Source organism: Lytechinus variegatus, chromosome 6 (genome assembly GCF_018143015.1).
Source record: "Lytechinus variegatus isolate NC3 chromosome 6, Lvar_3.0, whole genome shotgun sequence".
Classification (NCBI taxonomy): domain Eukaryota; kingdom Metazoa; phylum Echinodermata; class Echinoidea; order Temnopleuroida; family Toxopneustidae; genus Lytechinus; species Lytechinus variegatus.
This window is the reverse complement of record NC_054745.1, coordinates 1620670-1692758: the sequence shown is the minus strand read 5'-3', so window position 1 is coordinate 1692758 and position 72089 is coordinate 1620670. Positions and strand designations below refer to the sequence as shown.

General features: G+C 35.6%; 1 protein-coding gene and 1 long non-coding RNA gene across 13 annotated transcripts; both read left to right on the top strand.

Moving 5' to 3' along the window:
• The first annotated feature begins 13601 nt into the window (after window positions 1-13601).
• On the top strand, window positions 13602-14309 carry LOC121416438. Its single transcript, XR_005970171.1, has 2 exons — window positions 13602-13907; window positions 14237-14309. It is a non-coding gene; the product is annotated as an uncharacterized LOC121416438 (long non-coding RNA).
• Window positions 14310-26038: 11729 nt separating this feature from the next.
• On the top strand, window positions 26039-61579 carry LOC121416801. Of its 12 annotated transcripts, XM_041610301.1 has the most exons (13): window positions 26039-26102; window positions 29634-29689; window positions 32638-32924; window positions 35297-35372; window positions 36223-36506; window positions 37660-39368; window positions 44259-44426; window positions 48355-48522; window positions 49447-49611; window positions 51148-51315; window positions 52268-52435; window positions 57519-57616; window positions 60477-61579. In XM_041610301.1, the coding sequence occupies exons 2-13, from the start codon at window positions 29658-29660 to the stop codon at window positions 60514-60516; spliced, it is 3363 nt and encodes a 1120-aa protein (XP_041466235.1). In that variant the 5' UTR covers window positions 26039-26102; window positions 29634-29657; the 3' UTR covers window positions 60517-61579. The 12 variants fall into 12 exon arrangements, with proteins under 12 accessions (XP_041466235.1, XP_041466239.1, XP_041466234.1 ...); XM_041610300.1 differs by lacking the exon at window positions 26039-26102 and having other exon boundaries at window positions 27423-29689; XM_041610305.1 differs by lacking the exons at window positions 26039-26102; window positions 48355-48522 and having other exon boundaries at window positions 27422-29689.
• The last annotated feature ends 10510 nt before the right edge of the window (window positions 61580-72089 follow it).

Genomic DNA, 72089 nt, shown 5'->3' with positions numbered 1-72089 from the left:
CTTTGAAAACAATGATAAGGAAATGTTTTTTTTTAATCTAAAATTATATACTGAATTATCAACATCAACCAAAAAATAAACTTTCTAAATATGATATATCTTTCCATTTATCTGTATATACAACTTAATATAAGAATAGCTTCTTTCCATTCCTGAAAATTTAAAGCTTGTCCATTTATTGTAATATTACTATTATTCGATGATTTTTTACGATGTATTTTTTTAACATTCGGCTCATATATATAACGTAAGTGAGCCCATTTCTATAGACATTCAGCATAAAACATTGGTAAACCCTTTTATATACGAAGCTTGAACATGTGTTTTGGATGACAATTTATTTGAAAACAGTAGGGGATTCCTCCTATGTAACTTAACTAAAACGAGAAAAGTGTATTCCAGACTGTATCATAATTATAAAAAAAGGAATTTATAAAAGACAATATAGGTGATTTTGACTTCGAATATAGATCGATCATACCAAGACCACCTTCAACTATCGGTCTGACACAAATATTACGTTTGACTTTCTCAAGCTTTGGATTCCATAAAAAATATATTATCTTATGTAAACTCTTGCATAAAAAGTCTGGCATTGTAAAAACGTACCAACATAAACGATTTGAGGCACAATTAAGAAATTCATAATAATCAATATACCGTTACACGTAAGCTGACTGAATTTCCATGCTTTTAGTATGTTATTGACCTTTTCAATTTTCCCTTCCTATGAGCTTTCGTTTATGCACTTCATTCCTTAAACTTTAATGTTTTAAACAAAAATGAGTGGTTCACATTGTCGAATGCTTTTAGAAAATCTAGAAAAAAGTGATAATGCCACGGGAACTATAAAATTTACAAGACTGAGTCAATCATATCTTGAACAAGCATAACATTGTCGGATGCCGATCTACCTTTAACATGTTTAAATCCACATTGATCAGTTAATAATGATGCTAAAATTTTCTGTAAACGTATATCGCTAAAACCCGAGCTGCAATTTTGTAGTCGATACTTAGTAAAGATATTGGTCGTCAATGATTGTCCAAAGATCATTTTTATAATAGAGTAACAACTGACTCCATACAGGTGTATGGAGTGATAATCTTTGAAGGGGTGATGTCATCGATGAAGCATCAGGAATACTGGGCCATCCACTTCCAAATGCCTATGCGTTGACATTTCTTAAAAAAAACTCTCCATTTGCTAATTGGAGAAAGGTACAGGTATATACAGTTTATTTGCTAAAACAGAAAGACAGAATTTGGCATTAATACTATCTAGCATAAATATAGAATGATATTGAAATGTTTACATTAATTGCTTATGACAAGAATTGAAAGTGTCATGGATGGATTACAGTTAGTAACAATTTTCTTTTATGGAATGTAACTCAATGAAGTGATTACACTTAAGTCGTCTTTTTCATCTCATTCATTCATTTATTCATTCATTTATTATCTATTCATTTTTCCAACAAAATTTATAATGCAATAATAAAACATACCAGAAAATATAAATGACATTAAGTTTTATTCAGTTTTATTCCCCATTTATATATAATGTAGACCCAATTATTGTGGGGGAGCTATGTTAGTGAATGGATATAACATTGTATGTTTTATTTGTTCTAACTAGGTATGATATTAAAACCACAACCAACGGCACACATTAATTTCATGTTCCTGCATAAATTGTGAGTGAAATCATAAAGCCTACAGGCTTCTGTTCCAAATGAAACGGATCACTCTATTAAGAACCATTGATAATAATGACTAGCTGTTTTTTCCCAGAATGTTCAGTAATGCTTCACCCTATTCGTTTCCTTTTCCCATTTATTTGTTTTCATTGGACATGGATTTCTTTGGGGAGGGGGTTTTACTCCCCCCTCCCCCGATCTGTATAGCAGAGGATCAAGACGTGGCCTTACACAACAGACGAGGAGCAGAAGACCTTCAAAGCGAGTGACTAGAAAGAGGAGGAACCAATCAGTCACGAATGAACAAGAATTTCCAGTGATAATCAAAGAACACCAGTTACGTCGAAGTTTGGAGATGAGGACCTGAATTTAAAAGAGACCAACGCTTTTTCATTTCTTCAATGAACTCTGGATCCACAACGAACCTAATGAACCCAACAGCTCTTTTCAGAGCTACCTTTATGACACTGTGTGAGAAACGTCCCCGTCGTAGTGTCGGTAATGCATTTTGCAGCTAATTCTCACAATTTGCATGAATCAGAAACAATCAACATATTTCAGAAAAATCGTAGAATCAATTATTCTTCTAAAAGAAAAGTGTACGATCAAAATCTCATCTTTTTTTATGGTAATCAAGAGCAGAACCAGCTTTCACCAACAGGAAGTTAATGAACTAAAAAATATTTTTCATTCATATCCCCCCCCCCCTATCGGGCGAAAAGTGCTGCTTTTTCGTTGAAGGTAAAAGACAGAATTTATCAGTAGGTACAATACGATGATATACTGTATATTCCAATTTCATCCCCTCTTCAATTGACATGTAAGGGACTGTAATCACCGTCCCTCGCCCCCCCCCCCCAGCCAAAAAATAGTTTATACCCCTAAAACCCAGTAGGTACAATACGGTATAGGCCAATTTCATCCCCTCTCCAATTAAATGTAGGGTTCTTGGAAGTACCCCCCCCCCCTTCAAGCCAAAAAAATAGTTTATACCCCTAAAACCAAGTAGGTACAATACGGTAATATATACAGGCCAATTTCATCCCCTCTTTGATTTGATTTTATTGTTTACTTCTGCAATTACATCATTCGTATAGAATACATTTTCCATAACATAACAAACATAGTATATTGATAATTTTTTTGGCATGAATCATAACTAAATGTACTAAAATTATCATTACAAACAAAATTGATCTCATACCAAATTAGTTAACATTTACAATTTGCAGGAGAAGGATTGTCATCATAAGCAGATTGCTTGAAAAAATGACAACCCCAGGTTAAAACTCATTGATTAATATAATACATTAATACAGCAGAATCGATACACAGTACATTTTATGAAAAACAGCAGTAATCTAATTTGAGCATTGAAGATGGAGATGATAAGGATGAAGATGACGGTGAAATGGTGAAGATGAAGGTGATGGAGAGGATGATGATGGTGATGATGCTTTAATGACACAACGACACAGAAATTTTACTTCAAATATTCTGATATCAACATGGATTTAACGTTTGCTTTAAATGAGTAAAGGGACGTGGATCTTTTTATAGATTCTGGTAGAGAGTTCCACAAATCAGGACCATGGTGTCTTATGGATCTCTGCGCAATAAGCAATTTGGGGTTGATTAAATGGAAATTAGAAGAGTTCCGCGTAGGGTATGAATGGATAGATGTGTTCATAGTATAAAAATTGTGAAATGAAGGTGGGAGCATGTTATTTACGTATTTGAACATAAGCAGTAAGCTTTGAAATGAATTTATGTCAAAAATAGTTAGAGTCTTTAGTTTATGGAATAATGGATTTGTGTGTGATAAATATTGCGAATTAGTACAAATTCGAATTGCTTTTTTCTGTAATAAATATATTGTATTAATTCTAGTTTTTGCACACGTTGCCCAAACTATATTGCAGTACGATATATACGGCAATATCAATGAATTGTAGAGTAAAACGAGTGTAGTATGAGGAATTATGTTTTTCATTTTGTAAAGTACACCTACGTTTCTGGAGATGTTAGTAGTTATACAACGTATATGTTCATTCCAATTTAAATTTTCATCTATTGTGACACCTAAAAACTTTGTTTCTTTTTTCCTTTTGAGTGGAATATTATCTATGCTTATGTCGTATGGAAACTCAGTAATATGTGAACTTGTATGCTTAAAATACATAAAGTTTGTTTTGTCTATATTAAGTGATAGCCTATTACATTTAAACCATAAAGATAGTTTAGGTAATTCACGATTAAATGTATCTACTAAAGTTTCTAAGCTAGTGTGTGAACAAAAAATGTTTGTGTCATCGGCAAATAATACAAATGATAATAAAGGCGTTACAGTAGTCAAATCATTAATATATATAAGGAAAAGTAGGGGGCCAAGGATCGATCCTTGTGGAACTCCGCATTTTATTGTCTGAAAATTAGAAGAAATATTATTGTGAGTGACATATTGTTTTCTATCAGTCAAATAACTCTCAAACCATGATAGTGTGATTCCCCGAATTCCATAATTTTCAAGTTTTTTAAGTAAAATCTGGTGGTCAAGAGTGTCGAATGCTTTGCTTAGGTCCATGAATACTCCTATTATGTGTTCTTTATTTGTCATTGCATTTGTAATTTTATCGTATATTTGTATTAAAGCCTGATCAGTTGAATGCCCTTTCCTGAATCCATATTGGTTTGAATTTAGAAACTGAAAAGTATCTAGGAACTTATAAAGTCTTTTGTAAATAATCTTCTCTAATATTTTGGATATGCTGGGGAGAATAGAAATAGGCCTATAATTTGTTATTTCATGTGGATTGTCTTTTTTTAAAACAGGATTTACCTTTGCAATTTTAAGGGGATCTGGACATTTACCGGTGCTGATCGACAAATTAAAAATATGACACAATGGAGTGACAATATAATGTATGATCTGCTTAAGGAGGAAAGTACTAATTCTATCATATCCCTTTGATTTGCTGGATTTGAGATTTTTTGTTATTTCAATTATTTCCTGAACATTTGTGGGGTTAAAGAATAGGGAAGAATTGATGGGTGTGGGAAGAAATTTTGCAAAACTTTGGTTTGGTCTGGCAAGGTTGTTTGCCAAAGAGGGTCCTATGTTAACGAAAAAGGAATTAAAGGTATCAGCTACATCATCTGAATTTATTGCAGCAGCATGAACTGTGAAATTGTCTTTAGGTAATACTTTGGGTTTCTTGCCAATCAAATCATTGATGATCTCCCATGTGGCTTTCATGTTTGATTTAACTTTGTTAAGTTTCTCGGAATAAAACAATTTGCGAGAAGCCCGAATTATATTGGTTAGTCTATTTCTATAAGTTTTATATTTATTTTTGTTTTGAATAGAAGGGTTCTTTAAAAATGTCTTGTATAGTTTATTTCTGGTATGTATGGATCGTAGAATAGCTTTAGTAATCCATGGCATTTTTGCTTTTCTTTTTTTGATAGGTGATAGAGGAAAATTTTTATCGTAATATTTCTGCAATTTTTGGTTAAAATTTGTGTAAGCAATATCTGAATTTGACTCATTAAATACATCTAACCATTCCTCAATCGCAAGATCACTTTTAAACGATTCAATATTTATTGGAGATTCTTTACTATACATTGTAGATTTAGGTGAATTTTCTTTTGAAATATCATTATCACATAATAAGAAAACCGGTAAATGATCAGCTATATCAGATATTATTAGTCCGCTGGAAGTATCTCTGTTTAGTATGTTTGAAAATATGTTGTCGATAAGTGTTGATGAATGGCTATCAATTCTGGTCGGTTGATCTATGTGGGGATAATAACCAAATGAATGCATAGTATGTAGGAATAAATCGTTGTCATTATTTTGGGATAACAGGTCAATGTTAAAATCACCCATTAGATATATTTGTTTATCTTCTTTTGTTATGGTATGAAGGCATATTTCAAGCTCTTCGCAAAATAAATTTGCATTGCCATGAGGGGGTCTGTAAACTAATCCAATAATTATATTTTTGCCTTTCGGCTTCATGATTTCTAAGAATAGAGTTTCACTTTGTTTTAATGATATTTCTTTTCTTATTTTAAACTGCAAATGTTCATTGATGTAAAATGCTACACCACCTCCTCTTTGATCTTCACGATCTCGCCTTATAAGATTATAGTTTTGCAAGTTGAATATGTTAGGTGAATTATTATGAAGCCATGTTTCCGTGACACCGATAATGGAGAATTTGAAATTATTTAGAGTAAAGAGTAATGATTCCAATGATTCAAAGTTTTTGTTCAAACTTCTGGCATTAACGTGAAGCAAACTGAGTTTGTGTTCTGTGTCTCTAAATTTAGAAGTAAAATCTTCAGTTGAGTAATATTTATTACATGATGCATTGTTTGTATTGAAAATAGAAAAAATGTCTATGTCATTACTCGTGAAGAAAAAACGATATTACCAAGATTTTAAGATCGAAGATATGATAACTGATTTGTATGTAAATTTTCTGTGCCGGAACAGTATGATGATGATGATGATGGTGGTGGTGATGATGATGATGATGATGATGATGATGATGATGATGATGATGGTGGTGGTGATGATGATGATGATGATGATGATGGTGGTGGTGGTAATGATGATGATGACAATGATAGCAAATCATACGGGAGGTCAATGAAGTCCTAACCTGCGAGCATCTGGCCACCTTAACGTTAACAGAAAGTAGAACCAGAATTGTTGTAATCACAAAAGTGAATAAAGAAATGAAACCTGTCTAAATAATTCTATAAAAATCTATCGATAAACCTTAGTCAAAGAACCAAACATAAATTAAAAAGAATAGTAAAAATCGGAATACATGCAGTGTAAAATTGCGGGTAACAGATCGATTAAATTCAGTACAGGTATTAAAGAGTATTTCTTGTTGGATTACAATTAACGAAATTAAGCAAACATGTGGTGCGAGGCAAGGCTAGTACAATGCCTTTGAGAAAAATGGATACAGAGACAGTTATATACTAAAGTGATTTAAAATAAATACCACTGAGCATGTACATGCAAGAATATTGACAGCAAAAAGTATTTAAAGGTTCTTTCGTATATTGAAAATAAATTAGACAAATTGTTTTTTTCCTACAACATTACAATAATTAGCTATATACAGTACCTAACAAGTATAGCTACATAGATCATTCAACGATTACGTACACAAAAATATCATAATGAGTAAGGTCACTGACACTTTAACATTGATTTTTTTTTTTTTCTTAAATTTAGTATCCATTATTATAAACAAAGCAAAGTACATGTAACTACCTGTAATCGGTTGCACAAGTTCGACTGACTTTACCTGTGTTGTAATGTTAAATTTTGTTATGTATTAATTTAAAAGATTGCAATATCACAAAAGGCAAAAAATAAATCAGGCATCAAGCCGTCCAGAATGCAAAGAGTGTACATAATGGTGAACTTGGCAGCAATCGATTGCTGGAAATCAAATAGTAAGCCATTAATCATGAAAGTTATTTTCTCAAGAGTGAATTCCAGCAATCGATTGTAAGTATTTCTTCAGCCATTACATATTTTGAATCATTATGTACTTCAATGAATGAAAAAATGTTGTCCATTCAATACAAAATGGTTGAGAAATTCACCATAAGTCGAAACCCATACATGGCAACATTACAAAAATAACTTGGTACTTTTTTATCACTATATTGATGTAAATTTCGTTGGTAAATTTATAAGTGCTAGTAATCGATTGGAAGTATTAAACTTACTTCGGCAAACAGGCTAAAACCAAAACAATCCAAAACATGTACAGGCACACATCCTGGATATTTTTTTTTTTCTTTTGGTGTATGAAAACATATAGACCATTTCGTAAAAAAGATTGAGAAATTCACCATCATACGAAAAGCACACATGGCAACATCACAACAGGTAAGTTGATACTTTTCACTTTACACATATTCTATATTGATATAAATTTAGAATAGAATTGATTGAAAATAAGTCGAATCGCCTACATGGTAAGACCAATTTCCTTTACAGATATAAATTTATTGAGGTATGTTTTCAACGGAAATGATGAGCAATATAATCAATACACTAAATGCTGAAATTTTGGTCAGTCTCGATTAAACTTGTCTGATGGTGCTTCATGATGGTAGCTTGGTAAGATATATATTTTTAGAACAATCCATTCTGCATTAACATGATTATATAATAAAGCGGATTGATTAATACAACACAACTCATTAGAAAATGTCGTCACTTATATTTAGTATCCATTATTAGAGGCAAAATAATGAAACGACCTATAATCGATTGTACAAGTTCAACCGAGTCTACCTGCATTGTAATGTTAGATTTTACTACGCATTGACGTCTAAGATTGCAAGATCGCCAAAGGCGAAAATAAAGAAGGCATCAAGCCATCTAGAATGCAAAAAGTGTATGGAATGGTGAACTTGGCAGCAATCGATTGCCGGTAATCAAATAGCAAGTCATTAATCTTGAAGGTTATTTTTCAAGTGGAAGTTTCAGCAATCGATTGTAAGTAATCGATTTGTTTAGCCTTTACATATCTTGACAAAACAAAGTAACTACCTGTAATCGATTGTACAAGTTCAATTGACTTTACCTGCATTGTAATACTAAATTTTGCTACGCATTGACTTCGAAGATTGCAATATCACCAAAGGCGAAAATAAAGCAGGCATCAAGCCATCTAGAATGCAATAAGTGTATGAAATGGTGAACTTGGCAGCAATCGATTGCCGGTAATCGAATAGCAAGCCATTAATCTTGAAAGTTACTTTCTCAAGTAGGAGTTCCAACAATCGATTGTAAATATTTGATTTGTTTAGCCTTTGCTGTTTTGAATCATTAAGTAGTTTAATAAATGAAAAAAAAAAAAAAAAAAAGTGTTGTCCATTCAATACAAAAGGGTTGAGAAATTCACCATAAGTCGAAACTCACACATGGCAACATTACAAAAAGTAAGTTGGTACTTTTTTATCACTATATTGATGTAAATTTACAGGTGCTAGTAATCGATTGGAAGTATTCGACTTACTTCGGCAAACAGGCTAAAACAAAAACAATCCAAAACATGTACAGGCACACATTCTGGATCATTTCTTTTTCTTTTGGTGTATGAAAACATATAGACCATTTCGTAAAAAAGATTGAGAAATTCACCATCATTCGAAAGGCACACATGGCAACATCACAACAGGTAAGTTGGTACTTTTACCTCAACACATATTCTATGTTGATATAAATTTATGATAGATTTGATTCACAATAAGTCAAATCGCATACAGAAAATGATCAATTTTCCTTTACATATATAAATCCATTGAGGTAAGTTTTTAACGGAATTGATGAGCATTGTAACCAATACACTAATTGCTGAAATTTTAGTCAGTCTTGATTATACTTGTCTGATGGTGCTTCATGAGTGTAGCTTGGTAAGATACATAACAAAATAAAGGACCTGTAATCGATTGTACAAGTTCAATTGACTTTAGCAATCGACTGCTGGTATTCGAATAGCAAGCCATTAATCATGAAAGTTACATTCTCAGGGGGGAATTCCAGCAATCGATTGTAAGTATTCAATTTGTTTAGCCTTTACATATTTTGAATTACTTTGTAGTTTAATAAATGAAACATGTTGTCCTTTCAATACAAAAGGGTTGAGAAATTCACCATGTGGCATCATTACAAAAAAGTAAGTTTGTACTTTTTTATATATCACTATTTTGATGGAAATTGGGAGTAATCGATTGGAAGTATTCAACTTACTTTAGCCTATAGGTCAAAACCAAATATCCACATTATGTACAGGTACACATTTGGATTTTTCCTGTTATTTATTTTTTGGTGTATGAAAATACATAGAATATTCCGTAAAAAAGAATAAGAACTTCACCATCAATCGAAAAGCACACATGGCAATATCACAACAGGTAGGATGGTACTTTTCCCTTAACACATATTTTATATCGATATAAATTTATAATAGCATTGGTGAGCGATTAAAAACAATATAATGGAGCTGGTGCAAGAAGCCAAGGAAGGCAAAATAGTGATGAGTCAATACGTCGAGATGGTTAGTTAATGATGACTTTAAACTCACCAAGTTATTCTTTGTAGGCCTTCCATTCAGCTGTGGAGTTCTTTTCTTTCGTGAGGAGTGCGACTTTGGTGCCAGTAACCACTATCTTAGTAGATAAGTTGTTCTCTTTCCGCAGGTTGTATGCTTTGGTCGCTAGGATGCTTCGTTGTGCTTTGAGTGCCGGTGGTAGGTCTGTGCGTACGGTGATCCGTGGATTAGGCCTGGCGATTTCCTGTTCATTTCCTCGGCGGTTGACGGTTCTTCCCTCGAAAGCAGACAACAATCGATTTCTCTGAGCCATGTAGATGAATTTAGCAATTATTGGCTGGGGAGCATTATTGGTTACATTCCTGTTGGGTAGACGATGAGCATTGTTGAGAGCAATTGATTCAGCTTCTTCTCCACTCAAGCCAATGGCTTTAAAAGCTTCACGTAGAGCCCTTTCTACATTTTCATTAGGCCTTTTTTCTATGCCATAAAAAAGAAGGTTTGCCTTCCTGTGGTAGATTTCCGAAAGCAATAACTTCTCGTTCAGTAGATCGATCTCTTTCTGCAGCTTTGATCCCATTTCAGGAAGCTTACCCTTTTCGATGTCTAAGACTCGAGCCGCGTTGTCAGCCACTGCTGCCTCCAAATCTGCCATTTTCTTTTTCATGCACGTAATATCTGTGTGAATCTCATCCAATTTGGTGCAAACCTTGCCAGAAAACTCACTCAGTGATTTTTGGAGGTCTGCAAGTGTAGGTTGAATCGATGGCGAGTCTTCAGACTGCATACGTGGCACTGTAACACTCGTATTAGTAACTGGCGATTTAGGGCGTTGGCTTTGTGTAGCGTTCGCATTACGTTGAGCTGGTCCCGGCATTTTGCTTCTCAAATCATAGGTTTTCTTCATGAGGTAGAAAATGTTTTCTAAGGTCAATGATTCCCAAGCACAGTCAGTTTCAAGTAGAATAAGTTCACTCACCGCATTTAGTGGTTCCAAATAGAAAATAATGGTGAAACATAACAAGGTGGCGAGAGCTCAAAAATGGCGCGTTCACTCCATTCCGCTGCGCATGCGTATATCACTTGCGTAGTTATCTTCAATTGAATGTAGGGTTCTTGGAAGTACCCCCCCCCCCTTCAAGCCAAAACATAGTTTATACCCCTAAAACCCAGTAGGTACAACATATATAGGCCAATTTGACCCCCTTCCAATTAAATGTAGGGTTCCTGCAAGTACCCCCCCCCCCCTTAAAGCCCCCCAAATAATTTATACCCCTCAAACCCAGTAGGTGCAATATATATATAGGCCAATTTGACCCCCCCCCCCTCTCCAATTAGATAAGGCTTTTTGGAAGTACCCCCCCCCCTCAAGCCAAAAAATAGTTTATACCCCTAAAACCCAGTAGGTACAATACGGTATAGGCCAATTTCATCCTCTCTCTAATCAAATGTAGGGTTCTTGGAAGTACCCCCCCCCAGCCAAAAAAATAGTTTATACCCCTAAAACCCAGTAGGTACAATACGGTATAGGCCGATTTCATCCCCTCTTCAATTGAATGTAGGGTTCTTGGAAGTACCCCCCCCCCCCCCCCTTCAAGCCCCCCAAATAATTTATACCCCTAAAACCCAGTAGGTACAATATATATATATGCCAATTTGACCCCCCCCCCCTCTCCAATTAAACAAGGCTTCTTGGAAGTACCACCCCCCCTCAAGCCAAAAAATAGTTTATACCCCTAAAACCCAGTAGGTACAATACGGTAATATATATAGGCCAATTTCATCCCCTCTTCAATTGAATGTAGGGTTCTTGGAAGTACCCCCCCCCTTCAAGCCAAAACATAGTTTATACCCCTAAAACCCAGTAGGTACAACATATATAGGCCAATTTGACCCCCTTCCAATTAAATGTAGGGTTCTTGCAAGTACCCCCCCCCCCCCTTAAAGCCCCCCAAATAATTTATACCCCTCAAACCCAGTAGGTGCAATATATATATAGGCCAATTTGACCCCCCCCCCCTCTCCAATTAGATAAGGCTTTTTGGAAGTACCCCCCCCCCCCTCAAGCCAAAAAATAGTTTATACCCCTAAAACCCAGTAGGTACAATACGGTATAGGCCAATTTCATCCCCTCTTCAATTGAATGTAGGGTTCTTGAAAGTACCCCCCCCCCTTCAAGCCCCCCAAATAATTTATACCCCTAAAACCCAGTAGGTACAATATATATATAGGCCAATTTGACCCCCCCCCCCCTCTCCAATTAAACAAGGCTTCTTGGAAGTACCACCCCCCCACTCAAGCCCAAAAATAGTTTATACCCCTAAAACCCAGTAGGTACAATACGGTAATATATATAGGCCAATTTCATCCCCTCTTCAATCGAATGTAGGGTTCTTGGAAGTACCCCCCCCCCCTTCAAGCCAAAACATAGTTTATACCCCTAAATCACAGTAGGTACAATACGGTAATATATATAGGCCAATTTCATCCCCTCTTCAATTGAATGTAGGGTTCTTGGAAGTACCCCCCCCCCCTTCAAGCCCCCCAAATAATTTATACCCCTAAAACCCAGTAGGTACAATATATATATATATGCCAATTTGACCCCCCCCCCCTCTCCAATTAAACAGGGCTTCTTGGAAGTACCACCCCCCCTCAAGCCAAAAAATAGTTTATACCCCTAAAACCCAGTAGGTACAATACGGTAATATATATAGGCCAATTTCATCCCCTCTTCAATTGAATGTAGGGTTCTTGGAAGTACCCCCCCCCCTTCAAGCCCCCCAAATAATTTATACCCCTAAAACCCAGTAGGTACAATATATATATATGCCAATTTGACCCCCCCCCCCTCTCCAATTAAACAGGGCTTCTTGGAAGTACCACCCCCCCCTCAAGCCAAAAAATAGTTTATACCCCTAAAACCCAGTAGATACAATACGGTAATATATATAGGCCAATTTCATCCCCTCTTCAATTGAATGTAGGGTTCTTGGAAGTACCCCCCCCCCTTCAAGCCAAAACATAGTTTATACCCCTAAAACCCAGTAGGTACAATATATATAGGCCAATTTGACCCCCTTCCAATTAAATGTAGGGTTCTTGCAAGTACCCCCCCCCCTTCAAGCCCCCCAAATAATTTATACCCCTCAATCCCAGTAGGTGCAATATTTATATAGGCCAATTTGACCCCCCCCCTCTCCAATTAAATAAGGCTTCTTGGAAGTACCCCCCCCCTCAAGCCCAAAAATAGTTTATACCCCTAAAACCCAGTAGGTACAATGCGGTATAGGCCAATTTCATCCTCTCTCTAATCAAATGTAGGGTTCTTGGAAGTACCCCCCCCCCCCCAAGCCAAAAAATAGTTTATACCCCTAAAACCCAGTAGGTACAATACGGTAATATAGATAGGCCAATTTCATCCCCTCTTCAATTGAATGTAGGGTTCTTGGAAGTACCCCCCCCCCCTTCAAGCCAAAACATAGTTTATACCCCTAAAACCCAGTAGGTACAATATATATATAGGCCAATTTGACCCCCCCCCCTCTCCAATTAAACAAGGCTTCTTGGAAGTACCACCCCCCCCCCCTCAAGCTCAAAAATAGTTTATACCCCTAAAACCCAGTAGGTACAATACGGCAATATATATAGGCCAATTTCATCCCCTCTTCAATTGAATGTAGGGTTCTTGGAAGTACCCCCCCCCCCGTTCAAGCCCCCCAAATAATTTATACCCCTAAAACCCAGTAGGTACAATATATATATATATAGGCCAATTTGACCCACCCCCCCCCCTCTCCAATTAAACAAGGCTTCTTGGAAGTACCACCCCCCCCTCAAGTCCAAAAATAGTTTATACCCCTAAAACCCAGTAGGTACAATATATATATAGGCCAATTTGACCCCCCCCCCCTCTCCAATTAAACAAGGCTTCTTGGAAGTACCACCCCCCCCCCCTCAAGCCCAAAAATAGTTTATACCCCTAAAACCCAGTAGGTACAATACAGTATAGGCCAATTTCATCCTCTCTCTAATCAAATGTAGGGTTCTTGGAAGTACCCCCCCCAGCCAAAAAAATAGTTTATACCCCTAAAACCCAGTAGGTACAATACGGCAATATATATAGGCCAATTTCATCCCCTCTTCAATTGAATGTATGGTTCTTGGAAGTACCCCCCCCCCCCCGTTCAAGCCCCCCAAATAATTTATACCCCTCAAACCAATTAGGTGCAATATATATATATACATAGGCCAATTTGACCCCCCCCCCTTCAAGCCAAAACATAGTTTATACCCCTAAAACCCAGTAGGTACAATATATATATAGGCCAATTTGACCCCCCCCCCCTTCTCCAATTAAACAAGGCTTCTTGGAAGTACCACCCCCCCCCCCCTCAAGCTCAAAAATAGTTTATACCCTAAAACCCAGTAGGTACAATACGGCAATATATATAGGCCAATTTCATCCCCTCTTCAATTGAATGTAGGGTTCTTGGAAGTACCCCCCCCCTTCAAGCCAAAACATAGTTTATACCCCTAAAACCCAGTAGGTACAATATATATATAGGCCAATTTGACCCCCCCCCTCTCCAATTAAACAAGGCTTCTTGGAAGTACCACCCCCCCCCCTCAAGCCCAAAAATAGTTTATACCCCTAAAACCCAGTAGGTACAATACGGCAATATATATAGGCCAATTTCATCCCCTCTTCAATTGAATGTATGGTTCTTGGAAGTACCCCCCCCCCTCGTTCAAGCCCCCAAATTAATTTATACCCCTCAAACCCAGTAGGTGCAATATATATATAGGCCAATTTGACCCCCCCCCCTTCCAATTATATGTAGGGTTCTTGAATTACACCCCACTCAAGCCAAAAAAAAAGTTTATACCCCTAAAACCCAATAGGTACAATAGGCCAATTTCATTACCTCTCATATTTAATGTAGGTTTCTTGGAACCCCCCTTCAAGCCCCCAAATAATTTATACCCCTCAAACCCAGTAGGACCGGTGCAATATGGTAATATATTTAGGCCAATTTCATCCCCTCTTCAATTGAATGTAGGGTTCTTGGAAGTACCCCCCCCCCTTCAAGCCAAAGAATAGTTTATACCCCTCAAACCCAGTTGGTACATTAGGGGATATATATTTTATTTTCAAAGTTGATCCACTCTCCCCAAAAATGTACAGGGCTTGAAATACTCGCCCCCCCCCTTAAGCCATAATATAGTTTATGTGTTGTTCTCTTTTTATCATCATTTATTGATGTATAGACTGTTGATGAAATGCCTGGTAATGTATCTGGCTCTGCTATCCAGTTCTTGCATTGGGTTTGTCAAGTGATCTCACTCCATAATTTCTGACCAAGTAGAGCACTGTACTCCTGGAGAAAAACAAAGGGGAGGTGGGGGGACAACCATGATTAAATATTTTTCCAGTTGGTTACTTCAATAAAAGAACATGCAGTTGTATATATGGGAAAATGCAGGTCTACAAACGTATACTTTAGATGCAATTAAAATTTTTACCCTAAATGACCTTTGACCTTGATCATGTGACCTTCAACTTGGTCAGTGAAATTTGATTGCATTGATTTCAAGAAAATATCCCCAAAACAACAAGGCTCAGCATGCGAGACGAAAATGCTTAAAACAGCCCAATCATATTTGAATATTTGCCCTTTTAGCCGTCCATACTATGCTTGGATGATTTGGCTGAAGTTAGACGCCGGTAATGTATACAGATATTTTACGCCCCTAAAACCCAGGATTACCAGAATCAGTCGTGTAACTTAAACAACAAGATCTACTGGCATGACTGGATCTAATCCGATAATCGAGTTCTGAATTGGACATCTTTACTTTAGTTTCGCCAAGTTCATCACGACACGAGTCACGTCAGGTTGTTGGCCTACGACTGGGCCTGGGAAGAATGATCAGATAATACAGCTGCAGGTTATCATGGTTATGATGCAGGTGAGATGATCGACATGTTCTTTTTCCATTTATTGCTGTAATTGCCAACCTTTGTTTTGTAGCCTTAGGGGGTCTTCCCACGAGGCTGAGCTGAGGGTCAACGGCCACAATCCAACTTGACCAATTTTTCTCAAATCGTATTTAAATTATAATATCAGGAGTAACGTTACTATTAAAGTAACAGATAGAAGCGCTGTTCCAAAAATTGGGATCGTTCCAGAAAACAAGGATATCCTCATAAACCAGGACAAGTCATGTCTTGAGAAAATGAAATTATGTACAGGTGTAGGGACAGCTTTTCACTTTTGAATACCCCCCCCCTGCCCTGGCCCTGAGGACATAGATCTAGATGGCAATTACGGGATTCAGAATCTTGTTATATGTTTTTTGGCATGGGGTCCGGACAGCCCGACCCGCTGCCCTGGACAACTCGTCACGGTTGAGTTGTCCAGGGTTGGCTCTGAATCGGACAACTCGACCACTCGTTGAATTCTTCAAAATTTCATTTTAAAATAAAATTTCAAACTTCAAAAGTATTTTCCTGCATAATCCATGTTTCTTCAATACATTCTCGATGGAGAAATTGACATTTCAGTGCATTTTGAGCTATTTTGAAAGAAAATAAACCGAGGGGAATAAAGATGAAAGGGCAGGGGGGGGGGGTGATCATCATCACAAACATAATTGCCTCCACCAACTTCATCATCATCAATATCATTACCATCATTGTCATTATGACATCATCATCACCACAAACTTCATCATTATCATTGGCTTATTGAGTGAAAGATTTAGAGGGGTAAGATATGGCCCATCATGCCAAAGTTATTTTTTAAAAATTGTGAACCAGTAAAAAAAAAATTTTATTACACAAACTCATTTTTTATAGATTATGACATTGTACTAAAACTCTTCTCTCTTTTTGTTTCTCTTTCATTTTTTTTGTATTTTATCTTCTTTTTTTGAGGGGGGGGGTGCTCTTACCCCCAAGATCATGATCCCCCACCACCTGTATTCCACTGTTCATTACCAACACCATCTACTATCATCATAAACATCATCAACACTACTAGCTAACATCACCACCACCATCATCGACATCGTTACCATCACTATCATCACCACCTTCCATCTCATAACAATCACCAGTCCATAATTATCTTCATCACATCATCATTATCCTCATCACCACAACATCTTGATCATCATCATGATTATTTCATTTGTGATTTCATACACAGATACTAGTACAATTATGTCACATTATTCATCTCTTACCCTGCCTAAGATGGACTTTACATATTCTCACCCAAAAATGACATTTCAATCATTGTTAGTAAAAATCAATGATTAGGATTTATATCTCCCTTATCAAATCAGCGCGTGTTGAAAATGCCTTGAAAAGGGAACCAGATAATAATGTATTTCATAACTATTAATGAGAATTAATGAAAAGTAAAATGTCAAAATTCAAACTCGCAGCTAAAGAAGTCATTTGCGTTTGACAAAAGGAATATTTCAAGCTAAAGCTGTTTGTTGGAATTCTTGTAGAGTAGTGGCACGAATATTCATCCTTGGATAAAGACATGCAAGATTCATTTTCTAAATGTGTTGGAAACGGCATTACCATGGGAATAACAAAAGACGGTATTAATTTCCTTCAGTTCAGTGGTATCCCTTTTCTGCACTTTTATTCCTTTGCATTATTTTTCCTTTTTTTCATTTCTTTATTTGCGCCTTGGCCCCCTGAATGTCCCCCCTAGATACGACCCTGACTGACCTGGGTACAATACTAGTTTTATCTACTTGATGGTAGCTCCCCAAAAAACTATCAACATTTGACATGGCTGCCGAATAAAAAATATATCACTGGGGGGGGGGACCTACATATGGAAGTCAATAAAGCCAACTTTCAAATGACACCAAAATGTGTTGAGTGAGCACTTCCCACTTAAACAAAGGGTATGAAAATTAGGCTGGGCAGGAAATAGCCTTCCAATTTCAGTCAGTTTTTGAAAGGCAAATCCGTTAGAACCTGCAAAGTTAAGGGTGTTGTGATAAATTAATGATCAATCGTGGCCAGTTTTGGTTGTTAAAGCAAATTTCATAAATTATTAAATTGAACTTTAATTCATGAGTGAAGTTCAACACACATTGCATTTTTTTGGGCAACATTTTAACTTTATTATGTGGATCTCAGCAATGTGTTCATGGGAGTCGGGAGAATAGGGGGTGAGATGGAACTTACATGTAAGTGGGAAAAGTAGGTTGATTCACTCGCCCTCCCCTTCTGTTGAGAGACTGACTGCTATTACATGTATGTATGAAGTCCAGAGCAGAATTTTCGGAATTTAATGATAAGTTCCAAAACTTGGGGCATCAACTTTTACCTTTTAATCTTTTGTCAAAAATTTATCAATAAATAAACTCAATCAATGCGAAATATGCTTGATCAAACATTCATTTTTTCAATAAATTATTTAATAAATCATCATCGGCATAATCAGTCGATTTCTGGTAATCATTTGGCACCCCTAGTTCAAACACCACCCCCCCCCCCCCCTTAGTTCAAACTTCAATTTTGCACTCCTACATGGATAGAACATGGCAGGGGATAAGGTTTTAATATCAATGACACCCTTGAAAATGTTATGAGGGAATGTGGTGACCGGGGAGAAAATCTTTGAAGAATTTGAATAGTAAAAACTTAATTGATTCTAGAGCACTTGATGACATGAAAGGAATAGTACATTAATACATAATATGGCCCACATATATAGCGATTATTTTTCTTTGGGGTTGAAAAATCTTGGTAGGGCTTGAGCAATTTTTTTTTGGGGGGAGAGGTGGCTTTAATCCCCCCCCCCAAAAAAAAAAACGCGCCTGAAGAAGAGAAAAAGGAGGGAAAGAACAGAAAAAGTGGAAAGACAGAGCGAATGAAACAGTGGAATGGGGGAGAAAGGAAAAAGAAGGGGAAAATGAAGCAGAAAAAGCGAGAGAAAGGAGAAGAGAGTGACGGTCCTACTTTAGGCCTTTTGAGATAAACTAATCGTGTTTTTGAGAATGAAATTATGATTTTCTTAAACTTTGGTCTGCAGGACTATCCCCACAACATATATTTATCTTGGTGCCCCCTACAAAAGTTCAAGACCCCCAGTGCACCCAAAGCTAAACAAACCCAACTACTTCATGCACTGATGAGATCGAGTCAATGGATTGCATCATTTCCAAGAGGTTCTCAATAATATTCCTGAGATGATGAAAAGACTGTTGGTGGCGATGGTGATGATGGTCATGATGATAATGATGTTTATGATGATGATAATGATGAACATTGGTGATGACGGTGACGATGGTGGTGATGATGATATTGGTGATCATGATGATGCTGATGATGATTATGATGGTGATTATACTGGTGATACGATGACAATAATGATGATGTTGTGATGATGGTGGTGATGGTGGCGATGATGGTGATATGATGATGAAGATTATGGTGATAATAATGATGGCGATGATGATAGTGGTGATGGCGATGATTATGATGATGGATGAGAATGATGTTGGTGGTGATGTTGATGTTGGTGTGATGATGATGGTGGTGATGGCAATAGGTGGTTTCAGACCGCCTCGAAGTTCGCCAGTTCCAGGTATTCTCTGATCGGGAAATTTACCCCGATCAGAAAATACCAGGTATTTTGGTAATGTGAAAGCAAACTACGCGTAATATCCCCGAAAGAAAATACCCGCTAAATAGTAGGTACTTGGCGAAATTACGAGAACTTTCGTGGGGATTTTTCCAAGGTCGCAGGTATTTTGGCGATGTGAAAGCAAATTACGGGAACTTTTATCCCAGCGTGTCGTTGGGCGCGGTGACGTGGGTGGCTGCTGGGCTAGTGATTTTGAATCTCCCGCCTTGCCTGCTTATCAGACCACACTGCGCATGCTCGTAACTTCGGGAACTTATCCCGAAGGATGTGTTTCGGGGCGGTGTGAATGCAGGAATAATTAACGGGTATTTTTTAGCCTTAAAAAGTTCTCGTAATTTAACGGGGATTCTTGTGATCGAGGCGGTTTGAAACCACCTAATGATTGTGATATTGATGGTGGCGATGATAGAGACAATGATGTTGGTGATGATGTTGAATGACAATGTGATGATGGTGATTAAGATCATGATGGCGATGATAGCGATAGTGATTATGGTGATGATGATAATGATGGCGATGAATATAGCGATAACGATTGTGGTGATGATGATGATGATAATTAAGATAATGGTGATGATAATGAAGGCGATGATGATTATAGTGATTATGGTGGTGATGATGATGATGGCGGTGTGATGGCAATGATTGTGACGATCGTGATGGTGGCGATGATAGAGATGATGTTGGTGGTGTACCGTGGTGAACTGGTGATGATGTTCCATTCCTCTTCTACATCCCCTCATCTCCATCGCCTCCTCATCTCTGCTCTCAGCTTCATCTCTCTCTCATCATCATCCCCTCCATCCTTTCCATCATAATTTCAATCCCTCCTCTCATCTATTCCTCTCATCTCTATCCTTCGTTTCATCTCCATCCTTCCTTTAATCTCCAACCCACTTTTCATAACCATCCTATTCATATCATCTCCATCCCTCCAATTTCAACTTCATCTCTCCCAAACTGTCCATCTAATCACCACAGCACTTTAAGGTCAAATGTTCAGCAGAAAAAAATACATGGGAGTAATAGAACCCAATATTCACAATACTTTTTAGTAGACTCTTTATTTTCTATGTAACAATGTGATAAACTTGATCACAACTAAAATTACTAAGTAACACATAATTTTCTGTTATATCTTACAAACAGTATAGCATAACAAAACATGGTTTTGTTATGCTGTTGAAAGAAAAAAACATACAAAGAAAATCAAATAGTGCACCATTCCTGGTATATTTGTTTACTATTTACATATTCACAAATTCATGTGTGCCCAGTCATACTTTTGCCTCTTAGTATAAAAAGCAATTGCCAATCCAACTTCAGACAAATAATTCCTGCTATACTTCCTTAAAGCCTGCTATATTTGTATACTATTACTAGTACATATTCACATATTCATGTGGGCCCATACTATATTTGTTGATTTGTAACTCCGATTGAGAACAATATCCTCTGCTTTGGGTGCAAATGTAACAATATAGACAATCTTAAAGCTACAATAGTAACCATGCAAATTAACATATAATTATTAATTGCCCCTTTTGATTTAAGAATATACATTTCAAAATTTATTGCATTATTTGATTACCATGACAACTAACGTAACCCTAACTTACAGAGGGTTCTTTAAAAGTTAAGTCCACCCCAGGAAAATGCTAACTTGAATACATAGAGAAAATCAAACTAGCATAGTGCTAGAAATTTCATCAAAATCGGATGTAAAATGAGAAAGTTATGACATTTTAAATTTTCGCTTATTTTTCACAAAACAGTGATATATGCACAAATAGGTGAATAAGTCGATGCCCATCACTCACTATTTCTTTTTTTTATTGTTTGAATAATGAATATTTCATTTTTTTAATAGATTTGATTTGACAATAAGGACTAACTTGACTGAACCATATTAGCATTAAACAATGATAATTCCACATGTTCAGGGAGGAATTAATCGTATCACTTGACAATGAGGAGAAAATTAGAATATTTCATATAATAAAATACAAAAGAAATAGTGAGTGGATAACGTCATAGTCTCCTCATTTGCATACCAGCAAGGATTTGCAGATAACTGTTTTGTGAAGTTTAAGCGAAACTTCTAAATGTCAAAACTTTCTAATTTTACATCCGACTTTGATGAAATTTTCAGTGTTATGCTTGTTGGATTTCTCTCTTTTTATTCAAATCAACTTTTTGTTGGAGTGGACTTGTCCTTTCAGCACTTCCTTACAATTTTGTTTTATAAATAAAAACAAGCAATGTACGGTTTGCAATCCATGTTCTCTCAACTAAGTCAAACAGCTGGAAAGATGAAATAAAGTATGAAATGAATTATTGACAAAATTATTGTAATTTTCAAATATTTGAAGATCTGCAGTCTGCACCTCTTGATAATAAAACAAATTCGACCATTTTAAATCTTCACCTTGTCTTGAACAAATTAGAAGAAAATACAATTTTGATATATCAAAGTTAAGTTAATTTGCTAAACACACTAGAACCATATCTGGTATCTTCTTGAAGATTTACATAACATAAAGGATCCACATAAATTTCGCATTACCATACCCAAAAACTAATTTGAAATGTTACAACTTCTATGAAACCTATAAGTAAAATAAGTAAATTTTTCGTTCAATTCAAACAATGTATGAAGAAAAAAAAAGTGAATTCATTATTCAATTCAATTGTCCTTTCTTTCTTTTAAAAATTCGAAAATACCCCCAAAAAATTAAATTTCACTTTGAAATTTCAAATTGATTTATTGTATCTATAAAGCTGTATTTACCTCATCGATCAGGGGACTGCCGCTCTGATGCCCAAGACATTGGAAATCGGTAATATTTCTGCACGTGAAAGAAATGGAAAGGCCATCGCTTTTCGAGTATATGAAACCTCTTCTCCTCATCCCTGGTACAGCGCAAGTGCTTCCTCCAGAAGACCCACAGTTACCAATGGAAGTTGCATTAAAAAAGCTGCGACAGTAATCAAAAACGAAAAGCAAGTCTTTAGATTTTGATAAAAAGTTAAGTTTTTTCAATTTCAGCAGAATACATTTCATTTTTAAGGTAATATAGGAGTGCCTTGAGCACCTAACAAGGTGAATATGTGCGCAATATAAATATCCTATATTATTATTATTCAATAAACTATTCAATTTTGATAATTGTCTCACCTGCGAAGCAAAGTGAGACTATAGGCGCCGCTTTTCCGACGGCGGCGGCGTCAACATTAAATCTTAACCTGAGGTTAAGTTTTTGAAATGATGTCATAACTTAGAAAGTATATGGACCTAGTTAAAACTTGGCCATAAGGTTAATCAAGTATTACTGAACATCCTATTAGAGTTTCATGTCACATGACCAAGGTCAAAGGTCATTTAGGGTCAATGAACTTAGACCATGTTGGAGGATTCAACATCGAAATCTTAACCTGAGGTTAAGTTTTTGAAATGTCATCATAACTTAGAAAATATATGGACCTAGTTCATGAAACTTGGACATAAGGTTAATCAAGTATCACTGAACATCCTGCATGACCAAGGTCAAAGGTCATTTAGGGTCAATGAACTTTGGCCGAATCGGGGGTATCTGTTGAATTACCATCATAACTTTGAAAGTTTATTGGTCTAGTTCGTTAAACTTGGACATTAGAGTAATCAAGTATCACTGAACATCCTGTGCGCGTTTCAGGTCACATGACCAAGGTCAAAGGTCAATGAACTTTGGCCGAATTGGGGATATCTGTTGAATTCCCATCATAACTTTGAAAGTTTATGGATCTGATTCATGAAACTTAGACATAATAGTAATCAAGCATCACTGAAAATTTTGTGCAAGTTTCAGGTCTCATGATTAAGGTCAAAGGTCATTTAGGGTCAATGAACTTTGGCCGAATCGGGGGTATCTGTTGAATTACCATCATAACTTTGAAAGTTTATTGGTCTAATCGCTAGAGGGTATTCATTTGTCTCGCAATCTACTATGGTCAACAAGGAAATTTGTGATCACTCTCGCAAAAAGTGGGCGGGGGTTGTATACAACATTCCTTGCCAGGGATGTGACGGGTCTTACATCGGAGAGACAGCCCGACCGATAGTTGAACGCATTTCTGAACACAAGCGCGATGTTCGGTTACAGCGAACCGACACATCCGCGGTGGCAGAACATGCTTGGGAGAAGCAACACCACCCAGATTGGGAGGGTGTACATTGCATTGCCAAAGAAAGACATTGGTATACACGCAGGATTAAGGAGGCTATTAGTATACGTCTTTGTCCTAACAATTTCAACAGAGACAGCGGGATCGACATCCCCGATTTCTGGATGCGAACCATCCGACAGCACAATACCCCCTTACCTGGCACTGCACGCCGACCCGATCGTTCCCGGCCACCATCGAGGGACCGCTCAGCCAGTCAACCCCCGCCCACGGGAAACTAGCGAGCCCGCCAATTTTGGTCTCATTTGCATATTGCCGACCCACGGCGTATTTGCATATACCCCCGGCTTATTTGCATACCTCCTGACCAATCACACAACGGATCAGTGCCCACCTATTGTTCTCGCGTTTGTGCGTACGGTCTTGGAGGTTAGTATAAATAGAGTACGATATCGGACAATCCGTGTCACTTGATAAAGAGTTGCAGCGGCACTCGAAAGCTCGTGAACTTGTAAGCTAGTGAACACTTTTTGCGAGAGTGATCACGAATTTCCTAGAAAGCCAGTGAACACTTTTTGCGAGAGTGATCACGAATTTCCTTGTTGACCATAGTAGATTGCGAGACAAATGAATACCCTCTAGCGATTATTTCAATCCGCAATAATGAACCTATTTAGTTTTATTGGTCTAGTTCATTAAACTTGGACATTTGAGTAATCAAGTATCACTGAACATCCTGTGCGCGTTTCAGGTCACATGACCAAGGTCAAAAGGTCAATGAACTTTGGCCGAACTGGGTGTATCTGTTGAATAACCATCATATCTCTGTTAGTTTATTGGTCTAGTTCATAAAAAGTGGACATAAGAGTAACCATGTATCACTGAACATCTTGTGCGAGTTAGAGTAGTATTCAAAGTCAGCACTGCTGCTATATTGAACTGCGTGATGCAGGTGAGACGGCCAGAGGCATTCCACTTGTTATAAATACCCAATCTATTGTCAGTTGTTTACCCCCCTGCTCTTCAAAACTTAGAAAACAATAAAAAATTGTGATAGTTACTTAAGAACAAAAATAAACAATGACACTTTCCTACAAAAAATGAAAACTTCAACTAGTTACATGTACATACCGGTATGCCGGCTACCGAGACATTTTCAAATCTATTTCCTTTTAGTTAGTGACATTAAAAAGAACCTGTTTAATAAGTGGAAGAAGCATACAAATACAAAAGTAGCACACTCTCGCCACTGGAAAATGGGCAGTGTCAAGAGACGGAAAATTAACTAAAATAAGTAAGATCGACCTCGCACAGCTAGTTGAGCTGACTGCCTCACTCAGTCACAATCACAGCACAGCCGGTCGCCCAGCTGGCCGGCGAGGCGAAGCACCGTATCGGTGTCGTTTCCAGGTGAACTATCTCAAAAAGTTTGCATTAAGTATCAGTTTTGTGAAATGCAATAACTTTAGATAAGTATAGGAAATGTGAAAATGGAATATGAAAATACAAAATAGCACACACTCACCATTAAAATATGTAAAGTGACAGAAAAATCAACTCATTTGCTAGTTGTAAGTTGAATGAACACAGCTTGCCGGCGATATTGGATTTTTCTCATTTTATTTTCTTTCAAAATAGCTCAAAATGCACTGAAATGTCAATTTTACTGTCGAGAATGTATTGAAGAAACATGGATTATGCGGGATGATACTTTTGAAGTAAAGTTTGAAATTTTATTTAATGAAATTTTGAAGAAGAATTCAAGTGGTCGAGTTGTCCGATTCAGAGCCAACCCTGGACAACTCGTCCCGGTTCAGTTGTCCAGGGCAGCGGGTCGGGCTGTCCAGGGTCGGGCTGTCCGGTGGAACTTTCATAGATTTCTTGTGATGAGAAATCTTTGAAAACTGAGAGCCCTGTAAACTTGGACGATCCCAATTTTCTGATCAACACCTGTACTACTGGTCTCAGCTACACGTACGTGCACGAGCCATAGACCCAACGTCAGCTTAAAGGGCGACGCCATATTGCCAGATTCTGGCCAGATTTAGCCCGTGCCCTCACCCGGCTAACGTTGAGCGCCATTCATCTATACACTAATTCCTCTTGATTACCATTGATAAAAACCTCGTTCAAATCTTTTCCGGAGTGCTTATGAATAAGCGGTTGATGTTTTTCCGTTAATCAAATATCCGTTATTACACCCATATTTTTGTGATATTTATAACATTTTTATTTTAATCACAATTTCAGTCCAAATGCGGGTCAGTTTTTGAGAACCCACGTTGTTTGTGCAAGCCCACGTATGGCCTTACGCGTACTGAACGGAATGATGTTGGGTCGAACAGAATATTGTGATTGTTTCGTTTTTGTTGGGGATGAAGCTATGATGGCGACCAGTCACGTTTGACAGTACCGCCAAATCGTTAAGATTAACTAAGTAAGGTCAAGGTGAGATAAGAGAAATGAGCAAGGCGCTTTATGGGGTGGGGGGAGAGAGAGGGGACCCAGTGGGGATACATACAGTTTCATCATGTAGTATTACAGGGCGTCGATGAACAACTTAATTTTTTTTCTTCAAAATGTGGAAAGTGACAGAAAAATCAGAAAAAGGTTAATTGGTTCTGATTTTGAAAAAAAAACCCAGAATTTATCAAGATTGCTGTTTAATATCCTTCATCATGGTTGTAGAATTTAATTCAGTTTATCTGATAGGCCTATAATTCTTTCAAACAACTCAAATTGTGATTAATCGTATTGGATTTATTTCACTCTTTTCTTTCGCCTTGTTTTTTTTTCTTCCAAAAAATCAGGGAGCTGAAAAATATGAGAGCTAGAACGTAAAGATATGGACTCCATAACACAAATGTTTGCGATGAAGAGCAAATATGAAAGAACGCTTCTGATTGGTTCTAAATGCGCGTGTAACATTTATCTTGATTAGCCAATTCATTTAGCGATTGATCGCTAATCTTTGTGTTACGGAGCCATGGTGTAGGTGTAGCTATGACGGAGAGGGCGCAGCCCCATGCACTTGCAGATCCAGATCAATTTTCATGGGGGACACTTAGAGTGCCCCTATATTTCTTCAGTATTATTTTTACACGCAAAAAAAGTCAAAGACATCATGCCACCGACAGCTGCCTCGTCAAAGGGGGGCGGTCAATTATTTTGAATTTTTTTTTTTCATTTTGTCCTCGATAGGGAAGCGGGAGGGTGGGGGTTCAATTCATTTTATATACATTTCTATATATGGGGGAGGGGGGTCTGCTACTTGGCATGTTTTTACAAGGGCTTAATATAACAGAAATGGCATGATTTAACACAATAAAATGTATCATGGAGGTTAATACTAAATTAATACATAATTAATAATTGTTTTAATTGAAAATAAAATAATAAAGGCACCCATAGATCTTAAAAACTTCTCGTAAATACAGGCCTAAACCTGTATTTGAAGTTGAACAGGCATAAAGTATAAATGTTTAGCTATAGCTGATGCTTTGATCCCGCAACCAAATAATGTTGGCATAAACTAGCTGTTATATCAGTGGCGTAACGAGCGAAAATAATTGAGGGTTATATACGATATGGCGTATCGATCGATCGATCGATCAGGCAAAATTTAAAAAGTATTTAGTAAGTTGCAACCGACATGAGCATAATTTTGATGTTTTTGTTACAAAATCCAATTGAACAATTTCGCAAGATTCTCTTTCCTTTTTTTCTGAATTGGGGGCATGCAAGGCCCCCCCCCATAATTATAAAGCTCCACTCTTTGTTATGCCACTGTCTAAAATTGGATTTAAACTTTTAGAATTTTAATCTCTTATCTAATTAATCTAAAGGGATAAGTGTAAGACAAAAAAATAGTTGCAGATTACTAATTTCAAAGTATTTTTACTTAACTCCCCAACTCTGCTCTTGCTGCACTGCACGTAACGGCCTTCCACCAAAGGGCCAGGCCGACTCGCCCCGTGAGCAAGTGACCGCGTTCGCGTAAGTTCACCCGAAGCCATGACTAAATTCTGACCATAAACATCACCTAACTAATCACTCTCTGACAATATTTCAAAGTGTATTTTATTACAGTCAATCCTTTGGGCCGTTAAACGATAATATTTCCAATGTTATCATGACAAATAATTTTAATGAGATAGTGGCATTGTAGAAAAAAACAATTTATAAGCACGAAATGGCACCAGATATATCATCAAACATACAGCGCAGCGTTCGGGACTGGTGAGTGGGACGGCTCGCTTGGTGTTTTCGCCCCGACGAATTCGGCGAAAACGTTACCATTGCGCCGTGCGAATGTTCAATCTGCGGCTCTCAATCAGAGACTTGAATGTCTCTTTTTTCATTATCGAAAATGAATCATAGACTTTGATTTATTTACAAGTAAGTTGCATATCGGTCATGATAATTAGGAAAATCCATGATGTCTTCTTCTAATTCTGTAAAAAAAATTACGTCTTCAAAATGCCTGTGTCAGAAAATTGCCGGAAATCATAAAAACTTGCCTAAAATATCTCTTTTTGAAAGTTCATGCATGGTCCGGTCTGGAAAAAAATGTTATAACTCTTGTAGATGTATACCGTAAACAAAGACATCCTCGATCACTGAAATAAAGTGCTTGCTAAGCTTTTTTAACTCCAACCATGTTACCATGACAACTTGGGAAAACCCTTATTTTTCGAAAAAAAACTTTGGTTTTAAGGGTCATTTTACAGACATAAAACTAACCCAATTTTGAAGAATTGTGTTTAAGTTTCACATAAAACTGAATTATCCATATTTATACTTTCGTATATGAATATTCATATTTCTTATAGAATCTTAGTTTTTGATTGGTCAATGTTTCAGTCATGGATAATGACTAAGCGTTAAAAAATCTGAAAATGCGCATTTTATCGGCAATCAACAAGCAAGATGGCGGAACACATTAAGTTGGCGCTTTGCACATACGTGGCTAATAACTGGTAACTTTCTGAAGTTACCGGTAGGGCTGTAGACTGTGAATCGACAGCGTGCTGCTTTCATGTGGGTCAGAGTGCTGCTCTGAAACTTTCTACAGATATTTTGTTCTTTAATTAGAGTAGGATCCAATAAATTCCAAGCTCTGGTTGTTCTTAGAAAGAAATTTTTTCTTCTAATTTTCTAAACATACATGTAGGCGATAGTGTATTGAATAAGTTGCTGGCTTACTACATGTATGAAGAAATTTTAAGTTAAAAGTTCATTAGTTTTAATGACAAATCCAGATCAAACATTCGAATTGTTTTTAAATCTTTTTCATATCAATAATGTTTGTAAAACTGTTGCAAGAAATATCGGTGTCGTCAAGAAACTTAAAAAGGTTCTTCCAGCACAGGCGCTATCCATGTTGTATTGTGCATTAATTTTACCGTATCTTAATTATCAGATTCTTGCATGGGGAAATGCCTCTCAAACAAGACTCAACAAAGTATTTCTACTTCCGAAAAAAGTACTAAGGATAATATGTAATGTGCCCTTTAGATATATGGATTTGTTTCGTCCGAAACGTATCCTTAAAGTCATTGATTTTGAACGTGTACAGTTATTCCAATTCATTTATCAGCTAGATAGAAATAGTGTACCTAATGACCTACAAAAGAAATTTATGAGAAATAATACCTTGCTTTCATATAATACCAGACAGTCAAATGACTATCACTTAGTAATTTTGAGCAAAACTATATTTTTCACAGGACCCAAATTCTGGAATTCTCTGAACAGAATAATAAAAGAGGTATCTATCTTGAATCAATTTAAAGTACTCATCAAACATTCTTCTGAATTCTTAATAATTTAAGGAAATATCTACAGTAGTGTTGATTATTTTTAAGTTAGTATGTAATTCGTGTTAGCAAAAATGTGTCTGTAGGTCTACTGCTCAGTCTTGTGTAATATACATAACAGCACAAGTATTTTAATACACTCTCCTCTTATTTCTTCCAGAATTTGTGTGGGTAGACCTATTGAATGAGAATGGAAATGGAAAAGAATAATAGAAGGTAAGGATGAGTTGAGGTAAAAAGAACGCAGAGAGCTAGAGCGTAAGAAAAAGGCACATCACCATATTCTTACACTATAATGTAATATTATAATAATACACATTAATTCCAAACTGCATGGATCCAGGTTTAACTTACCATATCGACCGTGGTCAGGGACCGACCGAATTCTGGACCTACATTCAAATCAAAACCCAAAAAGATTTAAATAGACAGAGTTGCTAATTTTCCGGATTTTTCCGGAATTCCGGATTTTTTCCTTTGCTGAAAAATATTCCGGGAAAAAAAATCGATTGTCAAAGTGATATCCGTAAAAATTTCCCCTCCAAACAAACTACGTTCGCTACGGAGAGCGCAATTTCAATTTTGGATGGCCAATTTGCGCAGACGGAAAATTATTAGCGTTGTGCGCAGCATGAAGTTTAGCTGGTATACTGTACTTGCACGGTACGCGCGAGCAATACATTGTAGCAGTTGCAAACGCCGCTCTATACCCTGCAGGGATACGGGTGTCAGCGCTATCCCAGTCGGGCGATCGCCCGGTAGAACCGCTCGAAGCACGGCCCGGTGTGGCTGCAATTGCCTGCTGCTGCGTGAGTGATTGGTTGTCTGCCGCGGGATTTCAGCTGAAAACCTATTTGCTACCATGAAATATGTGTTCTCTGGTGCGTATTCATCAATTCATATGTGTGAACTATCCATCATTTTGATAGAAATTGTGATTTATGGATTTTCAATAGTATAGGATTGTCTTTTTGATGAGTACAGTGAGTGAAAAAGGGCACCCCAGCTGCTACATACACCCGTCCCGAGTCGCACCCATTGGCCGCAGCATATTAACCCGCAGCAGGTTAACCCGTACCGTAATGAGTACGGGTTACATGATTTTTTTTTTTAGCACCTTTCTTGCCTATGATATGAAGTTTATTATGTCATTAATTATTTGTTATGTACTACTGTAGATTAATGATTTCAGCCCTCTAAAGAATAAGAAAACGTTCCAGCTTCAGGGGGCTTCGCCCTTGACCCCGCCAGGGGCCCTGGGCGGGCCCCTGGACCCCGGCCTGGGTTTTCAGGATTTTTTTGAGCTATCAGTTAGCATCTCTGAATAGAAGAGAAAGAAAAAAATATAAACTACTGCATCCCAAAAGAATTAGAATCCCAAACTTGGATCAATTTTCACCAGAATCAATGTCATGGAACCTTATGGGCATCAAGGTCTACATGTGGGACTAGCATTGTAAATGCTATATTCTGGCAAAGGAAAGTACAGTTTTTGTCTCACCTGCGAAGCAGAGTGAGACTATAGGCGCCGCTTTTCCGACGGCGGCGGCGACGGCGGCGGCGGCGGCGACGACGGCGGCGACGGCGGCGGCGGCGTCAACATCAAATCTTAACCTGAGGTTAAGTTTTTGAAATGACATCATAACTTAGAAAGTATATGGACCTAGTTCATGAAACTTGGCCATAAGGTTAATCAAGTATTACTGAACATCCTATTAAAGTTTCATGTCACATGACCAAGGTCAAAGGTCATTTAGGGTCAATGAACTTAGACCATGTTGGAGGAATCAACATTGAAATCTTAACCTGAGGTTAAGTTTTTGAAATGTCATCATAACTTAGAAAATATATGGACCTAGTTCATGAAACTTGGACATAAGGTTAATCAAGTATCACTGAACATCCTGCATGAGTTTCACGTCACATGACCAAGGTCAAAGGTCATTTAGGGTCAATGAACTTTGGCCGAATTGGGGATATCTGTTGAATTCCCATCATAACTTTGAAAGTTTATGGATCTGGTTCATGAAACTTGGACATAATAGTAATCAAGCATCACTGAATATTTTGTGCAAGTTTCAGGTCTCATGATTAAGGTCAAAGGTCATTTAGGGTCAATGAACTTTGGCCGAATCGGGGGTATCTGTTGAATTACCATCATAACTTTGAAAGTTTATTAGTCTAGTTCATTAAACTTGGACATATGAGTAATCAAATATCACTGAACATCCTGTGCGCGTTTCAGGTCACATGACCAAGGTCAAAGGTCAATGAACTTTGGCCGAATTGGGTGTATCTGTAGAATTACCATCAAAACTTTGAAAGTTTATGGATCTGATTCATGAAACTTGTACATAAGAGTAATCAAGTATCACTGAACATCCTGTGCGAGTTTCAGGTCACATGATCAAGGTCAAAGGTCATGTAAGGTCAATGAACTTTGGCCATGTTGGGGTTTTTTGTTGAATAACCATCATATCTCTGTAAGTTTATTGGTCTAGTTCATAAAAAGTGGACATAAGAGTAACCATGTATCACTGAACATCTTGTGCGAGTTAGAGTAGTATTCAAAGTCAGCACTGCTGCTATTTTGAACCGCGTGATGCAGGTGAGACGGCCAGAGGCATTCCACTTGTCTTATGATAGTCTTAGAAAATTATTTTTCTTGGATTGTCATGGCCCAGTGGATTAGTCTCTGGACTTTGAAACAGAGGGTTGTGGGTTCAAATCCCAGCCATGGTGTAATTTCCTTCAGCAAGAAATTCATCCACAGTGTGCTGCACTTGACCCAGGTGAGGTAAATGGGTACATGTAGGAATTAATTCCTCAAAAAGCCTTGTGCACTTGAAGAGGTAGCCTAGCTTAGACAGGTAATAATAATAGCAGTGCCCACTGGGAGAACAGTTTTAGTTTTCGGAACTTAAGTGGCTACCATGGGTAAATATACCGTTATTATTATGTTGTAGTGAACGCCAGTAATTGTTTTTATTGTTGACTATATTTACATGAATGTACTGTTCTGGTGACAAACATGGGGTGTGGATTTAATGGGCTGTTTTTTCTGTCTCATCGACTAGAGGTGAAAGCGAGATTAGAAATGGATAGGAATGGCGTCTGCATGTTGTCTGTCTGTCATTCGTCTCTTGCAATATATTTTTTTTCAGTTCTGTCACCGAAGAAGAATTTTTGAGATTGGCCCAGCTCATCCCACCGAGGTACTATTCAGATTTAGGGATACATTTGGGAATCTCATCTGCTGAACTTGATCATATCATTGTCCAACATTCATCGAATTACAAGGATGCATTGATGACAATGTTCACACGGTGGAGAGATGAACAACGTCCAGATGAAGATATCAGAGCTCTTCTTGCAGAAGGATTAGAAAAGAGTGACTTAGGGGGATTGTCCAAAGAACTTTTAGCTGGGAATCTAATCCAGAAAACAACAGGTAAGATAATGATAATATCTAATAGACAACATGAATATACATTGGTTAATTACATTTGTTCATGTCTTTAGTTTTAAAAATAAAAATATTTTAATTATCAGGGATCAGTATGATAATTGGTTTGCTTGCAAAATGTGCATAACATGCCTTTATGAATGAAGGACATTCAAAAGGATTTCCAATACTATTACAATTGGTCATTTTCAAACGTGAGTGACACAGCAATTAGAGAGGGTTAAGGGCTCATATCTTTAAACTTAAAGGTTATGAATCAATCATGACTACTATATTATATACAATGTAGGACTGGCATGGGCCACTCCCAGTTTGATTTGAATTTTACAATTCGTTGATTAGATATGCTTAAAAAATGGTGTGTAAGTGACATGACAAATTTTGGACATGGGTTTCTGACCATTATCACTTATGATTGGATTCATGCCCAAGTAGTTGTCCAGGAGTACTGTGAGTACCCATACATGTATGTAAATAGTGTGCCTATGTAACACATATAGTCAAAATCAATCAAACCTCTATGGAAAATGGTACCCTCCTATATCAAAACGTGAGTGGCACATGACAAGTGCAAAAAGACAACATTTATCTCAACTACATGTATGAAAGTATTTTTGGCATGATGTTCAAGAGTAAAATACCATCAACCAAAAAGACAAGATTAATTTCATAACAACTGTCCTCTTCAAAGTTGATAATGTGTCATCCTGAATTCTTGCTTTATGGTCATATTTGCCTCTCAACTCACATTCTCTATACCATACTGCATCATTGTCACACTCGGGCTTCTACCACTCTCCTCTTTGAAGGAGGAGGAGGCACTTGAAAGACGTGTTATGTGATCTTGATATTGATTGACATCAACTTCAACATTCTTTTTGTGGCTTGTTGTCATTTATAACTTTCTCCCTTTCTGGGTATGACAGTTTAAAGGTTTGTAAAGGTTTGTAACTCAACATCCACAATTGATGAAATAGTTTTTGTCTCACCTGCGAAGCAAAGTGAGACTATAGGCGCCGCTTTTCCGACGGCGGCGGCGGCGGCGGCGTCAACATCAAATCTTAACCTGAGGTTAAGTTTTTGAAATGACATCATAACTTAGAAAGTATATGGACCTAGTTCATGAAACTTGGCCATAAGGTTAATCAAGTATTACTGAACATCCTATTAGAGTTTCATGTCACATGACCAAGGTCAAAGGTCATTTAGGGTCAATGAACTTAGACCATGTTGGAGGAATCAACATCGAAATCTTAACCTGTGGTTAAGTTTTTGAAATGTCATCATAACTTAGAAAATATATGGACCTAGTTCATGAAACTTGGACATAAGGTTAATCAAGTATCACTGAACATCCTGCATGAGTTTCACGTCACATGACCAAGGTCAAAGGTCATTTAGGGTCAATGAACTTTGGCCGAATTGGGGATATCTGTTGAATTCCCATCATAACTTTGAAAGTTTATAGATCTGATTCATGAAACTTGGACATAATAGTAATCAAGCATCACTGAACATCCTGTGCACGTTTCAGGTCTCATGATTAAGGTCAAAGGTCATTTAGGGTCAATGAACTTTGGCCGAATCAGGGGTATCTGTTGAATTACCATCATAACTTTGATAGTTTATTGGTCTAGTTCATTAAACTTGGACATTAGAGTAATCAAGTATCACTGAACATCCTGTGCACGTTTCAGGTCACATGACCAAGGTCAAAGGTCAATGAACTTTGGCCGAATTGGGTGTATCTGTTGAATTACCATCATAACTTTGAAAGTTTATGGATCTGATTCATGAAACTTGTACATAAGAGTAATCAAGTATCACTGAATATCCTGTTTGAGTTTCAGGTCACATGATCAAGGTCAAAGGTCATGTAAGGTCAATGAACTTTGGCCATGTTGGGGTTTTTTGGTGAATCTCTGTAAGTTTATTGGTCTAGTTCATAAAAAGTGGACATAAGAGTAACCATGTATCACTGAACATCTTGTGCGAGTTAGAGTAGTATTCAAAGTCAGCACTGCTGCTATATTGAACCGCGTGATGCAGGTGAGACGGCCAGAGGCATTCCACTTGTTTCTTGTAAGAAAGGGGTATTCTCCATAGTCACATAATCTGGCATGGTCTGGTAGCCAATCATGTCATGTATAACATGTCAAAATTTTAATGTAAATAATTATGCATTTTTTACCCAAGGTGTGCCTCTCCTCCATTTTGAAAGTGAGGACCTTTTTTCTTGTTTTTTGCTTGTCCAATATCCATCCGGAAAGTGTATTGCAATGTAAAATCCTGGCCCAGTCCCTTTTTGATATATTGCCATCTTTATGTCTTGTATTTCTTTCTTTTAAATGCTAAAGATGTCAGACAAACAACTGCAACAACTTCAAGAGCATCAACTTCAACAGGAGCAGTAGACATGTCAGCATTACCACAGTATGTAAACAAATCAATACAAATTATTGGGGATGTGACCAGATTGTTTGTATCTTTAAAGATCTCTCTGTCTTTACTCTGTTAGAATATAATGGGTTAAGAAAATATAAACCTATATTGATCATTGGATATCATACTCTTGAATATTAAGATAAAGAAATTAGGGTTTTATGTATTTTTTGATAGAAAAAAATCAGTGTTTTTCTCTGGAAAAGGTCATTTACTATAAAACAATCAAAGACACACTCTATAAGTATTATAGAATATAAGTTTTCAGATGTGCTGCTACTTTGGTTAACAGTTTATGCAGCACCATACCAAAAATTGTCTTCCACATGTTCTAGTCTATTAATCCTGCCATGTAGGCCCTCTTCGTTCCCCATTTGTTTTGATAAACTGTGAAGATAGTGATGAACGATGCATGTCATGCATGAAAAATGTTTTTCTGACCTTTGGTCAGGTGCTATGTGCATACATGTATTGCCAGTAGTTAAAGTAATGTGATTATTATAAACATTTTTAGAAGGGATTTTGTTAGACTTTGTGTCACTTTAGAGGGGATGAAACGATTTCTTCTATAAAGTTGATAAATAATAATTAGAAAATTGAGGGATGGGGACTCGTCCCCCTGCCCATGGTATCACCACCCAGAGGAAGAAAAAAAAACTACATTTCTACTGTTTTTGTATATTTGACTAAAGAGTCTTTGCAAATGCTGCCTGACAGTTTACCTCCAAGTGAAGTAAACTGGACAGTATTTGGAATACCTGTAGGTGATCATTTTCATACTTGGTGCTGAATAATGGTTCACAATAATATTAGCTCTTGATATTTATCATTCATTTTACAGTACCGTCAGTGAGGAAGAACTTTTGATGTTGTCAATGGAAATTGGACCTACTTACTACAAGAGGATTGGCGTTAACCTGAAGATCTCGTTTGTGACTCTTGATAAAATAAAGAAAGACACACAAGATACTACTGATGCATTGATGACAGTATTCATAAGATGGAGGGATAAACAGCTTCCAGACACAAACATCAGGGCTCATCTTGCAGCGGCTTTACAGAAGAGTGGTCTAGTGTCGCTGTCTCAGAAACTGATTATTGGAAATCTATTGACAGAGTCGACAGGTAAGGGTAAGAAGGAAGCTAAGATGGCTGCCTTCAATAAATCAGTTAAATTAGTTATTCTTAAAACAAAATAATACATACCTATTCAACTATTCGCTTGATTGGGTTCACTATCATGATACACTTATCTTACTTCTTATAGAGTTAGGCTATATAAAGGGTGATGTTTCAGTTTGTTTGAGCATTTTGATGCCTCATCAAAATCTTTCCTAAATTGAGTTGGTATTGCAAATTGACAGGTGGTAGGTTATGAATCAGAAGATATTAGTGTGCAAACTTGTTGTATAGGGTATATTACACTTGATGTCTGAATTGGGTTCAGGATGTTGAGCAATGCTGCCATTGATGATCCATTACCCTTTTCTACCATGTATTTATCATGATTTCACTCATACATCATGTAAACACTATAGGCGGTTTCAAACCGCCTCGATCACAAGAATCCCCGTTAAATTACGAGAACTTTTTAAGGCTAAAAAATACCCGTTAATTATTCCTGCATTCACAACGCCCCGAAACACATCCTTCGGGATAAGTTCCCGAAGTTACGAGCATGCGCAGTGTGGTCTGATAAGCAGGCAAGGCGGGAGATTCAAAATCACTTGCCCAGCAGCCACCCACGCCGCCGCGCCCAACGACACGCTGGGATAAAAGTTCCCGTAATTTGCTTTCACATCGCCAAAATACCTGCGACCTTGGAAAAATCCCCACGAAAGTTCTCGTAATTTCGCCAAGTACCTACTATTTAGCGGGTATTTTCTTTCGGGGAAATTACGCGTAGTTTGCTTTCACATTACCAAAATACCTGGTATTTTCTGATCGGGGTAAATTTCCCGATCAGAGAATACCTGGAACTGGCGAACTTCGAGGCGGTCTGAAACCACCTTATGAGCTATTTAGTTGGATTTACTTGAGGTCATTTTGTGATTGTGACAAGAAATTTAAATTGAAATATCAGCACTAAAATAGAAAAAAAGGCTACGATTGTCATTGAATTTTCATGTACTTAAATTTATGCTAGAAAGCAGATATTTTGATTGAAAAGTTTAAAAGAATGCTATACAAATCAGTCGAAAGCTAGGAGCCTGTGCTCATTTGTCTATGACTGTTTATATGATTTTAAATTAAAAGATGTGTGTCACTTTTTTTCTAGGTACACCTGTGACAATTCCAGTATCAGAGACCAAACCACTTACCCCTGACCTGATCAAGAGATGTAAAGATGAGCTCCAAGACAAGTACAGGACTGATTTCTGTATGATAAGAGCTGATCCACTAGATCCTGATTCTATTGTGCCATTCGAAGATATGTACACAAGCCTTTTCTTGGAAGAAGAAAAACGAAAGAAAAGGAATAAACTTGAGTATAAGGATCTCTTTAATCTCAAAGTCAATGGCATCTTCCCCAAACGGATTATGGTCCAAGGAGAGGCAGGGGCCGGAAAGACCACATTCATGGCTAAGATTGCATGGGACTGGATAAACGATAGTCCAGATCTCCCAAAGTTTGTGTGGGTACTCATTATCCCTCTGCGTGAAGCCAAGCGATACACGATTGGTCAGATTGTTAAGTCATATCTTTCAAAGGACAATCCAGCAACAGCCTGTCAGATCACAGAGTACATCCGTTCAAATCCAGAAAATGTATTCATTGCCTGTGATGGATTAGATGAGGTTAGTGGCAAGGTTGTACAGCACACTGAAACCAAGCAAGGTTCAGAAGGTGCTCAGTCAGAGTTCAAAGTTGGATCAGAAACAAGTCCAGCAAGTGTATCTATGCACCAAAGCACTAAAACCGAACCCAATGTAAGTTCTTTGGACAGAAGTGATATCACTGTTGAAGATATTCTTCGCTCAGATGAACTTCGTACTTGCCCTATAATGGTGACAAGCCGTCCATGGAAGGCCAATGAAATAAGATGGAATGAGAGTTTAAGAAGACTATACACATTCATCCATGTGGAAGGCTTTAGCAGGGAGAATGCAATGGTTTACATTCGCAATTACTTCAAAGACACTGAGGCTACAGCAGATGAATTCATCAAATTGTTTGAAAACAATGATATCATATCAGAGAACATGGCGCCATATCCTATCTACATATCTATGCTCTGTCACATGTGGAGAGAACTTGATGACAACAAGAAAGAAGAGTTGAAGTCTTTTCAAACATTCTCTGAATTATTCCGTGAAGTGTTTGAATTCCTAAAGGTGCGTTATGTTCAGAAAGAGATCCCAGATTTAAGTAGCCCATTATTCAATACATATCGCTCTGAAATTGAGAAACCCCTGCAACCAATTGCCAAGGTTGCTTTTACTGGACTACAATCAAATAATCTTATTTTTAATGAGGAAGATCTTGAACAATACTCAGACTCTGTGGAAACAGCATGCAAAGTAGGGGTGTTGTCACAGGAGAAAAAGCTCTCATCCATTCATGATAAGAGCAGTCGGTACGTGCAGTCAACATTCTTCTTTCCACATAAACTTTTCCAGGAGTACATGGCTGCAGTCTATCTTGCTTCTCTCTATGATTCAGATCGCAATGAATTTAACAGGCTGATTGAGGAAGTAGTGATCCCTAGGGAGGGAGAGTTTAGGTATCTTCTGTACTTCACTGTGTCTCAGAACAAAACAATTGCCAAGTATATCACAAAATGTTTGTTAAAGGAGTACACCCAAAGCCAAGAAGATGAGGAGGAGATATCTGAGGAGATGAATTTCTTGGTTGATGTAGCTATAGAGAGTCAAGATGAAGATACCATTGCCATGCTTCAGAATTCAGTGTCATCTCTGTCCATCTGTGTTAAAGACACACACACTTTAGCTGGTTATGCATTCACTGGGATATATTCAAAGGCGGTAAGTTGGATACAACGGAAAAGTTCCCTGAGTTCATGCATGTTTCTATTTTTTCAATACAGTAGCACTCCTTCAGGAGTGTAGCTGAAAGTTATCAGAAAGATCTTACAATGTATTAGTCTTGAAATTAACTTATACATAAAAACAAAACCTTAAACCATTCAAACATCCATCTTTCAGTTTGTTTTACATTTACTGGTATCAGTAATACATGTACATAGGAAGATATTGAAATCTTGAATGGGACTGAAATATTGTCCATCTTATGCATGCACATTATTATTATTATTATTATACCGGGTGAGTTCAATAAAAACTTAACATCTGAAATCCCCAATTTATAAAAAAGAAATATATCAGGAACACATAATTATTAAAAATGGCATGAATAGGTGGTTTCAAACCGCCTTGATAATAAGAATCCCTGTTAAATTATGAGAATGTTTTTAGGCGTAAAACTATCCATTAGTTATGCCTGCATTCACACCGCCCCGAAACCCATTCGGGATAAGTTCCTGCAGTTACGAGCATGCGCAGTATGGTCTGATAAGTAAACAAGGCACGAGATTCAAAATCACTAGCTCAGCAGCCACCCAAGGCGCCTGCGCCCAACTACACGCTGGGCTAAAAGTTCCCGTAAATTGCTTTCACATTGCCAAAATACCTGCGACCTTGGAAAAATCCCTGCGAAAGTTCTCGTAATTTTGAAAATACCTACTATTTAGTGGGTATTTTCTTTCGGGGAGATTACGTGTAGTTTGCTTTCATGTTGCAAATATTACCTGGTATTTTCTGATTGGGGTATATTTCCCGATCAGAAAATACCTGGAACTGATGAATTTCAAGGCAGTCTGAAACCACCTAAAGAGTGAAGTATGTTCTTCCAAATACTATGGGGTATGTATGCTTGGATGATCAGTAGGTACATGTATTCTTTGCAGTGATGTAAATTTTTATTTGTGCTAAAGTAAAGCATGACACTGCAATGAATGACTCCAGATGTCAATGATGTAATAATCATTAAAATCGACTTAAAAATTTGTTTTCAATAATGTACATTATAATTGTTAAATTGTTTAAACACTTTTCAGTATCAGTTCTCAAGTTAACTTTATTGACAAGGGATGTGCAAATATGTTTACTAACTCATGTAGGATTATGGCATCAAAAAATTAGGATTCATTCATTGCAGCCTTACTTTGTTGCAAATCAAAATTTACATCAATGCAAAGAATTATCCAAGTGTGAAGACATACCACATAAATATGGTATCAAATTATTTGTAAGAAGATACTCTTTCCATCCGTATATAATGATTATGCCTCCATGCACGGCCGTACGCAGGAGGGTGGCAGATACCCCCCCCCCACGAATTTTGAAAACTTAATTTCTTACTGAAATGTTCACAAAATTCACCAAAAGTATGCACAAAATCCTTCAATTTCACTTGGCAACATGTAAAACGCCCCAATGCAAGCTCGGTCGTTTTACTCCCAAGCTTTTGATTTTCTTTTTTAAGTTTACACATGCTGCCCCCCCCCCCCACCTAGTGAAAAATCTCTGCATACGGCCATGTGTTCATGACATATTTTTACCTTAAAATTGGAGGTGTCAAGTTTTTTTCTATTCACATGGTACATTTGTTGAAATATTCTTTGACTGTTTGGAAACAAGCTTTTCAATACTTGGGCATTGATACTTTGTAAACATTATTATGTAAGGGTGGTCCTTTTCAGCCCATTCCAAGTTTGCATACATGCAGCACTGCTACCACTTCTTATATTCTTCACTGCCTAGCATATCAACCCATTTGATCATTCTCCAAGATGTAACCAAGCTCATCTAATCATAACATCGCGCATGTTTGGAAGGGCAAAAACATAATTTGACAGTAACAATTTCAAGTTTGATAAAGGAATATGCACAATGATAGAGACAACAAGTTATGTATGTTTAATTGATGCTCAATTTTAAAATATTGCATTCTTGATGTCATTCCTTTTTATTATGGGCTAAAGTTAATTCACCGGACCTTTTTGAATGAAAAACTAAAAATATTTGTACAAGTAATGTTTGCTTTTGCAAAGTATGATACACTCGTGGTTTGCCCTTCTATCAAGTTGATGCACTGATCATGAAAATAAAAACAAAAAAACTTCATTTTTGATGGTTTTTACCCTTCTGATCATGACCAGGTTAAATAATGAGTCCTGATAGATCACATAAATTTCCCTGCTCAGATCCTGGATGGTAAAATGAGGGTTATCATGCTAATGCAGAAATACAGCAGTCTTGCAAACTTGGAATGGGCTGAAATGCACCACTTTTATGTAACAGGGTGTGTATTCAAAACCACTGAAGTGAGACTAGTGAAATTTTCATAGAAGTTAGATTATGAAATAAACTTTCTACTCCTCTACATTTGATTGAGAATACTACCACATTTTAAAATAAAATCACCCCTTTTTCAGAGTGACACTTTTGGGAGATGCGCCATATAGTTATATTTTTCCCATTTTTGTCTAGCCTGCATAGCAGAGGGAGACTATAGCCATGTTCTTTGTACTTGAGGTGCCGCTTTTCCGACAGCGGTGACGTCGTCAACATTGAAATCTTAACCAATGTTAGGTTTTTTAAATATAACTAAAAAAAAGTATATGGACCTAATTCATGAAACATCCACATAAGGGTAATCGAGTATTACTGCATACATTGCCTGAGTTTCAGGTCACATGACCAAGGTCAAAGGTCATTAAGGGTCAATAAACTTAGACCATGTTTAGGGACAGTGATTTTCCGTTTCAAAAATGGCCTTTTCCGTTTCAGAAAATCTCAAATTCCGTTTCAGCATGTCAGAAAACGGAAATTCCGTTTCCCCATACACTTTGTACACACGGAAAAGTGACAATTCCGTTAACACATTGAATAGCAAAATCACAGTGCGTACACTCGCACTAGCCAAAATTTGTATCTGCTACTGGACCAACAACACAATAAAATCCGTTCTAATCGGATCTATGCGGGTGCATTTAAGAATTTTTCGATCACATTTAGCATGCATACATCCTCATCTTTCACATAAGTATCATTATTTTGCAGTGAAATTTAATTTCATCGAAAATTTTGGGGTTTTTTGGACATCGTTCTCATCTGACAACGACTTTCGCCAATCCGCCATCTTGGATTTTAAGACTACGATATCGTGCTGTTACATCTTCAAACGTAGAGGGCAGCAACACACGACCATGCAGTTGAGCGATATGAAGCGATAGGAAGCTCAACCCGGGCGCGGCAGGCCGGGTACGGGCGCGGGGTACTATCGGGTGTGATGATGTCGAGAGCAGTCACGATGTGTGAATTTTCATGATTGTAGCGAAGTGAGATCGTGTTTTCTGGGGTTTTGTGGCCATTTAATACTCTCATTTTGTTGTTATTTTGGAGTAATTTCTGTTGCTATTCTGTGTATTTTGAGGGAAAATACGTTTTCCGTGAATTTCCGTTTGAAATGCCACTTTCCGTTTCAAAAGGCCTTTTCCGTGAATTCCGTCCGTTTTCCGCGTTCGCGGAAAATCACTGTCCCTACATGTTGGGGGAATCCGGGGGGGGGGGGGGCCACTTCCATTCACGAGTGGATACCATGCGCGACCATGGGGTCTCAAAAAGCACCCTAAACACGTATTTTCTATATTCTCAAAATGCACCCCTTAACTCTTTCTAATTTGATGGCTTTATTTACTTTTTTAAAGGAATGGATCATCCTGAAAAATGGCAAGTTATAGAGGCATGTCATTTTCGCTCATTTTGTGTGCAATCTCTATGGGAAATTACTTTTTCTCAAAACTGGATTTTACATTCCTCTATTTTGCGAGCCATATCTCAAATTTATATTTGTCGGTTTTCTCTGAGCTTGGAGTATGTTGTAGCTGAGATCGTAAGCTATCGCAAGTGTGGTCTTCGTTTTCCGATCAGATGTTGGGATCATGCCTGTATTTCACTTGCAAAATTGGATTTGAGATCCTCTTAATTTGCTTGTGTAGAAAGTCTATGGGATACAGTGCAGCTCAATGGGTAAGGCATCAGACTTGCATCCTTGGGGTCCACGGTTCGAGCCCAAAAGTGAACATCAATTTTTTTTCTTTTCAACATTTCGCAAGTGTTCCTTAATCACCATTACAAGGTATATTAGTTCAAATATCGCACAATAAGGAAGGTTAAAATCGTTTTTAATAGGCCTATAACATGTACAATGTGTATCGCCTACACCTACATGTATTTCACATTTTCTCATTTCCCTCTTTTCAAGAGTATTCAACATGTTCTTTTCGTAATAAAAGTTTAGTTTTCAATATGAGCAACGTATTGATCTCAATAAACATGGTGATTGTATTCATGATCATGAAAATCAGAGACAGATCTCCTAATTCGTCCTCATGACGAATTAAAATTGTAGTTTAAAACTTAAAATTGCTATTGGAAATAAAATATTATTTTTCATTTTGAATGAAAACAATAGAACAAAAGAACCCAATGACAATCAATTCAACAAGAGAGAGACATGAGAGCATTGTCTGCTGAGTATCTCTAATAGGCCTACTATCAACTTGATTCTAACAATGTTTTAATTTTTCATTCATATGTAACAGATCATGCTTATATTTGAGTACAAGTCTTTGAAATTATTTTTTTCATTTGAGATGAATACAGGATAGACATATTGAAATAGGCTTCTTTAACTACACACAAAAAATTGTAGATACCACTTTACTATTTACATTTATACTCTTGCAGAATACACAATTTTAAACTATTCAATGGGGCAATCTCAATATCACATAATGCAATCCAATAGGAAATATAATTGTGATGTATGGCTTTACAATGTACTTTCAGATCAATATGAGTGTTGGTGATTTTGGATATCCTTGCTACGGACCAGGTATATCAAATGAGGTTGCAGTGATGATATGCTCAGCACCATCACTAAGGGATGTTAAACTGGAGGCAAGGTTTCACCCTACCTTCTATGAAACTCTTGCCAGAGAAGGAAGGAAAGCCACAGTAAGTAGAATTCATCTTAAAGAATAAGATGGTCATGTTGATGTTAGAATTTATAAGGAGGAAGAAGATGATGAGTGATGATAGTAATAATGAGAATGACAGTGCTACAACAATACTGATAATAATTTATAATTCTAGATTATGTAACACTGTAATCGTAGTCCTGATATAAAATTTATATGATTGCAATTTAAGTTGCCTACATTATAGTGATTTATTATGCCAGTCTTGTGCAGTGACGTTCCTAGATACATGTAAGACAAATTAAATGATTAAAAACCAATTTGGAAAAAACATTATTTTTTTATATAAATCACAATTTATTGATAAAAAGGGACACAATTACAATAACCCCAGGTTATCGGTTCTAGACGAACAGTATACAGGGCAACATAAAATGAATATAAATTTACATAAAAAAATAAAGCAAACGATAATATGCACATGGATTATAACAAGTCATTTCAATTCATAACAAATTTCATAGTGAAGTAATGCACATTGATTATAACGAGTCAATTCAATTCATAACAAATTTCATAGCAAAGTAAGGAGAAGGGGGAGGAGGAGAAGCTAATACGTGGTTTAACTTATTTCGTTCTAATTTCTTTTTACATGAATTCATAATTGTACAAACATATTGATATGTCAAATATATATAAATTATGCAAAGTATATGAAAAAAGCAAGAATGGTTGGAATTGAGTATTCATATCTTAAAGAAGAAACTTGGGGGCAAATGGGAGCTTGAAAAGAGATTACGATGGGAGAATGAGGAGCAATGACTAATGGGAAGAAAGGTTATCGAACATGATGGTATGATAGAAAAGAGGAAAAGGTTGAGGAGAATAAAGAGAAAGAAGAGAGAGAGACAAAGGGAGAAATATAGGTGAGAGGGCAAACAGAAGGGAAAAGAAATCAGTCCTTATGCGGTAATAATCTTAACAGCGTATTAATGCCAGGAATATTATCAATCTATTATTTCTAAAGAAAGCTAAAACAAAGCAAATGTAGCATATAATGTCATTGATGGTTTGTGATGGAGCTTTGCTCAGACCAGACATATCAAATGAGGTACAGTGTAGTAGTACTAATTAGCACCAATCTCTAAGTAATGTTTATTTTAAAAATGGGGCCAATCTTTCAACCTAGCTGCTTTTATGAGGCTCTTGGTATTAAAATGAGATAGAAAGAAACGTTTTAATAGATTACAATGGATACTTGATGGACAAAGACATTGTACATGTACATTTAAGCGCAGTAGTGTAGCGGTTCTGACCTTCGCCTTGTAATCAGAGGGTCGTGTGTTCGGAATACCACCATGGTATAGCGTCCTTTGGCAAGGCGTCAATCCACAATTTGCCACTCTTCACCCAGGCATTAAATGGGTACCCGGTAGGATGCGAAAGCCTATAAATAGTATGCCTAGCAATTGAGTCTTGGAACTCTTGTCGGAATGCTCCCCAGGGAGTGGAGAAGGTGCATACATTGTATGCGGGCCTGCAAGGATCCTTTGACGGGGGTAATATTTCTGTAAAGCGCTTAGTGACATTGTTCCGTTGTGTTAAGCGCTGTATAAATACAAAATATTATTATCAAATATGTATTATAACAAACCCTCTAGATTGTTTTAAATAACAAACAAAAGGATAATTAATATCCTGGATATTTTTTTGTTTTACGTGTACTGCACAAGTTTAGTGTCCAGCTAATTCTGTTATGAAGTTCTGGTTATAATCGCTACACAGGTTTACATAATTATGGCAGGCCTATATATTAAGTAACTGACCAATGCCGATTCATGATTCTTTTCATACATCTTTGATAAATACTGATGTATGTACAAGGAAGAACATAGCAAATGTGTTTAAAGGGGAAGTTCACCCTGACAAAAAATGATTAAAATAAGAGAAAATATTAAAAAAATATTGAAGGTTCAAGAAAATCCATCATAACGAATAAACAAAGTTATTAAATATTTGATTGATGTTATATGCGAGCAAATTCTTTTCATAATGTTTGGTGAAAATAAATCATCACAAACCATTAAGATACTATTTATGCATTTTATATTATGTATTATTTTGGGCAGCTGCCCTTTTTATCGAAAAATGTAATCGTGGAAAAACACGTTTAAGAACAAATGTTTGTACTACATGTATGTAGACAATATTATCTGAGAGTGCTTATAATAAATAAAGGAGACTAAATGAGATTATTTTTTTTTAATCTGGTTCTAATGCACAGGTATGCTGTCATTTAAAAGGTGTTATACTTTCAAGTGTTTTGACGCGAAAACATCTAATTGATGCAAAAACATGGAATCGTTTTTAACTTTATAAAATCCATATCTTCCTAGACATCTTTTAATTAATAATACTTCATAATCATGGAAGTTAAAAAGGGAAATATTAGCTTTAAAAGTTACATGTAGGAGAGAAAGTAGATCATTGAATTTGTGCATGTGGTATTTGTATGAGAGTGATATTGAATGACAATGTCCATGATACATGTGTGTATAGGGAATATACAGAGTGAAGGTAATGAAAAATGACCAGATGGGTTGGATTGAGATGGTTTGCAGGGTGAAGGCTTCTGAAAATGGAATACATCTATATAGACATGCAGTAGCAGCACATGTTGTTCTTGAAAGAATGTTTGAAATTATTAAGTTCTGCATTGAAAAGTAATTATAGGTCACATCAATTACAGGCTTTTGTAAACTTGTAAATCTAATTTTGTTTTGAGAATAATAATAATTGGCATATAGCGCTTTATCAATCTACGACTTCTCAAAGCGCTTCACAATTATTCTTACCCAGTCACTTAATTAATCTTTAAGCAGCCTGTTTTTATAGGTGCACACCTGCTAAACCAACCACAATGATGGTTGTTTCCTACCGGTTATCAATCAATTAGTACCTGGGTAAGAGTGGCAAAGTGTTGATTTATGCCTTGCCAAAGGACGCTAGGCCATGGTGGGATTCAAAAACATGACCCTCTGATTACAAGGCGAGAGTCAGAACCGCTACACCACTGCGCTTCCACAAGAATAAGGCAGTTTATATTATAATGCCAACAGTACATGACCAAGATAAATGATTTTGAAAAATTTAATTCTTTCAATATTCAGAGGTTTTAGTATTAACATATACATGCACTTAAACAGAAAAGCTATATAATGAAAATAAAGTGTTTGGATATGGTTGATGTAGAAACATGGAATCTTTTTAAATTTATCCATATGTGATTCTTCCTAGTCATCTCTAATATGATAATACACATGGAAGATATAAAGAGAAATATCAGTTTCAAAAAGGTGAGAGAGAAAGTAGATCATTGAATATCAGAGGTGCATGTGATATGTGTATGAGAGTGATATTGACCATGATACATACAATGTATACAGTACAGTGAGAGCATGGAGCTAATAGCTCTATGCATGGAACATAATAATAGGATGAAATGAATAATGACCAGGTGGTTTAGATTGAGATGGTATGCAGGGTAAAAGGTTACTGAAAATACAATACAAATGGGAGTAACAAATATATCATAGAGTATCAGGGATAGTATGGTCTTCACATGTATGATCTTAATTTGATCATTTTCATGAAATCTCAGAAATTGTTGAAAGTGATGCTGTAATGTAGAAAAGGGTACAGAGATTACCTGTAATAATTCCTTCTTTCAAAATTCATAGGTATTAAAATGACTTTTATAAACAAAATAAACATGAACAAAAAAGTTGTGAAGCCTAAACAGGTATGGATGCTACAATGTTATGTTGTGAATTCATGTAGATCTACATGTATGCAAACATTAGCCTTAACACATTTTGAACGAGTTTAACTTGAAGCATTACAGCATAATCATAACATCTGATATGTACATGTATGTTTAATGATCAATGTTTGTACACATGTAGGTCCATACTCTTGAGATTGTGAATTATAAGCCTCTATCATCAGCCTCTTCACATCACCTAGCAGGAGCTTTATGCTCCCTACCTAACCTGACTAACCTGATACTGAGAGGAGTTTGGGACCAGGAGGAGTTCTATTCTCATCTGAATGAGAAGGCTTCAACCTTGAAGGTATGCTTGCTTCTACTTTATACTCATAACATGTTTGAAAATAGGGAATAATTAAAACATGTCTATCTAATTTTGTTATGTTAGAAACATTAAAGAACATATTTTAATACTATTTAGGGGTGTTTATTAATAAAGGAGACTAGATTAGTAAATGTTTTGGAAAGTTTGCTCTAATGCACAGGTATGCTGTAATTAAAAAATTGTCATATCATCAAGTGTTCGGTTATGATTGATGTAGAAATAAAGAATTTTTTACAACTGTCCATCTGTGAGTTTTACAAGACATCTCCTGATGAAATTGGTATACATGGAAGGTATGAAGAGAAATATCAGCTTCAAAAAGGTGGGAGAGAAAGTAGATCATTGAATATCAGAGGTGCATGTGATATGTGTATGAGAGTGATATTGACCATGATACTTACAATGTATACAGTACAGTGAGAGCTACATTGAGTGTATACATGGAACATAATAATAGGATGAAATGAACAATGACCAGGTGGTTTAGATTGAGATGGTATGCAGGGTAAAAGGTTACTGAAAATAGAATACAAATATCAAGTAACAAACAAATCATAGAGTATCTGAGATTATTATGGTCTTTACATGTATGATCTTTTAAATCAATCTGTTTCATGATATCTCAGAAATTGTTGAAAGTGATGTTATAATGTAGAATAAGTGTACATAGTTTACCTGTAATAATTAATTCTTTCAATATTCATCTATATTAAAATGTGTTGTCCTTTAATAAAATACACCTCAACAGAAAAGCTGTGATGCCTAAACAGGTATGGATGCTAAAATGTCAGTTATGTTGTGATGCAAACATTTTTGAACCAGTTTAACTTGAAGCATTACAGCATGATCATACCATCTGATATGTACATGTATGTTTAATTATCAATGTTTGTACACATGTAGGTCCATACTCTTGAGATTGGGAATGATAAGCCTCTATTATCAGGCTCTCCACATCACCTAGTAGGTTTATGCTCCCTACCTAACCTGACTAACCTGATACTGAGAGGAGTTTGTGACCAGGAGGAGTTCTGTTCTCATCTGAATGAGAAGGCTTCAACCTTGAAGGTATGCTTGCTTCTACTTTATACTCATAACATGTTTGAAAACATGAAATAATGAAAACATGTCTATCTAATTTTATTATGTTAGAAACATTAAAGAAAATATTTTTAATACTATTTAGGGGTGTTCATTAATAAAGGAGGCTAGATGAGTAAATGTTTTGGAAAATCAGCTCTAATGCACAGGTATGCTGTAATTGAAACAATTTGCATGTCCTCAAGTGTATTTGGTTATGATTGATGCAGAAGTAAGAAATCGTTTACATCTTTGTCCGTCTGTGAGTTTAACAAGACATCTGATGCAATTGGTATACATGGAAGATATAAAGAGAAATATCAGCTTCAAAAAGCTGAGAAAGAAAGTAGATCATTGAATATCAGAGGTGCATGTGGTATGTGTATGAGAGTGATATTGACCATGATACATACAATGTATACAGTACAGTGAGAGCTACATTGAGTGTATACATGGAACATAATAATAGGATGAAATGAACAATGACCAGGTGGTTTAGATTGAGATGGTATGCAGGGTAAAAGGTTACTGAAAATACAATACAAATATGAAGTAACAAATATATCATAGAGTATCTGAGATTATTATGGTCTTCACATGAAAATATGGAATAATGAAAAAGTGTTTATTCGATTCTATGTGTTAAATATGTTAGAGAACATAAATTTCTTGTAATATTTAGATGTATTGTTTTGGAGTGTTTAATAATAAAGGAGACTAGATGAGTAAATGTTTTGGAAATTTGGCTCTAATGCACAGATATGCTATAATTGAGAAATTGTCAATTCATTATCTTCAAGTGTTTGGTTATGATGTCGAAACATGGAAACCTTTTTAACTTTATCCATATGTGATTCTTCCTAGTCATCTCTAATATGATAATACACATGGAAGATATAAAGAGAAATATCAGCTTCAAAAAGGTGGGAGAGAAAGTAGATCATTGAATATCAGAGGTGCATGTGGTATGTGTATGAGAGTGATATTGACCATGATACATACAATGTATACAGTACAGTGAGAGCTACATTGAGTGTATACATGGAACATAATAATAGGATGAAATGAACAATGACCAGGTGGTTTAGATTGAGATGGTATGCAGGGTAAAAGGTTACTGAAAATACAATACAAATATGAAGTAACAAACATATCACAGAGTATCTGGGATTCTTATGGTCTTCACATATGTCTTTTGAATTAATAATTTTCATGATATCTCCGAAATTGTTGAAAGTGATGTTATAATGTTGAATAAGGGTACAGAGATAACCTCTTATAATTCCTTCTTTTATGACTTAGAGGTATTAAAAAATGTTTAGTCCTTTAACAAAATACACCTCAACAGACAAGCTGTAAAACCTAAATTTTATGGATGCTAAAATGTTATGTTGTGAAATACATCTATGAATATTTTAGCTTTATCAACACCTTTTGAACCAGTTTAACTTGAAGCATTACAGCATGATCATACCATCTGATATGTACATGTATGTTTAATGATCAATGTTTGTACACATGTAGGTCCATACTCTTAAGATTTGGAATAATAAGTCTCTATCATCAGCCTCTTCACATCACCTAGCAGAAGCTGTATGCTCCCTACCTAACCTGACTAACCTGATACTGAGTGGATTTTGTGACCAGGAGGAGTTATATTCTCATCTGAATGAGAAGGCTTCAACCTTGAAGGTATGCTTGCTTCTACTTTATACTCATAACATGTTTTGAAAATATTGAACAATACAGTGTTTTTTTTATCGTGTTAAAGACATTTAGAGAACATATCTTTTTATACTATTTAGTTGTATTGTTTGAGAGTTTATAAATATAGGAGACTAGATGATTTTTTTTTTAATTGGGTTCTGATGCACAAGTATGCTGTAATTGAGAAATTGTCATATCTTCAAGTGTTTGGTTATGGTTGATGTCGAAACATGGAATCCTTTTTAACTTTATCCATATGTGATTCTTCCTAGTCATCTCTAATATGATAATACACATGGAAGATATAAAGAGAAATATCAGCTTCAAAAAGGTGGAAGAGAAATTAGATCATTGAATATCAGAGGTGCAGGTGGTATGTGTATGAGAGTGATATTGACCATGATACATACAATGTATACAGTACAGTGAGAGCTACATTGAGTGTATACATGGAACATAATAATAGGATGAAATGAACAATGACCAGGTGGTTTAGATTGAGATGGTATGCAGGGTAAAAGGTTACTGAAAATAGAATACAAATATGAAGTAACAAACATATCACAGAGTATCTGAGATTATTGTCTTCATATGTATGATCTTTTAAATCAATCTGTTTCATGATATCTCAGAAATTGTTGAAAAATTGTGATGTTATAATGTAGTATAAGTGTACATAGTTTACCTGTAATAATTAATTCTTTCAAAATTCATCTATATTAAAATGTGTTGTCCTTTAACAAAATACACCTCAACAGAAAAGCTGTAACACCTAAACAGGTATGGATGCTAAAATGTTATGTTCTGAAATACATCTATTGCAATTATTAGCCTTATCAACACATTTTTGAACCAGTTTAACTTGAAGCATTACAGCATGATCATACCATCTGATATGTACATGTATGTTTAATGATCAATGTTTGTACACATGTAGGTCCATACTCTTGATATTTGGAATAATAAGCCTCTATCATCAGCCTCTTCACATCACCTAGCAGGAGCTTTATGCTCTCTACCTAACCTGACTAACCTGATACTGAGAGGAGTTTGTGACCAGGAGGAGTTCTGTTCTCATCTGAATGAGAAGGCTTCAACCTTGAAGGTATGTCTGCCTTTACTTTATTCTCACATCATGTTTGGAGAACTTGGAATAGTGAAAAAGTGTTTATCTTATTTTATTGTGTTAAATACATTAAAGAACATATTTCATGCTACTTAGAAATATTGTTTGAGAGTGTTTATAAATAAAGGAGACTAGATGAGATTTCTTTTTCAAATTTGGTTCTAAAGCACAAGTATGCTGTAATTGACAAATTTGTCATATCTTCAAGTGTTTGGTTATGATTGATGTTGAAACATGGAAACCTTTTTAACTTTATCCATATGTGATTCTTCCTAGTCATCTATAATATGATAATACACATGTAAGATATAAAGAGAAATATCAGATTAAAAAAGGTGAGAGAGAAAGTAGATCATTGAATATCAGAGGTGCATGTGGTATGTGTATGAGAGTGATATTGACCATGATACATACAATGTATACAGTACAGTGAGAGCTACATTGAGTGTATACATGGAACATAATAATAGGATGAAATGAACAATGACCAGGTGGTTTAGATTGAGATGGTATGCAGGGTAAAAGCTGGAATGGAAAATGGATATGAATATGAACATACTGTTTCCTTGCTGACTCACATATTGTAGAAGATAAATACCTGCCTCACAACTTGACATCAGTTTCAAATTAATGTTTTTCAATCAACTTTACCGGTACATATATCTGTTGGCAAGACAAATGTGTTTTTTCCTGCACAATGTAATGTATGTTTAGTAATTGGTGTCTGATGATCTGTAGAATATACATCTCAATGACTTTATAGTTTATTTTATACATAATTATATTAAAAATGAATAATTGTAATGTTGTTTTAACTTTAAATTGTATGTGTGTAATGAAAGATAAATGTTTGTGTGTTGAATGCATAAGACTTGTCAACAATCTCATCCAGTGACCTAGCAGAAGCACTGTGTATTATGCCCAATATTACTGACTTTAATAACATTGAGTTATTATACTATGTTATGCATTGGTTATGGGTGTTTTGCTTGTTTGCTTTATTTATTTTGCTTTATAGGATATAATGATTTATGAATGGTCATTCAATAGATTATGTTTGAAATAGAATAGTGGATATTGACAGGCTGCTAATTGGATTTCTAATTCATTAATTCTGTTTGGTAACTACTAGGAGCAAAATTTGAAGGTCTTGCAAAGAAATGGAAACTTACCCCAGTATCAAATGCTGTAATGACCGGTCTGAAAAATTACATGTAGTGTTTGTCTCTGATGGTTATATTAAGGTTAACCATGATTAAATATTGTATTCTAGATTAATTTAGTGCCCTAAAATGAATCACAGTCTTACTTCCTGGATGTTATACACTATCGACTTCAATTATGCTGAATAGAAATTAGGATGAAATCCAATATTTTTTAGAGAAAGTAACCACATGTATTTGTAGAATTTTCAAAATTGTGAACTTTGTAAAAGAAAAATATTCATGATTTTTCTACAAAGACAATCACTATACATGCACATGATCTGTATTAATACATGGAACTATTCATGTTGAACTAATGGTGCAATCCATTATGCTGTACCAACCAGTAAACTCCAGAAAGTAATTTACATTCCATTTGTCTAGATGTTTACAATTATTTTGTACTTGACCTTGTAGTCAACCAAAGTCAGAAATAGTCAAATGAAGGGGAGCATGTACATGAATGTAATTAACATAACAATTGTTAATTGGCTTGTACATATTTAAGGGAATCTCCCTGACACTATTACATAGTGAATAAAACAATAGGGATGAAAAATAAAACTTAAGAAAGTGAGACTCTATCCTGTTGATAATGACATGTGAACTCGGAATTTCATACATCCCTGTCAAATGTTAGGAATTACTGTGTACATTTACTAAACATCTAGACAGGTGTCATCTTGTTTATTTTCAAAAGATAAATTTAACATTCTATCAAATAAACCATCTAACCTTTAGAGAACATTAAGAGTTCTTTTTACATTGCTTCAAGGTATCAGGAATGTTTATTATTAATTGCTATTGCCCTCACTGACATTTTGGTGTCTAATTCAGATATTAATTCTTATTTTTTACATAATGAACATAATTTAATCAAAGGGATATTCTTAAAGTTCATTTTGGGCCATTAGTTATTTAGTGAGTCTCAGAAAGGGAAACATTTTTTAAGAGATCCATATCACAGTCAAATTTAAATTAAGATTTTATAACAGTTTACCATGGGAAAAGGATTGATGATGCAAAGTTTGTCTAACAATGTAGAATGATAGATGCATAGAGCTATTGTAATATAGCTAGATAGATGTAAAGATAGAGAGTAGGCATAATATAATTTTTTGGGAGACTATTAGATATTGAGAAAAAGAAAGATTGAGGAGTACACGTAAGGATAGGAAAGAGTGGTGGAATTTTTATATTACATGTATCCTGTTTGATGAAATGATGAGAACGGGGGGGGGGGGGGGGGGGCACTTCCATTGACGAGTGGATACCCCCCTCCCCTGCCCATTTGTGAATTTGCATCAGGCAAAATCCATGTAGAAGCATTGATATGTTATTGAGAAATAGAAAGTTCAATTGTAATGTAATTGCTAAATGTTGGAAACAATTTCAAAGTGATTATAACTTGCAAAAGCTGAACATTTAATTCCATCAGAACAATGGAGTATTAAAGTAGGAGTGGGCTATAAATGGGTGATTTTTAGTTTTACTGTGGGAACAGTTTTTTTGTGTTCCTTTTACCTTATCTCAAAATGAAATGACAATATTTTTTGTCTCGGGTCCGAGAAAAAAAGTGTGCCGGGCCAAAATCCAAAATGGCCGCCAATACCCAAAAAATCACAGTTTTGGCCACAACTTCTTTGTTTGGTGGTCTTTTTCTCTGGTTTTGGTGTGTATTTATATGTTTTGGGGGGCAGGCAATTTGTTTTTCCTATAATTAGCACTTTTAAACCATTATTTGTAGAGTTAAAAGGTAATTATATACCTAAATTTTCCAATTTTTATAGCCTTTTTCAGCCAAAAAGTAGGTTTTATTGTCCTGGGGTTCTTGGATATTAGATGGTACGAGGTCAACAATAGCAAGCAGCTTCGTAGAGCTATATTGCTTTTATTCCTCTATTTTGAGTTTTATGGATATTCGTGAAATATATCGTATAAAAAAATCGTATTAAATAAAAAATTATCCATAGGGGCTATACAATGTACTACTGTACATACTAGTACTACACTGCATATATCCATGCATTGACCACCGTGACATATGACAAGGCATGTATATAGACTATAGTGTCATAGAAATAAGCTCCTAAGGTTTAAAATTAGATTTTGAACTGTGAATATGATTGCTTGTCAGCTGATGTACATGATGAAACCAGCAACGTAAATTGCACATAAAAATATCACACATATGTCATATACGTAATGTACATACATATCTAGCCATATCTTCTTCATTTGGAGGCTTTTTTTACCTGGTTGTTGTGTCTAAGTAACTAGCCTATGTTTATGGGGTCAGGTAACTATCATGGTAACGTTGATCAACAGCCAATCAGAACCAAGGATTCCATGCAAGTTACCATTAAGTTAACATAATGGTAAATTTTATGCAACGTGGCCCTGAATAAGCTATGTGTGTAAATGCCATGTGGGGTTAATTACCTTTCTCCGCCCCCTGAATTAGCATATTTGACAAAACATGTCCTCAGTTTCTGAGACAAAACATATCTTCAATTTCTGAGGCATCTAATTCTAAACCTAAGAGCTCATTTCTACATGTATACCACTATAGTTTATACAGGCCTTGTCATGGTGGCCAATGCATTTATGCAGTGCAGTATGTACAGTAACAGTACATGTACATTGTATACTGTATATAGCCTCTATGGATAATTAACATTTTTTTATTAAATAAGATATATTTCACAAATATCCGTAAAACCCATAGTAGAGAAATAAAAGCAATATAGCTCTATGAAGCTACTTGCTATTGTTGACCAAGTACCATTTAATATCCAAGAACCCCAGGACAATAAAACCTACTTTTTGGCTGAAAAAAGGCTATAAAAATTGGAAAATTTAGGTATAATTACCATTTAACTCTACAAATAATGGTTTAAAAGTACTAATTTTAGGAAAAACAAATTGCCTGCCCCCAAACACATATGAATAGACACCAAAACCAGAGAAAAAGACCACCAAACAAAGAAGTTGTGGCCAAAACTGTGATTGGGGAGGTTTTGGCGGCCATTTTGGATTTTGGCCCGGCACACTTTTTTCTCGGACCCAAGACAAAAAATATTGTCATTTCATGTTGAGATACATTACAAGGAATAAAAAAAAACTGTTCCCATATTGAAATGACAAAAAAAGTATTTTTGACCCATGTATAGCCCACTCTTAATTAAAGCAAGAAAATGATTAATGATACAGTAAAGATAATGAGTGTCAAATAACACAGAAGGTTAATTCTTTTAATAATAAAAGATGTAAAAATAAAAATGAAATAGATACCGGTACATGTATATTTATCAATTTCAAAATGATTATAACTTAAAAGCTGATACATGTAATTCCATTAAAACAATGGAGTATTAAAGCAAGAAAATGATTAATGATGCAGTAAAAGGCAATATTGAAGTTCTTTGATATGGTTTTTCATGAATTCAATATGGTCAATTTTTAGACAATAACAATCAAGAAATTTAAGAGGATACATAACAGTACAAAAAGGACACAAAACACTGAATAATCAAATTGAGAAATTTTATTGTGATAAACACTATATTATGCACATTGTCTGTCTCTCTCTCTCTATTTTCTCTTTGTCCTCAGATCTTCCTTCTGTTCTTTCTCATCACTATTTAAAATTCACCTCGTTTCAGTTTTCTTCTTTTGATTTGAATTTGAGGAGATAAGTCCAACTCTGGATCTGCACCTCATATGACTTGTATAAAAATATAAATAAAATAAGAAAGGTATATTCTATACATAATACAATTTTGAGCATTATGATAATGAGAATAAAGAAATGATTTAGTGAATTACTATTTCCAATGATGCTTCTATTCTTTCAGGGTTCTTTCCCTCAGATCAGCAAAGGAAATTTCATGTTCAATGAAGAGCCTCAGAAGGATCTTCAATCATTCCTACAAGCAGTCAGTGATGAGATACGGTAGGTGAACTAATAAACTTATAAAGCTAAAGGTGACCTCTTCACTCAGGCTGATACAACCTAGATATGATCAATGTATAAACAGTTCTTACACTGCTCATTAATTTGATCACTACAATGGGCCAACTCATTTATAAATGTATGACAAATAAAATAATTGTACCTAAATGGTCATGAAATGGCTTTTGTAGAAGTATGCTCCAGGCATACGATAATTGTACCTACACTGGTCATGTAAATGAAATAACTATTTACAGTACTAATTTATAATTATGAGGAACATAATGATTGTACTTAAACTGATCGCGTTGTGGTCTAGTGGTTCTGACTCGCCTTTCAAACTGGGTCGTGGGTTCAAATTCTAGCCATGGCGTGTTTTCCTTCAGCAAGAAATTTATCCACACTGTGCTGCACTCGACCCAGGTGAGGTAAATGGGTACTGGCAGGAAGAAATTCATCAAAAAGCTGTGCGCACCATAATCGGTAGACTAGCTTAGCCGGGGTAATATGGGAGTGCCATAAGCACCTAGCAAGGTGGATACTTGCGCTATACAAATCCTATATTATTTTTATTTTATCATGAATCTGCATCATCCAATAGTAATTAATTTATATAAAGTATACAATAAATGTACTTGAAAAGGTCTTGAACAGCTTTTTTATAATACTAAATTCATATGAGGAATGCATTAGTGGTACCCAAATTGTTCATAAATAGCTTTTTAAGATACTAGTTTAAATGTACAAGGAATACAATAGTTGTGTTTAAATTGGTCATGAAACAGCTTTTTGTGCAATTTTAACTTATATGTAAGTAGAATACAGTAATTGTACACCTAAATTGGTTGTGAAACTGCTTTGTACAATACTATACAAATTATACAATGATGGTCAAAGATTTGGCTTAAACTATTAACATCGAAGGAACATCATTAGTACCCTTCCCCTGATGGCCATCGGCCTAAAGACCCCCTCACACTGAATATGCCTTGCAATGGCTGGCGAAAGGCATTTTTTAAGAAATCTCAATGGTAACTGGTAGTAAATCATATTTACCCTTCGTGTTTGGGTTCGTACAGCTTCTGAACTAACAGCTGCAATTATTCAAATTCGCACGGAATCTTGAACATATTTAAGATTTCCCGTCGAATTGTTGGTCATCTGTTTGAATTCGCATCTCTTCTTTAGTCTGCGGTAATCGTTTGTTTATCATGTTTATCGTTCGTTTGTTATTGTCGCGCATAGTCCCTTGTCGCGCTTTTGCCAAAGTGGACCGATCTCGAAAGAAGCCTTAACGAAGCAACACGATGACACAAATGTACAAGATCGCCCGATCTTTTCCCTCGTCTTCGTTTCCAATCGCACGCCATATCAAAACATTGCTCACTGTTCGTTCGTCTTATTGGGTTATATAAACCCTTCGCTTGCCATTGGCTGCCATTTACTCAAAGAGGTGAACCGAAAAATCGATATCCTTCACATGTCATATTTATCATTCGCTTTTAAACCATTCGATAAAATTTGACAATAGTTACTGATCACATGATTTGACGTCAAATTTATTTGAATTTGTTAAATTTGCGAGCATTTCGTGCATTTTTCCCATTCGTTCGCCTAAATTCGGTCAGGTGTGAGGGGGCTTTAAGGGAAAGTGGTACTATTGATGTTTCTGAATGTGAATAGATTTAGCCTGTTCAGAGAATGAGTCTTTGTATCTATGTTGTATATCTGTTCCAGCTATATCATTCCTCATCATATGTAAAAAAATAAAGAAAAAAGTTGATAACTTTCCTTGGGGGAAAAATGGACTATGCGTGACATTGACAAGGAAAATGAACTTTTCGCTGCAAACGTTTTTCTAAGTAAAATTATACGTCTTCTCCTTTTGTAAACTCTCAATGTAACGATCTCAAGCAAGGGATTTGATAATTTATATGTATGAGAAATAAAATTGGTAATGACACAGCTTTTTCCAAGGCTAATTTATATACCTGTACGAGGAATACAATAATTGTATTCAAACTGGCCATGAAACGGTAATATCTGTAGAGCGCTTAGACACGTTCTGATGAGCGCTATTTAAAAGTGGATTATTATTATTCACATTACTAATTTTATATGTTTGAGGAATACAATAATTACACGTATTGGTCATTCACAGGTTTGTACAACAATAATTTTATGTACGAGGAATACAATAAATTGTTCATGAATCGGCTCTTACAATCGTAATATGTTAAAGGTATAGTCCGCGCTGAAAATATTTATATCTAAATAAACAAAATAAAATTAACGAAGCAAAATTTGATCAAAATCGGATAACAAATAATGTTATAACAAGGTTATTGAATTTTAAAGTTCATCAATATTTTGTGAAAGCAGTTACATGCACATCGCCATGAATATACATTAGGTGGGCTGATGATGTCACAATCCCACTTTCCATTTTTTATGTTATCACATGAAATCATGATAGTTTATTTTTTTTCATACATGTGTAAATGATGTCTCCATTATGATGAAGTACATGTAAGATGCGGCAATGAATAACTAATACACTTAATCAGTTATCAGTTCTTGGTAGAAAAATTTTGATTTTCGCATAATAAAATACAAAAGAACAAATTGGTATATGACATCAGCCCACCTAATATTCATAAAGACATGCCTTAAACTGTTTCACAGGAATAATGCAAATCTTTAAAATTCAATAACTTTTTGTAACTTTTTTTATCCGATTTTGATCAAATTTACTCTATTCATTGTGATATATCTCCAGCCTAGACCATCCCTTTGAAGTATTCAGAGCCAATCTATCAAATAAACCTATATTTTGTCACCTTTTCTAAATATTTTATAGCGAAATGGAAGCTCTCTTTGAGTCTCTGAGTCTTCCTTAGACGAATTTGAAACTTCTTCTGAGTCTTCCTTAGACGAATATTTTGATGCATGATGTGACTCTGCAACAAGTACAGTCAAGATCTATACAACGGCAATCCACAACCATCTAATTGATCTCCATGAGGCAGTCATATCCTACAATGGTTTGTTTTAGAGCTGTGATATGTATGAACCCATTTTATTTTTAATTCTTTGAATATTATTATGATGTGAAACCAATTGTCACCAGAGGCAAATATGAATCATAATTTTAATCCTAAAATGACTGATGAGCTCTTTTCATCTGACTTGCAAAGTGATATTTAAGCATCAGAAATAGGCCTGAAATGAATGTCATTGTTACCATTTGGTTATTTTCTGAAAAAAAAACAATTGAATCATTCAATCAATCGATGTTTACTCCCAGGCCTATTTAGAAGTATCATAACTAATGATTTCATGCAATGCGAGTTAATAGAATTAAAATAGGCCTATATATTATGCCATCGTCACTTGGTGATTTTAACATGAATTTAACCTTTTTCATGATTTCATAAATATCAATTTAAAGTATTTTGACCATGGTATTCCATATTTTCACATTATTCTCAACCAGAATCAATGTTTAATCTGTCAATGCATTATCACGGTAAACTCTTCTAACAATGCTTTATACAACCTGGAATTCTTCTATTACCTTCAATTCTTTTATCTTTATCATACAGAAGAAAGTCACTCCTTTAATTCTATTTTTTGTAACCACAGTGAAAATCGTAGGAATTACAATTCATAATGATTTAAAGTGAAATGCTTGTGTAACCGAAATAATGAAAAAAACAATAAAAAGTTATACATGCTAAGAAGATTGAAAGCTTACAATGAACCTGAATGTGATTTGTTAGCAGTGTATTTTGGATATGTAAGACCAGTCCTAGAGTATTGTGTACCTATATTCGCTGCTTCTCTTACTTTGAAACAGATAAAAGTTACTGAAACTGTCCAGAAAAGATCATGCAAGATAATATTGGGAACCAAGTATCTATCATATATATGACATTGTTTCAAATACCTCACATTTGACATCACTTGAAAGTCAAAGAGTAAAACTTACCACAGATTTCGCTTTAAATTTAGAAATGAATCAATTGTACAAAAACTGGTTACCTCCACTGAAAACAAACTTTTATCCATTTTAACTCCATTCTTAAGTGTACATACATGTATGTAATTTTAAATTGTATTGTTAATCTTAATAATTGTTATCATTTTTATACATTGGCATTATGTAAATATTTACAATTCAGACTGTGACTGCCAATCATGTATTTTGCAATGAACCTGAATTGAAATAAATTCATCATAAAGGAGAAAGTCACTCCTTCATTTCTATTATGTTTATCGTCAAGGAGAAAGTCACTCCTTCAATTCTATTATGTTTATCATAAAGGAGAAAGTCACTCCCCCAATGCTATTATGTTTATCATAAAGGAGAAAGTCACTCCTTCAATTCTATTATGTTTATCATAAAGGAGAAAGTCACTCCTTCGATTCTATTATGTTTATCATGAAGGAGAAAGTCACTCCTTCAATTCTATTATGTTTATCATAAAGAAGAAAGTCACTCCTTTAATTCTATTATGTTTATCATAAAGGAGAAAGTCACTCCTTTAATTCTATTAGGTTTATCGTAAAGAAGAAAGTTACTCCTTCAAAATTATGTTTATCATAAAGGAGAAAGTCACTCCTTCAATTCTATTATGTTTATCATAAAGGAGAAAGTCAAACTCCTTCAATTCTATTATGTTTATCATAAAGGGAAAATCACTCCTTTAATTCTATTATGTTTATCATAAAGGAGAAAGTCACTCCTTTAATTCTATTAGGTTTATCGTAAAGAAGAAAGTTACTCCTTCAAAATTATGATTATCATAAAGGAGAAAGTCACTCCTTCAATTCTATTATGTTTATCATAAAGGAGAAAGTCACTCCTTTAATTCTATTAGGTTTATCGAAAGAAGAAAGTTACTCCTTCAAAATTATGTTTATCATAAAGGAGAAAGTCACTCCTTCTATTCTATTATGTTTATCATAAAGGAGAAAGTCACTCCTTTAATTCTATTAGGTTTATCGAAAGAAGAAAGTTACTCCTTCAAAATTATGTTTATCATAAAGGAGAAAGTCACTCCTTCTATTCTATTATGTTTATCATAAAGGAGAAAGTCACTCCTTCAATTCTATTATGTTTATCATAAAGGAGAAAGTCACTCCTTCAATTCTATTATGTTCATCATAATTCTATTATGTTTATCGTAAAGGAGAAAGTCACTTGTTAAATGTTATATTTATCATATAGGAGAAAGTCACTCTTTGAAATGGAGGGAATGATTTGCTTACATAAATGATATATTCTTATCATCTGATTTCACAAATCTTGCCTATTCTTTCAAAATTAAAAGTGAAGCTTTCCTTCATGTTATTTTCACAAAATTGTATAAATATATGTTTATGTTGTAATGATCATACATGTACATTTTCATGTTGAAACTGAATGAGCATTATTTGGGTTAAGATTGATCACAGTTTTCAATTCACTTTGTGTGATGTTATCATTTTAGAGACATGAAATCAATTCAATATGAACTTTGAAACCAAGTTGCAATCTTTCAGAATGAAAGGCAGTTCTTTTCACACAAATATATGAACTACCAATATAATATTTGATTCTCTTCATAATAATATGCACATTGAATGATAACATACAATAGATTACTTGTTTTCTGATGCGTACATACACTGAGTTACTCATCCATTCTCAACTTAAATGAGAATGAAACATTTGGAACAAGATAGTTTGTGTGAAAACAGAAAAATCAAAGAAACAGATCAACCAAAGTTTGAGAAAAATCTGATAAATCATGAGAAAGATATGAGCATTTGAATATTGTGATCACTAATGCTATGGAGATCCTCACATTGGTAATGCGACAAAGAAGTGTGATGTCACTTGTGAACAACTCTCCCCATTACTTTAGTATAATTATATTTCACTTAAACTGCCTCTTTTTTTCACATCTATCAGTATAGCATATATTCTTTCTATAGGAGGTCATATATTACAGATTTTTAAAGAATACATTATGGATAATAATAATAATATAGGGTATTTATATTGCACACATATCCACCTTGATAGGTGCTCAAGGCGCTCCTATATTACCCGGCTAGGCTAGGCGTTCATAGCGCACACAGGTTTTTAAGGAATTACTTCTGACCGGTACCCATTTACCTGGGTTGAGTGCAGCACACTGTGGATCAGTTTCTTGCTGAAGGAAATTACGTCATGGCTGGGATTCGAACCCACAACCCTCTGTTTCAAAGTCCAAACACTAATCCACTGGGCCACAACGCTCCATGATAAAGATAAAGAGTTTTTATCACCATTAAAAAAAGCAAAAAGAGTCATTTTGAGGGTATTTTATAGTCCATCAAAGAGAAAGTTGTTCACATGTGACATCACACATCCTTGTCGCATTGCCAATGGGAGGATCTCCATAGCATTAGTGATTGCAATATTAAAATGCTCATAACTTTCTCATTATTTGTCCGATTGTTCTCAAACTTTCTTTGTTCTTATTCTTTGATTTTTGTGTTTCGACACAAGCCTACTTGTTCCAAAGGTTTCATTCCCCTTTAATATTTATCTGTAACTTGTAATAATGATAAAGCAAAATGAAAAGATACCAATTGATTATGATAAAGGTAATAATTCTTTACCTTTTAGAAGTGATTCAAATGAAACTACAAGAAGAGAGGGGCGGGTCAATTTCAGATTCATACAAAATTGATTATACAATATAGATACACAAGCTCACAATAGATTACATTGAGTATGATTACTCCTTGGATGAAAATAATCTTCATGTCATTTTTCATCTGTAGCCATGGTATCAGAATGATTTATCTTTTAAACAGAGACCAATAATCAGCTTCAAGTGTTACATTATATTTCATCTTATTCTTTCCATTGTAAGAAAAAGCAATGTGGAATTATTTTAAGCTACAAGTACATGTCCACAGTGTATGTGAAGTCTTCCAATTTTAATAATGTATAGAGTCATAAATGATACATGTTTATATACAATGTAAATTAGTAGTGTAAAGTTTAAAAGACAGTATTGTCTATAATAAACAAATGGCAGCTGAATTTTTGATTAACTTCAGGAATCTTATTGGGTACATTGTTAACTGTTTATATCTAATATTTTTCCATTCCTGTATGTCATTTCCTTTTAATGTTCATTTATTATCACATCTCTCATGAATTACTCATTCTTCAGATGTAAGGTAATTTATTGTATCTATCCATCTTATATATATGAGGCCAATTTGGTTTAGGTGTATTTTAATGGTAATTTGATGTTGTGTATCAAATTAGTAGTTATTGACTTTTGTCAAATTTGTGAATCAGAAAATCCCCAATATGTTACGTCTTGAATATGAATCAAAATTTAAACTGTTTGGTCTTAGGGTAATTGAGTAAAAGGATGGCTCCTTTCAGATTATTGTGATGTGGTACGCCTGTATTTTGGACACAGTGGTATTACTAATTATGTGTTCTTAATACATGTAGTAGAATTTGTGTATCAAATTAGTAGTTATTGCCCAAATCCCATTTAATTGAGAAGTTGATTAATGAGTAGAAAGGAATATTTCTGTCAGATTATTATGAACTGGTACGAAATGGCGCTCTATGAAGGTATTTGGGCAAGGAAACAAGCTAAAAATGTAAAAGATATCTCCAAATCAATCTTCCTAGCTAAAGTTTGTGCGTTTTTTACGATTGAAGTCGACGTTTTATTCATATAACTATTTCCAAATCTGCGCAAATCATTTTTCACCAATTTTTCAAAAGTGAGTGGTGCTCACTCAAGCAGAACAATTGTTTGACAGTTATATCGTCATTGGCTTAAAGAGATCTGTACCAATGTTTAAATGTGGAAAAAGCCTCAGAATATTACAAATTTTACAGCATTATTTCTAAGTGTAAACTTGTTTTGATTTTCACTGTAGAAGTTGATTAATGAGTAGAAAGGACTACTTCTATCAGATTATTGTGAAGTAGTACACGATGGAGTTACTTATAATGCATTCTAAATGCAAATAGAAGAGTTAATGGTTTTAATTGCATGAATCATTAAAACCTTAAAACATGTAATATGTCATTCATATTGCTAATGATATAAATTAATATTATACACAGTATCATGGTACAGTAAAACCTGTATATAGATATCAAACAATAGAGAGAAGTAGTCTTTGTAATAGGATAGTCTTTATATGAACAGGGTCTTGTAATACATGTTTCAATGATATACAGTATCATGGTACAGTAAAACCTGTATATAGATATCAAACAATAGAGAGAAGTAGTCTTTGTAATGGGATAGTCTTTATATGAACAGGGTCTTGTAATACATGTTTCAATGATATACAGTATCATGGTACAGTAAAACCTGTATATAGATATCAAACAATAGAGAGAAGTAGTCTTTGTAATAGGATAGTCTTTATATGAACAGGGTCTTGTAATACATGTTTCAATGATATTCAAGGATACACACTTATTATCAAGGACAGTGCTTCAAAGGGTAGCTCCCCTGTATTTTTTCAAGCACTAGTAAACCAAAATGGAGAAAGGGATATAGTAAAAAAAGAATAAAAGAAATAAGTGTATCACCAGCAGGGGTTTCAGCTGTGTAGCTTAATAATAAACCCTAAAATACAAATGATAAAAATATGTCGTCTTTCAGTTTGTATGTTCATATTGTTACCTTTGGTGTAAATTTTTTACACGTATTGATTTGATATTTATTATGGATTCAATTTACAGAAGCAATTATGCTCAATTTGACCCCTCCACAAGTATAATCCCTATTTAATGTAAATTATTTTGTATATTCATATATTTTTAAATTGTAGTAATGAATTTGAATTTCAATCTTATAGAGTCAATAAGATATTGTAGACAGATGATCTCTAAAGCAGCTTTGATTGTAAATACAAATGTTCCAATAATAATGACTTGTGAATACTGAATGTAATTATTGTGGAACTTTTATACACATGGGAATGAATTTTAGAATAAATATTACTCTATTTTTTCATGTATATTGTGTCTGCTCTGAGTTTGTCATGGGATAAGTTTGTGTGAGTTTGTGTGTGCACATCATGGTCTAGTGGTTCTGACTCGCCTTTCAAACAGAGGGTCGTGGGTTCGAATCCTAGCCATGGCATGATTTCCTTCAGCAAGAAATTTATCCACACTGCTGCACTCAAACCAGATGAGGAAAATGCCCGGGGGGGGGGTGGTGTTGCACCCACAAATGCAATAACGCCCACATATATATATAAATATGTATATATATATATATATATATATATATGCTATATGAACGCATTACTATAGGATTTTAGTTTAGAACGGATTCGCCAAAAATCCCTTCAAATTTATTACATTTGTGGGCGATCAAAAATGATTACATTTGTGGGTAAAGTGTTATTACATTTGTGGGCGATTATTACATTTGTGAGTGTAACAGGGGCCACTTACATTGATGAGTGGATACCATGCGCGACCAAAAAAAAACACGTAAAAAGGATGTCTTTTTCACGATAGGGCACGTTACGTGAAAAAAAATGTGTCCAAACTTAGGCGGATTTATCTGAATATCCCATTAAAATCGTGTCCTAAAGCAGTAAATCTGCAGCGTGCTACTCTTGGCATCATTGTTTAACTACAACCAGTCAAAATGAATAATACATCAACAAAATACACACAAAATAATTAAAAATCTTGGTCCATAGAAGTCTTGATGACCACACCATTTATTCGAGGACGAGTATATTGTTGAATCATTGCCTATCAAAATAAGAGACATGTAGGCCTGGATTTAAATTCAATTTAATTCCATGTTATTGTCCACATAAAAAAATCGTTTTGCTCACATATCTCACCAACGGAGACGTCGCCGCGACAGTCTCCAACTTATCAGCCGCTGCAGTCGCGGAGACGTCTCGGAGACAAAAATGGCTTGCACTCTCACCAAGGAGACGTCTCGATGGAACGTTTGAAAGATCATACACCTGACTTGGAGCAGGAGGAGGGATATCAGCACGCGTTCAGTCACGTGGTTTCTGAAGTGGGTCAAACAGTGTGAAGAAGTGTCGCGGAGATGTCTCCGCAATGTATTATATATTTTTTTTTGGTCTCCAGCAGGTCTTCGCGATGTCTCTGAGACGTCTCTGAGACATCGCGGAGACATCGCGGCGACGTCTCAGCAGTCGCGGATATCATTAGTCTCCGAGACGTCGCAGCAACTGATGGAGACTTCTCGGAGACGTCGCGGAGACTTCGTGGAGACTAGAAACAGTCTCCAAAAATATTAAACATGTTTAATCTTCTTGCGACTCCTCGGAGACTCTGTAATTTTCATGAGACGTCTCAGAGATGTCGCGGAGACGTCTCTGCAACTAGCAAAATTTGTAGTCGCGAACTAGTCGCGAACTAGTTTCAAGCCCAGTGAGATACCCCCTTAAGCTTTTAGTCCAGTCAATCTAGCCAGAATAGAGGGATAACCTACCACTAATTTCAACACGAGATATTCCACTGAAATGCTTTCCAGGAAGGTCTCCTAAATAACATACTAAAAGTCTCATGGTCTTATACAGCGTTGAATTTCTCCTAATTATTAAATTTCTATTTAATTTACAAAGTCATGCAATAATTCATTTTCCAGCAAGTGTCCAGTTTTGATTTACGAACGTGTTATCATATCTCTAATATACAGTTAACATACCGCGGTGTCAGTTTCAAAATCGTTATTATCAAGGATAAAAAAGTTATACATGCAAAGGTTTATATCGTTACATATAGTAATAGGGACATGTAGATATAGGAAAGAGACCACACGGGAATATCGGACTCGATTATCGATTAAAAAATATTCCCGTTCTGTTTCTATAGTGATATACCATAGATACAAAGTGGGGGGGAATTCAACTCAATTTCGGTCATAAACAACATGAAATAACTTGATTTCAATCTTTACAATAAAAACAGGAAGTGTCATAGCAAATTCTTCTGTTCGCGATTTTGACTTTTTTTGTCACACGAAGCGTTCATGGATTTAAGAAAAGGGGATGAGGGATTGGTCAGGGGGCGCCACCCTAATAAGGATTAAAGTCCCAGAGATGAAAAAAACATGAATAAGCAATATACGAAGAATGTTTGAAACATTGGAATGTCCATATCATGCAATCAGATTTTGGAGTGGACGATGTCGCATACAACAGTTTTAGCCTCCACATTTTGGCTTGACTTTCTTGTTCTCCAGAACCACGCAGGCACTGCCTCAAGTTACTTCCATGAATAATTATTAATAATCATGAAACTGGTGATATAGAGAATATGTCCAAGTTCATTTGATGAAAAGGTAAACCTGGGGAGCGTTTCATCAACATTTTTGTATGACGAGTTGTCAGATCTGACATCTTTCTCTGATGTTGATTGGCTGAGAGGTACTGCTACTATGGTAACTGTCGGATAAAATGGGACTTGTCGGATAAAACGTCCGACAAGTCCTTTCATGAAACGCTCCCCAGATTACTGAAAATGCTTTACATATTTCACATGTAAACACAAGATCCTAACACAAAATATTGATAATGTACGATTACTATATGAATGCTCGTTACGAACAAAATTTCATGTGATTGGGTTATCTGAAGTTTGGAATGTATCTTTTCCACATGTTGGTTTTATCAAAGGTAACAAGGATATTCACTAGAAGTTCAGTGTCGTGAAGCGCCTCAAAGAGGGGGAGGTGTTGGCGCCAGGCGCGGATCCATGGGGGGCCTTGGCCATCCCCTTCGGCTAAAAAAATAAGAAGAGAGGGAAAGAAAGAGAAAAAGAGGGGAAGAGGGGAAAGAAAAGAGGAAATGAGGAAGGAGAGAGGGGAGAGGGGGAAAGCAAAAGGACAAAAAAGAGAGAGGAAGAAGAAGGAAAGAAGAGAAGAGAGAGGAAGAGGGGGAAGGAAGAAGAGAAGAAAAAAAAGAGGAAAGGGGAAAGAAAAGAAGAAGAGAAGAGGGGGTAGGGAGGGAAGGATCATGGTATTTTCTGGGACTTTTAGTATGGTCTTCTATGGACCTCAAAAAAATGTTCTGCATTGGAATAAATTCTGTTGCAATTTGTTCCAAGTGAAAACTTGAAATGACTGGACTATACTGGGACAAGTTGAAAGATATGGACTAGCGAGTGCGGGTAAAATTGCATTGCATTTTTATTTGCAGACCCTGTGCTGTCGATTGTATCGGCAAGTCTATAGGGCCTACCTTTACGAAAAAATCATTCAACGTCTGTGAAATTTTTGTAGACTCATGAATTTCTTTCTCATCTACTATCAAACATTGAATTTTTGTATTTTTATTCTTACGTGGTATCAATATGTTAAGGTTTTTCCACGTGTTCTTCACATTCCCTTTTGAATCTTTAATTTTCTTTTGCAATGTTTTACGTTTGTTTTGCTTTATTTTGTAAGTGACATCATTTTTACTCTTTCTATAAGCTTTCCAATTTGCGCGCGTACGCTTTCGAGTCGCTTTATCTTTCAATTTGACTCGTTTACGAATTAGATCAATAATTTCAGTATTTATCCAAGGTTTTCGGTGTTTCTTAATACGGCTTTTCCTAATAGGGGCATGAAAATTACACAGTGAAGAAAATATTGTTTGGAATTGATGAAGAGAATGATTAATATCACTACATGTATATACACTTTGCAAATCAATGGCTTGTAGATCAGAAAAGAAAAGATTTTCATCGAAATTCTTATAAGTTCTATAGGTTCTATATACATGCCTTGGAGATGGTTTACGGATTTTACCCCATTCAATATTAACAAGGGAGTGGTCACTCATTCCTATGTGAAGGACGCCACTTTCGACAACTTTCATACAGTTAGAGGTATAAATTAAAGCAATGAGTGTGGATGAATGAAGAGTTACCCTTGTTGGTTCGTCTATCACTTGAGTAAGAGAATAATTCTGACAAATATCAAGTAATCGTTTTGTATAACAAGACAATGGGTTTCCATTGATATCACAATTGAAATCTAAAAATACGACATCCTTTTGTTCTTCATCAGTTTAAGATAGAACGTTCTCAATAACATTAAACAATTCAATGCTTGATCCAGGTGGTCTATACCATGCCAAAACAATTATAGACGATGAAGTTTGTTGTTTTACTTCTATAGCTAGAAGTTCAATATCCTTGTTCATAAGATCGGGTCTTAATTTGTGGCTAAGCTTATTTTCATTGACGTATACTGCCACTCCTCCACCTTTGTTATTCCGATCTTTCCTATAAATACAAAAGTCTTGAATGCGTAACTGTTCATCATTAATATCACTGCTTGATCTAGTTTCATTCAATGCAATCAGGTCTAATTTAAGATCTTCAACCATAAGTTGTAGATTGTCGATGTTTGATAATAAAGTTCTTATATTTAATTGTGCTATTCTAAAGCCATGTTTCTTTTCCTTTATATGACATGATCTCATTTCTGTCTGACATTTGTTCAGGGAGATTCCACCGTCGGGTTCGTAGGGTGGAAATGATTCATTATCCATATGTTCCATAGGATCATTTCAACGGAATTAATTCTCTGAGTGGGTTTTTTATTTAAGAATGTAGTGGATTCATTTGTTGGGTTATCTATTGGTGTCTGGGGTACGCAACAGAGCGGTGGCAGCGTAGACATACCCATCGCGTATCTGAACATTGCAACGCGGATGATGTGCTTGCGCCCAATTTACTTTGAAGAAAAAAATAAAACTTAAAAGAGGGTAGGGCTATTTTATCTCCGCGACGTTGATTTCGTCAATATTTCTACATGAATTAACTCCAAATATTGACATGAAAATGAAGAAAAATTGTATATTCATTGGGAACAACACCTTAAAGTCTTGACTAATATTGTCTTTGAAACGATGCTTGAAGAAATGCGAAATAGACTTCGAAAAAAAGATGAGAGTATTGTCATTTTTGTTAAAAAAAAGTCTATGAAAGACGCGTAAGCGTATTGTGCAAGCGTATGTGAAGTCAATATATTGACGCAATCTCACTTCTTTGCCACACCTCCTAGCGGAATGGATTTCCATTGGTTGAGTGATATCAGAGAGCTTTAAAAGCGCGTTTCTAGTTGGATATTGATTAAAAAATAGGTTTGTCCTACAGATATAAAATGAAGATAAAATTGTTTTCAGAATACCAATTCGGAGAGATTTTAAGGGTATTTTATCTCACTGATTTTAACGGAGATAAAATATTTTATTTTATCTGAGATAAAATGGATCTCAGAATACCACCCCGGCTGAACCTAATATCATATGATGATAATAGTAATAATAATAATTATAAAAAAATAATATAAAAAATAAAAATTATAATAATAAGAACAATGATTATCGTAATATTGAGGATAGTAATCGTCATCCTCATAGTCTTAGCATTCTATAGCTATTAAGAATGAAA

What these genes read in the sequence shown, in the direction of transcription:
- LOC121416801 (XM_041610301.1), top strand. Translation starts at nt 29,658, where the DNA reads ATGAGAATGGAAATGGAAAAGAATAATAGAAG. An exon ending in GAGAAGGAAGGAAAGCCACA is followed by an intron (nt 44,427 to 48,354) that starts GTAAGTAGAATT and finishes GTACACATGTAG; the next exon opens with GTCCATACTCTTGAGATTGT. An exon ending in GCAGTCAGTGATGAGATACG is followed by an intron (nt 57,617 to 60,476) that starts GTAGGTGAACTA and finishes AATATTTTATAG; the next exon opens with CGAAATGGAAGCTCTCTTTG.